We start from the raw sequence: 72,089 nt of genomic DNA, 5'->3' as shown, positions 1-72,089 counted from the left end.
TCGGAGCATATCTTCAATTTGAATAGTCCGCTCACTTTGACCATCCATTTGTGGGTGGTAAGCAATGCTCATGTCAAGTTGTGTTCCCATAGATTTCTAAAGCGTTTGCCAAAAGCTTGAAGTGAATCTACTATCTCGATCTGAGATGATAGATATTGGTACTCTATGGAGTCTTACAATTTCCTTGATGTAGATTCTCGTTAATCGTTCCATCTTGTATGTCTCCTTTATTGGCAGGAAATGGGCGGATTTCGTCAACCTGTCGACTATAACCCATATGGCATTCAATCCGTCGTTTGTCTTGGGTAATTAGGTCACAAAGTCCATGGTAATCCTTTCCCATTTCCACTCAGGTATTATTGGCTGTTGTAATAGTCCCGAGGGCTTCTGATATTCTACCTTCACTTTAGCGCAAGTGAGGCACTTGCTAACGTAAGTGGTAATTTCTGTTTTCATGTTAGGGCACCAATAAAGTTGCTTGATATCCAGGTACATTTTATCTGAACCCGGATGGATGGAGTATCGTGTCTTATGTGCCTCATTCAAGACTACCTCTCTGAATCCCCCAAGTTTAGGGACCCAAATTCGGTTCAAGAAATAATAAGCTCCATTCTTCTTGACTTCGAAGTTCTTTTCCATTCCACGTAACACTTTGCTTGTTCCGTTTTCTGTGTTCATGACGTCCAACTGGGCTTCTTTGATTTGCGAGGACATATGGGATCGAATAGTTATTGAAAGAGTTTTCACACGAGGATTTGAGTATTCTTTCCGACTCAAGACATCAGCTACCATGTTAGCCTTGCCTGGGTGGTACTTGATTTCGCACTCATAATCATTTAGCAGCTCAACCCATCTTCGCTGCCTCATGTTTAACTCCTTTTGATTTAAAATGTGTTGGAGGCTCTTGTGGTCAGTGAAAATGGTGTACTTTGTACCATAAAGGTATGTTTCCAAATCTTCAAAGCAAAGACCACAACTCCCAATTCGAGATCATGGGTGGTATAATTCACCTCATGTGTCTTTAGTTTCCGGGATGCATATGCTATCACCTTCCCACGCTGCATGAGTACACAGCCTAAACCCTGATCCGAAGCATCATATTAAACTACGAAGTCCTCAGTTCCTTCTGGAAATGATAGTACTGGTGCACTACAAAGAGCTCGTTTCAGATTTCGGAGGGCAACTTCCTATTTTTCTATCCATTCAAACAATACGCCTTTTTGTGTAAGCATGGTAAGTGGCTTTGCTGTTCTGGAGAAGTTCTGGATGAATCTTCTGTAATAGCCTGCGAGACCCAGAAATTGACGAATTTCGGTGGGTGTCGTTGGGACTACCCATCCTTCAATGGCTTTGATCTTAGAAGGGTCCACATGTATCCCTTCTTGGCTGACAACGTAACCTAAAAAGTTTACGCTACGGAGCCAGAACTCACACTTAGAGAGTTTTGTGTATAACTTTTTGGCTCGTAGGGTTTCCAAGATTTGTCGGAGATGTCGACTATCTTCCTCTTCGCTTCGAGAATAGACCAGAATATCGTCGATGAAAACGATAACAAAGTTGTCGAGGCATGGTCGGCAAACTCGATTCATCGGTTCCATAAATGCGGCAGGGGCATTCGTTAGACCGAAGGGCCTTACAACAAATTCATAATGTCCATAGCGATTTCGGAAAGAGGTCTTGGGGATATCCTCTTCCCGGACCTTGAGTTGGTGGTAGCCGAATCGCAGATCTATCTTAGAGAAGTAATTTGCTCCTTGAAGCTGGTCGAATAGATCATCGATTCGTGGAAGTGGGTAACGATTCTTGATAGTGAGCTTGTTCAGCTCTCTATAATCGATGCACATTCTAAAGGACCCGTCCTTCTTTTTAACAAAAAGGACCGGAGCTCCCCAAGGTGAGAAGATAGGTCGGGTGAATCCTTTGCTCAAGAGTTCGCTGAGTTGGCTTGAAACTTCTTGCATCTCTGTAGGAGCCAATCTATAGGGCGATTTGGCAATGGGTGTAGCTCCTGGCATAAGGTCGATTCGAAACTCAACTTGTCTTTCTGGGGGTATCCCCAAAAGGTCTTCAGGAAAGATGTCAGGGAAATCACAAGCCACTGGGATGTCTCGAATACTAACCTCTTCCTTGGATTTATCCATGATGTGAGCCAGAAACACCAAGTCCTTCTTTTGTAGACACTTATGTGCCTTAATACACGAGATAAGACGGAGGTTCGTACTGGGTTTGTCTTCGTATATAATTAGGGTTTCGTGGTTAGGGAGATGAAGGCGAACGTCCTTCTCGTGACACATAATTTTGGCATGATGGGGGCTCAACCAATCCATGCCGATCATCACATCAAAACTCCTAATAGTTACAGTCATCAAATTTATTTGAAACGCATGGTGATTTAAGATAGGGTACATCCTACGTAGATTTTTCCGGTTGATTCTGTTTTCCCATTAGCCATTTCTACCGTAAAGGTTTCATTAAGCTTCTGGGGATGTTATTTTTAGCAAATATTTGAATTTATTACTCACAAAATTCCGCTCCGCCCCGGTATCAAACAGGATGCATGCATATATGTTGTTAAGGAGAAACGTATCAGAGACAACAACGGGATCCTTACTTGCTTTTCCTTGACCCATGGTTAGCACTCTCCCTGCTCCTTAATTCCATTGGTTGTTGACATTGGGGCGGTTTCGATAGAAATGCCCAGTCCTTCCATATCCATAACAGGTGTGGCTAGCCCCAGTGTTGTTGTTGTTGTTGTTGTTGCGGTTGTTGTTGTTGTTTCACCGTTCTCGGTTCTGGGGAGGATAGGTCCTACAATATTTTTCCGTGTGACCCTTTTGGTTGCAACTGATACAATGCATCTCCCTGCATTTACCATTGTGATGAAAATTGTACTTTTTGCACTTTGGGAGATTTCCGGAATACTGCTTAGAGGCACTTGGGGTAGATGAGGCTGGAGCATGTGGTGTGGAGGGAACTTGGGTGGTTGCAGCATGAACTGTCACTGTTTGTTGTTTCTTTGACGACTCTGAGCCTTGTCGTCCCTTCTGATTTTTATTCTTTCCCTTATTGTTATCATTCTCCTTCTTGCTTTCAGTTTCCCCTGCTTTTTCCGCTTTTTTGTTGATGTGGTCGTACAACTTCTTGGCCAACCTCTTGGCGCTATCAAAGGTTTCCGGATTTGCGGCTATCATGTTTCCCTGAATTGGCGGAGTTAATCCCCAGACGAATCGTTCGATTTTCTTTCCTTCCGAGGTAATCATGCCAGGGCACAATAGAGAAAATTCACTAAACCTTGAAATGTAAGCATCGATGTCGGAGTTTTGGACTATGAGGTTCCATAACTCTTGCTCTATTTTCTAAATTTCGCCACACGAGCAGTACTCAGCCATCAACATTTCTTTCAATTCCGCCCACGACATGGCATTGGCCACAGGAAGAGTCATGGCCTCCACATGTACATTCCACCAGGTGAGAGCTTGATCAACAAATGTACATGCTGCAAACTTCACCTTGACCTCTTTAGGGCATTCACATATCTCGAACACCGATTCCACCTTTTCAATCTATCTCTCCAGGGTTATCAATCCCCCTATGCCATTAAAGGTTCGCGGTTTGGCGTTAGTGAAATCTTTGTAGGAGCATGTCTTGGTAGGACCCTGGTTCATTCCATTGTTTGAGCTTCCGGCCCCCTGTCCCTTGACTCCACCATTGTTCCCATCATGGATCTGCGTTAGTGTTGCTGTGACTGCAATAGATACAACTACTTGAAATGCAACTGAGTTGATTTCTGGTGGTATCGGTGGTTGATTGTTTCCACGGTTTGGTCTTTGCGGCATCTTGCTGTTACGGAACAAAGAGATGTTGAGTTCGTATTGTATTTAAGTTGGGAATTTCCATGAATCGATCGTGCATCTAAGTGATACCATATATTTACACCAAACAATAATAATATAAAGCACTTAGCAGATAACCATATCGCAATAAAACACTTAATATTTTCCACTAAAAATATACGTATTTTGATACATGAAAATTTGCCCGAAAGAGCATATATAAGGGTACAAAATTCGGCAGCGTAACGACTCCATGAGTAGTGTAATCACTTAAACATGGAGTCGGTAGTACATAACATTGTAAGCATAAGAGAACATAGCACTAGTAGGAGGGTCTACTGATTCTAAACACACTAGGAGGCGCCCAACGGTGGTAATGAAATCATATTCCGCAATGTTGTGCCAACATCTGGGCCATCTCGGTCATCTCCCCAACGACCTCATCGCTTTCTAGTTCAGCCTGCATCGCTCGTGCCTCCATGACGAATAGCTGTTGCCGAAGTGCGGCTGCCTCTGCCTCTAGAGAACGATCCTCTCCCATGGGATTTCCTAGTGGGGCAGGGTGATCCTGGTTTGCCTCGTCGGTAGGTGCTTCAACGGAGGCTTCGTCTGTGTCTCCTTCCTCCTCCGTGTCGTCATTGGTCCCCTCAAACTCGTAATCCGTATCAGTGTACACGTCGGGCCCAATGTCGTGTCCTGCTCCTTGTCCTTCCTTGGGGTCGTCTTCAATCATTCCGTGGGCCACCAAGGCCTGGTGAAACTCAATGCCTTGATGCTCCTCTTGACGGGTCAAGTTAGTGGTTTGGTCTAGGCTTTCATTGTAATAGTTCTTTTGAGTCTTTATTGTGGTTTAGTAGGTTGTTAGTGAGTTTATGGCCGTAAACCTGTTTAAGGCCATAAACCCAGTTTCCGACCCAAGTCCACTATAAATAGAGGTTGTTTAGGTCATTATTGGTTGTTGATGCATAGAGTTCATGGCCGAGTATATCAAGTTGTACCAGACATTTTTTAGTAATAAACGTGTGCAAGCTTGATTTCTCTTCTTCTTCTATTCATATTCTAGTTTCTTTTGTTTGTCTGATTGCTTGATCATTGGTAAAGATCCGTTTTAGGACCTTACAATTGGTATCAAAGCAAAATCGGTGTCAAAGCATCATTCAATCGAGTTTTCGGCCGTTTAAACTCATATTCTTCACTGTTCGAGATTGGTCTTGGTGTTTTCGTTGCTAAAGGGATCAAATCCGCTCTAAATTTGCTTTTACTAAATATTATGGGAGTTTACTGCCAAGAGATTACGGCCGTAAACCCTGTTTACAGCCGTAAACTCAAGAACATTCAAGGACCGTAAACTCTGTTCTTGGACCGTAAACAGATCATAGTGGTTCTTCATTAACCGTAAACACCCAACTGTATACACACGACCGTAAACACACGATCGTAAACTCAGTTTACAGTCGTAAACTACCTGATCGAAAACTCAATTTTTGACATTTTTCTGATTTTAACTTTAAGCTTTAAAATAATAATAAATGGATTCTCAAAGTCAAACACATCATCATGAATTGGATTCTGTCATGGGCACAACTACACGCATTCCGAGACTGTTGTCTACAGATGGTTTTCCTGAATGGAAATACCGGATTGAAAAGTACATTAAAATGAAAGACTTCAAGGTTCGGAGAAGCATCATCAAGGTTCTTGTACGAATTACCACGACTGTTGCAGGACAAGTAACTGACAAATCAGTTGAGAACTATACAGATGAAGACTTTGAGAAAGTTGAGGAACAGGAAAGGGCATTGGCCACTCTGACCATGGCTCTATCTCCTGATATAGCTCAAGGTTTCAGAGAATATACTTCAGCTAAAGCTTTGTGGGAAGCCTTGATTGAGGTATATGAAGGTACTGAAGACATGAAGGAAAGCCGCCAGGATATTATACGTCAAAAGTTTAACATGTTCAACTACATTCCTGGAGAAACCCTGGATGCACAGCTGCAACGATTCACCACTCTCACTATTGAGATGAACATTTCTGGGATCTTGTTGACCAAGTCAGAGATAAACAAAAAGCTACTGAATGCTCTTCCAAAGTCATGGGACATGAATGTAGTTTTTATTAAGAAAACCAAGGATTTGAATCGTCCCACTCTTGCTGAAACAATGGCAATCACCAAAGCCTATGGTATTGATGATAAACAGCGGGAGATTAATCATGTGAATTCGTATTCGACTGCAAACCTCAGGATTTCCTCTAACAATGCTCTTTCATCAATCATTCCTTCCTCAGGTCAAGCATTTGCTGTTCAACAGCCTCCGATCCAAACCATTACTGCTACATCATCCATGCCTCACTCGCAAAGCCAACTGTCTGTCACTCCTCTAGCCGCTCTCTCTTCTAATGTACCAGTTTGGCCTCTTCCTTAAGCACAAAGTAATGTGATGACAATCTTGCTTTTGCCACAGGGCTTGTGAACTGCTATAATGCTTTTGTTGCTGGAGAGCATCCACCTCAGTTGTCATTTGCTGATCTGGATCAGATTCATCCAGAAGATGTGGAAGAGATGGACATCACATGGCAGATAGCTATGGCAATATTCAGGGCTAAGCAGTTTGCCAAGAAGAATGGGAAGAACAACTGGGGTATGAATGCTGATAAAAGGTGGGGTTCAACAAGGGGAAGCTGCTTTGTTGCAACTGTCACGAGCTGGGTCATTTTGCTCGTGAGTGGCCAAAGCCGGATAGAAGATTGAACATTGACAGGACAATGGTTGCAGTGGGAAACAATCGGGGAGGTGCCAAGGTTAACGGTGAGACGACTATGATTGCTCATTCATTTGACTGGGAGGACCAGATTTAGGCTTTGAACATTTCAAGACCTCAGAATGCTCACCTGGCCCAAGTCAATGATTAAGCTCCCATGAAGAGTGTTGCAGCTGATCCAGAAGAAAAGATGATTGAGCTGCAGTTTGCGCTGATGGTATCTTCTACTTCTGAACCAAAGAAAAATGAGGTAACTTTACCTTCCTATTCTCAAGCATGTATTGACTATGTTAAAATTCTTCGGGACGAAATAGAATCTTTACGTAGAGAAGTAGAGGACCTTAGATATGAGGGCTACCAACTTAGAAAAGGACAAAAACCCCTAAAGGCCCAGTTAGAGACAAAGATAAAGGACATTAGGAGACTTCAGGAAGACTACAGTAACAAATGTGAAAACTATGATTATATCAAGAGAAAGAATCCTGAGTTAATTACTGAGCTTGACACTGCAAATTTTGATTTTAAAAAATATGATGTATCAAGCGAGGTAGTTGCCAACATGATTGACCATTGCCTGCAGTTCAAACAAAACCAGGAAAAGGGTTTAGGATACGATAAATTGCCTCCTCCTTTCAATCATAATTATCAGTATCACCCTGTCACTGATGAGGGGATTGCCAACGAATCTTTCATGGTTTATGGAAAGCCAACTGGTTTTGTTTTAGGAGGAGTTATTAATGTTGAAAGTTCTAATGTTTCTACTTCCCCTGCAGATCAATCCTTAGATGAGTCAAAGCACAAGGTTGAAGGATCTGTTTCTGATAACAAAACTAATTTTGAACCTGATGTTTTTGTTCCAAATAAAGAATTTATTATTTCTGATGTTAAAAACGACAATGTTTTTTGTGATACTTCTGCACCTGCTGACACTGAATTAAGTTTTTTTTTGAAGTGTTTGATGAGTTATTTGATAATCCTGATGTTTGTGATAATCTTAATGAAAACACACCACTTCCACAAGTCACACCATCTGATGCACCCTCACTTATCTCACAACCTGCTTCATACCCATGTTTTTGTGGGAAAAGTAAGGGTGTCAGTAAAGTAAATAAATCTGAGAAAGGAAGTACAAGTTTTAATAATAACAAACAGATTTGTTTTAATTGTGGTACTGATGGTCATATAGCTAGGAATTGACAGAATAGAATTTTTGTACATTATATGTCACCAAGAGGAGAGAACGAATCTAGAGGAAGGTCTTTAACTAGAAAGTACTCAAGAACTCGTTCTCGGGATGATGATTGGAAGGATGATCGAAGTAGAAAACGGGCAGTTTTTCAAAAGAATAGAAGGGTTTTTCATAACAAAGTCCCAAATAGTTTGCCAAAACCGAATAAGGCTCCCCCAAGATCGGTTTCGTCAAAGAGCAGTTCTGGATCTTCAACCAATTCTGGTAGAAAATCCAGATGCTCAATGAAAACTAATAACAAACATATTTCAAAACCACTTGTGACTGTTAGGAAACCTAAATATCATTGGATGCCCAAATTAACCTCCAATCATCATCATCCTCATTCTTTAAAAAGGTCAAAAATGATGACTCAAACTTGAAGATCTTGAAAAACAAATCAGAGAAAGTGAAGGGCCAACCCAGGAGAGTGATGACCTGGGTTTCCAAATCTAAATGATCCCACTCATTTTGAAGGGACAGTTGCAGAGGAAAGTTGCCAGACCTTTGTACGTCGACAACGGCTGCTCCCGGCATATGACATGAGACATCTCCAAATTGAGCAACATTCAATCCTTTAATCGGGGATATGTTTCTTTTGCAGGCGGAGAAGGTGGCAAGATCACTCAGAGAGGAACCGTGACAAATGGAGTGCTAAGCTTTGAGAATGTCAACTTTGCTCCTGAGTTAAAATACAGCTTGTTGAGTGTTTCTCAAATTTGTGACAAAGGATATTCTACACATTTCACTGACAAAAGAGTGCATGATTTTCAAGCCAGGCATTGTCATCCCAGAAGAGTGGATTCTTGTCAAATCAAAGTGGGATAGAAATGTGTATATTATTGATATGAACAACAACATTCTTGAACAAGTCACTTACCTCTTTTCGAAGGTTTCAGAACAGACCGTAATGCTGTGGCACCGAAGACTCAGTCATGCGAACGCTAAGAACCTAAATCGTCTTGCGAAGAATGAGATGATCCGAGGCTTACCTGTCTAAGACTTTATAACTTTTGAGAAGTGTGTGTCATGTGCCCAAGGAAAACATCATAGAAAACCACACCTGTCAAAACAGGTTAACTCAATCAGTCTGGTGCTTCAGTTTTTGCATATGGACTTATTTGGTCCAATCAACGTCCTAAGCATCAACAGAAGTTCATACTGTCACACCCCAAAACCACGAACGGCGGAAACGTTCAGGGGTGGAGGACGTCATGTACAGTATCACAACAGTGTAATATAATAAACAGGCAACAACATCATCCATTGCATTATAAGTAAAGTTTTAATACATGTGTGTTCTTTCATTGTAATAAGACACCAAAACTATACAATCAAAATAAAAGACGAGACTTGTCTGCTCCGTCTTCTCAAAACCTGGCCTCCGTACTTGACTACTAATGACCTGAGAATACAAGTTATTTCGAAAGTGAGTATCAGCTTTAAAGCTGGTGAATTCATAAGTATATAAGTGTTGTTGCTTTGTTCGTGAAAATCTGTTATGAAGGCCATGTAAACCTTTAAATGAAAATGTTGAGGTAAGTATGAAATCCCTAGAAAAACCCTTATTTTCTATAAGTATGAAATGTAGTCTTCTACCAAGACCCGAATGTTCGGTACGTATGAAGTGTAGTCTTCTACCAAGACCCGAATGTTTTGTTTGTAAGATGATAGTTTTCCTTTAATTGTTTAGTACTAAAGTACTTAGTCTAACTCCTCGTTTATGTGAAAGTATCACAAAATAAAGTAAACAGGAAAATGTACTACTGTAAGTGTTGTCATTGGGTACTAGGACCAACACAGCCTAGGTAACTGTTATCCCGAGGTACTAGGGTTAACACTACCTATATAACCTAATGAACATCCGAAGATTGTCCAATTGTCCTCTGTAGCAGCAGCAGGTGGGAGGAAGGGTTAGTCCCTGTAAAGGTACTCCTAGTATAAGTAATAACCGTAGGCATCCGTAGATGTTCATTACCCACTGTTGCTAGCAGATGAGTTCCGGAATGGTTAGTCCCGTACGTATATCCCGAGGTACTGGGGGGATAGAGGCCCATCTAGGTATCCCGAGGTACTGGGATAAGGTCCTGTCTAGATATCCGAGGTACTGGGGATATGCAAGAAGATTTACACAGAAGGTACTAATAAGTCATCCTTGCAATTCGTGATACAAATATTCATGTTAATGTACACAGTTAAGTGTATCTACTTAAAGGTACTCATATAATGCGTTCCTGTAAGTGTGTTCATGTATCATGTAAGTATATGTAAACGTACTCATGTATCATGTAATCAAATGTAAATGTACTCATGTATTAGGTAATGTACTGGTATAGACTCATGAATGAACTGACTCTTGTGTGATTCCTGGTAATAGGAATAATGTTTTGTTGTCTTCAAATTATCCCTATGATAATTTACTGTAATATAACTAGTTGATCATGTAAGTTTACACACTCTTACTACTCAAGGGTGTGGGAAACTAAATGAAAGGTGCAAACTATAACATCAATACATATATAAGAATATAAGTGTATATGCATAGTTTAGTTCAAGAATGAAAAATGGTTTTTGTAAGACATTTTATGGGTTTTGAAAAATAATTAACAATGACTTGATGTCATTTTTAATAAACATTTCAAAGATAAAACATTTGGTAACAATGCGCTTTTAAGATGTAAAACCATTTCATGCATCACATTTTGTAGCATTTGAAATCTGTTAAATGACAAACACAGTTATAAAATACATATCAATGATTTAATAACATGTTTGTTTCTACTTGTATTCCCCCCATTAAAGTATTTAAAATTATTTAAAACATTGATTAGGGGTATGAACTCACTTGAAAGTTTGAAGATAGCGAGATGGAAAACCGGGCAGAGTTTCGTCTCGGGAAACGGATTTTTCTTGGGATTCTCGGGAATCTCGGGAGTAAAATCGACCCTCGGAACTTGAGCAAAATGACCAGGGCTTCGGGTCTGAACGGGCACGGAAAACGATGCAAAACGCAAGAAAATAGAGAGAGAGAATGAGCAAAATTTCCGGAAAGCCTCGCATCTCTATTTATAGGGGTCTGAGAAGCCTCGGTACACGGGGCGTACTGGTCCGAAATCGTCACTGCGTTCGTCATCCGAAGCCACTTGATGCGAGTGTCGACATCCTCCGAGTACGCGGGGTGTACGCGAGTACGCGGGGCGTACTTCGGATGAGTCCGATGACTCGTCCTCGGATAATACCGAAATTAAGGATTTAATTTAAATACAAAATATTTAATAAACTTCGGAAATTAATATCTTCTTCATACGAACTCCGTTTTCGACGTTCTTTATATCCACGCGTAGGTGAGACTAAGATCTACAACTTTCGTTTAGATTTCGTTGGCAAATTATGAAATTATTTTTATTATTTATTTATTAAAACAATGCGATTCAGGAATTTCCTTAAAAATTCATAACTTCTTTATCTGACGTCGGTTTTTGCCAGACTTTTTACCGCTGAAATACCATTGACGAGACCTTCGATTCTCGTTTAGGTCATTCCGGCCAAAAGTCGCTCGATCTCTGATTCGAGTTTGTAGTTGTCTGTTGCTAGGCCGAATTTGGAAAAATCATAACTTCAATATACGAAGTCGGATTTGGGCGTTCTTTTTACGCACGATCATGGTTTGATGACATTTAAACATAGAAGAAATTTAAATAGGAACTTTTTGGGCTTTTTATTATCGAAGTTAATTTTATTAACTCAAAAGTGGTTACAATACTTGACTTTTTAGGTCATTACAAAGAGTTGAAATATCGGTTGTCACATCATCCCCCTGTTAGAGGGAATTTCGTCCCGGAATTTAAAGTAAGGAAAACACTTGTGGATTAGGGAAACAAATGTGGGTACTTGCGTTTCATCTGATCTTCGCGTTCCCAGGTGAATTCAGGTCCTCGCTTTGCATTCCAGCGGACCTTCACGATAGGGATGCGACTTTGCTTGGTTTGCTTGACCTCTCGGTCCATGATTTCTACTGGTTCCTCCACGAAGTTGAGGCTCTCGTTGATCTCGATCTCGTCGAGTGGAATAACAAGAGTCTCGTCGGATAGACACTTTTTCAAGTTTGACACGTGGAAGGTAGGATGTACGTTACTGAGTTCTTGTGGTAGATTGAGTTTGTAAGCTACAGGACCGATTCTCGCAAGAATCTCGAAAGGCCCTATGTATCTTGGATTTAGCTTCCCACGCTTTCCAAAGTGTATCAAGCCCTTCCAGGGTGAGACCTTCAGTAGGACTCGGTCGCCCACCTGGAACTCCAATGGTTTCCTACGCTTGTCAACGTAGCTTTTCTGTCGGTCTCTAGAGGCTTTCAATTGTTCATGAATTTGAACGATCTTCTCTGTCGTTTCCCGAATGATCTTCGGACATGTGAGAGTGCTTTCGGGAGCTCGTCCCTTAGCTAACTGGGTATCACCCACCTCAGCCCAACACATAGGGGATCTGGACTTTCGGCCATAGAGGGCCTCGAATGGAGCTGCCTTTATGCTCGTGTGATAACTGTTGTTGTAGGAAAACTCGACAAGAGGTAAATAGGTATCCCAAGGTTTTCCAAAGTCAATCACACATGCACGCAACATATCTTCTAAGGTCTGGGTAGTTCTCTCACATTGCCCGTCGGTCTGTGGATGGTAGGCTGTACTCATGTCCAGCCTAGTTCCTAGGGAATTTTGTAATGACTGCCAGAACCTGAGATGATAGATAGAGGAACACCGTGCAGCCTTACAATCTCCCTAATGTATGTTCTGGTAAGTTTCTCCATCTTGTCTGTTTCTTTGATCGGTAGGAAGTGTGCAGACTTGGTCAGTCTATCGACGATGACCCATATGGAATCAAGTCCACCCGTCGTCTTGGGCAACTTGGTTATGAAGTCCATAGTGATCTGCTCCTACTTCCATTCTGGTATCTCTGGTTGTTGTAGAAGACTGGAGGGTTTCTGGTATTCAACCGTGACCTTGGCGCAAGTGAGGCATTTACTCACGAAGGTAGCAATATCTGCTTTCATGTTAGGCCACCAGTATAACTTTTTAAGATCCAGATACATCTTATCTGAACCCGGGTGGACGGAATAACGAGTGTTGTGAGCTTCCATCATGACTCTGAAGCCACCGTGCTTCGGTGTCCATATCCGATCCATTAGGTATAAGGCTCCGCCACCCTTGGCTTCTAAGTTCTTATCCATCCCTCTAAGGGATTCACCAACCACGTTTTCAGGTTTCAAAGCATCGAGCTGAGCCTCCTTTATTTACGTGGACAAGTGTGAATGGATAGTTAGAGTCAAAGATTTGACCCTACGACCAGAATATTCTTTCCGACTTAGGGCGTCGGCTACCACATTGGCTTTACCCGGATGATAACGAATTTCGCATTCGTAATCGCTGAGTAGCTCGACCCACCGTCGTTGTCTCATGTTGAGCTCCTTCTGGTCGAAAATGTGTTGCAGACACTTATGGTCTGTAAAGATCGTGCTTTTCGTACCGTACAGGTAATGTCGCCAGATCTTCAGAGCGAACACAACTGCTCCTAGTTCAAGATTGTGGGTTGTGTAGTTAACCTCATGTGTCTTTAGCTGTCTCGAGGCATAGGCGATGACTTTACCTCGCTGCATCAGAACACATCCGAGTCCTTGATTGGATGCATCGCAATAGACAATGAAGTCTTCTATTCCTTCGGGAAGGGATAGTATCGGGGCGGTGCACAAGGCTCGTTTGAGCGTTTGGAATGCTCTTTCCTGTTTCTCATCCCAGTCAAAGGCTACACCTTTCTGGGTCAGGGTTGTAAGAGGTTTTGCTATGCTGGAGAAGTTCTGAATGAACCTACGATAGTAACCAGCGAGACCTAGAAATTGACGAATTTTGGTAGGTGTCTTTGGTGCTGACCAGTTCTCAATGGCTTTGATCTTGGAGGGGTCCACGTGTATACCTTCTTCACTAACCACATGGCCTAAAACTTCGACTCGCCGAATCCAAAATTCGCACTTTGAGAACTTCGCGTAGAGCTTCTCCGATCGCAATGTCTCTAAGATTTTACGGAGATGTTGACTATGCTCCTCCTTACTTCGAGAGTAGATGAGTATATCATCAATGAAGACGATGACGAACTGATCCAAGTAAGGACGACACACCCTATTCATCAGATCCATGAATACTGCGGGCGCGTTAGTTAATCCGAATGGCATCACTACAAACTCGTAGTGCCCATAACGAGTTCGAAAGGCTATCTTGGGAACATCTTCCTCTAACACTCGTAGTTGGTGGTATCCGGATCGCAGAACTATCTTCGAGAAGTAGTTGGCTCCTTGTAGCTGATCAAACAAATCGTCAATGCGGGGCAAAGGATATCGATTTTTAATGGTAAGCTTGTTGAGTTCTCTATAGTCGATGCACATGCGAAACGAGCCATCTTTCTTTTTGACGAACAAGACCGGTGCTCCCCATGGTAAGAAGCTTGGTCGAATGAATCCCTTCTTGAGAAGTTCGTTAAGTTGACTGGAAAGTTCCTGCATCTCAGCCGGTGCCAGACGATAAGGAGATTTGGCTACGGGGGTAGCCCCTGGCACTAAGTCGATTCTGAACTCGACTTGGCGTTGTGGTGGTAAACCGGGAAGTTCTTCTGGGAATATGTCGGGAAAGTCGCGTACTTCTGGGATTTTCTGGATGTCTTTCAGTTCTTGACTGGTATCAACAACGTGAGCGAGAAATGCATGGTACTCCTTCCGTAAGCACTTCTGGGCTTGAATGCAAGAAATGATGCGAAGGCTCGTACTGGGTTTGTCGCCGTAGATAATTAAAGTTTCGTTGTTAGGAAGGTTAAGACGAACCGCTTTTTCGAAGCACATAATGTCGGCACAAAGAAGACTCAACCAATCCATACCGATGATAACGTCAAAACATTTAATTGTGACTGGCATGAGATCTATCTTGAAAGTATGGCCATCTAAAGTTAAAGCACAACCTACGTATATGCAGTTTGTACTCTCTGTTTTCCCGTTAGCCATTTCCACCGTGAATGGATTATCTAATGCACATGGTTTTTGTTTAAGCAGGTGTGCAAATTTGTGACTCACAAAACTTTTGTCGGCTCCACTATCGAAAAGTATGCAAGCATATGAGTTATCGAGGAGGAACGTACCAGTAACTATCGTAGGATCAGCTACTGCTTCCTCGTGGCCTAGGGCCATAACTCTTCCTACTCCTCCAGCCATTCCTGATTTTGGGCAGTTCCTCTTGTAGTGACCCACCTCGCCACACTCGTAGCAAGTTTGGCCCATACCGGTATTTAGGACCTGGGCGGCTTGAGCTGTTGGAGCCCTGCAGTAACGAGTGGTGTGCCCCTTCCTGTTGCAGTTAGAGCAGAACATCTCCCTGCAAGGTCCGTGGTGATGGAAGTTGCATTTGTTGCACTTCGGAAGGGTTCCAGCATAAGCTTTTTCTGGTAAGGAGTTCGCAGGGACAACAGGAGTCATTGTGGCAGCATTGATTGCCACCAGTTGTTTATTGGGGGATCCTTGCGAATCCCTCTTTTCTTCTTATTCCACCCCTTCTTGTTGTAGTCGGGGTTGGACTTTTGTGGCACGGGTGTAGGGATTGTTGGGTTCTGAGGTTTGCGGTGATCGATGAGAGATTGTGCCAGTTCCTTGGCACTATCAAAAGTGATAGGCCTGGAAGCTAGTACACTTGACTGGATCTGGGGCGATAGTCCCCAGATATACCTTTCGATCTTCTTGCTCTCGAGAGCAACCATATCAGGGCATAAGTTCGCCAGATCGCAGAACCTATTAGTGTAGGTCGTGATGTCAGATCCTACCATTTGCAGACCCCAAAACTCCTGCTCGAGTTTCTATACTTCGCCTCGAGGGCAGTACTCCTTCATCAGCATGTCTTTCAACTTTTCCCAGCTGATGGAATACGCCACCACCAGAGTCAGATACTTAACATGGCTGTCCCACCATGTTAGTGCTCTGTCAGAGAAGGTACAAGCTGCGAACTTGACCTTGTTGCCTTCTTGGCATCCGCAGATCTCGAAGACAGATTCCATCTTCTCGATCCACTGCCTTAGCACCATAACACCCCCAGTTCCATTGAAGCTGCGGGGTTTGGCGTTCGTGAAATCCTTGTAAGTGCATTCCCGAGGGTGTCCATGGCTTTCGCCGTGGTTCGATAGGGGTGCACCTGTTCCCGATCCACTAGGGACAGGAGCGTTGATTGCTGACATAGCAGCTGCAACTGCTGCTGTGAAAGCTGCCTGGAACATGCTGGCATCAAAAGGATTTGGTGGAGGAACAGGTACAGGCGGTGGTGGAGGTGGTGGTATCGGTGTTTCGTTGATTGGATTACGCCTTGTACTTCTGCGTGGCGGCATCTTTAACTGCACGATTAAAAGATGACGATATGGATAAGAATAAATGATTTATGAATGTGTCTCATGGACTAACTCCCCATACTCCAACCACAAAATGAATAGAATGACTAACTGAAAATGATAGTATTTGGATAACAATTTCCATAAGATTAGATATCTGTCAATAGTACTGGAATTACAGATGTAACAAGTTCGGGAAAAATGGCCTAGAAGTAGGCCTTACATCAACCAAGATGGAAAATTTTGATAGAATTAAGACTAGATCAAGACCTAACAGGCCTAAGATTTATATAGATAGGAAAATTAGACCAAAGTTTTACAATAACTAGGTTATATCCAAAAGATGAGTCGACGAGCTTCTATCGGCGACGAGAGCTGCTTGTATGAGTCCTCGATCCTGACAGTAGACGTTCAATGTCTCTTATACGCTTGTCCGACCTTGCTTGCTGAGCTCGAAGTTCTCTAACTTCTGCTCGGGTTTCAGCAAGTTCCCTTTGCAGATTTGCATTGCGGACCAGAGTCCTTTCATGAGCAGACTCTAGTTGGCTAAGGTGGACAGTGTTAACACCAGCGTTGGCGTCAACTTCCAAAACTTGATTGATAGAAGCCTGAGCCATGCTCGTGTTTTCGAGGAATCCTACGCACCATGATTGGTAGGACTCTATCAGCAGAACCTCCTTCAGTAAGGTTGTAGAAACTTCGGTCTCCATTGTAGGGAATGGGTTGACCCTGTTCATGACTCCATGTAGTCAAGTTAGTGGCCCACAGAGGTGTGGGTCCTTGAAACACAGGGCGGGGGTTTAGGTTTGGGTTTTGAGCAGCTGGGGGGTTGACTTCTGGCTCCAAGTCAGAACTATCGGAAAAACCCTCAGCATGGTGATCATCCAAAGGGATTGGGTGATCATCTTCTGGTTCTGCCTATAGCCAACCAGCATTGCCCTGGTTCGGGAAGTACAGATCGCCGTGGTGAAATCCAGCCATCTTAATCTACGCGAGAAAAGGGATATAAGAAATAGCTAAAATAGACGAACTAACTAAGATAATTACAGCAAGACCAAATACCCCTATGGTATTTCTTTATGGTTGTGTAGGTAAGTTTTTAGACCTGTTGCCACATCACAAACATTCTTGGGCATATGCTAATCACTCCTTGGACCAGCATAGTTGATCAGGCTATGCCATTCCCAAGACTGACCATATATCCCCAGGCTTACTTGTGATATTCAACAATCGTAATACTTTTGTTCTTGTCGTTGTGACACTGTTTTTAGTATGAATGCAGGCACATATACTTACTTAAATATTTTATTATTTAAAAGTATAACTCCGAGACAGAGTGTTTTAATCCCATGTATTTATAGTTAGTATATCTTTTATGGGTTGATATACTTAATTCACTATAAACAAAGCTCTGATACCAATCTGTCACACCCCAAAACCACGAACGGCGGAAACGTTCAGGGGTGGACGACGTCATGTACAGTATCACAACAGTGTAATATAATAAACAGGCAACAACATCATCCATTGCATTATAAGTAAAGTTTTAATACATGTGTGTTCTTTCATTGTAATAAGACACCAAAACTATACAATCAAAATAAAAGACGAGACTTGTCTGCTCCGTCTTCTCAAAACCTGGCCTCCATACTTGACTACTGATGACCTGAGAATACAAGTTATTTCGAAAGCGAGTATCAGCTTTAAAGCTGGTGAATTCATAAGTATATAAGTGTTGTTGCTTTGTTCGTGAAAATCTGTTATGAAGGCCATGTAAACCTTTAAATGAAAATGTTGAGGTAAGTATGAAATCCCTAGAAAAACCCTTATTTTCTATAAGTATGAAATGTAGTCTTCTACCAAGACCCGAATGTTCGGTACGTATGAAGTGTAGTCTTCTACCAAGACCCGAATGTTTTGTTTGTAAAATGATAGTTTTCCTTTAATTGTTTAGTACTAAAGTACTTAGTCTAACTCCTCGTTTATGTGAAAGTATCACAAAATAAAGTAAACAGGAAAATGTACTACTGTAAGTGTTGTCACTGGGTACTAGGACCAACACAGCGTAGGTAACTGTTATCCCGAGGTACTAGGGTTAACACTACCTATATAACCTAATGAACATCCGAAGATTGTCCAATTGTCCTCTGTAGCAGCAGCAGGTGGGAGGAAGGGTTAGTCCCTGTAAAGGTACTCCTAGTATAAGTAATAACCGTAGGCATCCGTAGATGTTCATTACCCACTGTTGCTAGCAGATGAGTTCCGGAATGGTTAGTCCCGTACGTATATCCCGAGGTACTGGGGGGATAGAGGCCCATCTAGGTATCCCGAAGTACTGGGGATAGGGTCTTGTCTAGATATCCGAGGTACTGGGGATATGCAAGAAGATTTACACAGAAGGTACTAATAAGTCATCCTTGCAATTCGTGATACAAATATTCATGTTAATGTACACAGTTAAGTGTATCTACTTAAAGGTACTCATATAATGCGTTCCTGTAAGTGTGTTCATGTATCATGTAAGTATATGTAAACGTACTCATGTATCATGTAATCAAATGTAAATGTACTCATGTATCAGGTAATGTACTGGTATAGACTCATGAATGAACTGACTCTTGTGTGATTCCTTGTAATAGGAATAATGTTTTGTTATCTTCAAATTATCCCTATGATAATTTACTGTAATCTAACTAGTTGATCATGTAAGTTTACACACTCTTACTACTCAAGGGTGTGGGAAACTAAATGAAAGGTGCAAACTATAACATCAATACATATATAAGAATATAAGTGTATATGCATAGTTTAGTTCAAGAATGAAAAATGGTTTTTGTAAGACATTTTATGGGTTTTGAAAAATAATTAACAATGACTTGATGTCATTTTTAATAAACATTTCAAAGATAAAACATTTGGTAACAATGCGCTTTTAAGATGTAAAACCATTTCATGCATCACATTTTGTAGCATTTGAAATCTGTTAAATGACAAACACAGTTATAAAATACATATCAATGATTTAATAACATGTTTGTTTCTACTTGTATTCCCCCCCCCCCCCCATTAAAGCATTTAAAATTATTTAAAACATTGATTAGGGGTATGAACTCACTTGAAAGTTTGAAGATAGCGAGATGGAAAACCGGGCAGAGTTTCGTCTCGGGAAACGGATTTTTCTCGGGATTCTCGGGAATCTCGGGAGTAAAATCGACCCTCGGAACTTGAGCAAAATGACCAGGGCTTCGGGTCTGAACGAGCACGGAAAACGAGGCAAAACGCAAGAAAATAGAGAGAGAATGAGCAAAATTTCCGGAAAGCCTCGCATCTCTATTTATAGGGGTCTGAGAAGCCTCGGTACGCGGGGTGTACTGGTCCGAAATCGTCACTGCGTTCGTCATCCGAAGCCACTTGATGCGAGTGTCGACATCCTCCGAGTACGCGGGGTGTACGCGAGTACGCGGGGCGTACTTCGGATGAGTCCGAAATTAAGGATAATACCGAAATTAAGGATAATACTGAAATTAAGGATAATACCGAAATTAAGGATTTAATTTAAATACAAAATATTTAATAAACTTCGGAAATTCATATCTTCTTCATACGAACTCCGTTTTCGACGTTCTTTATATCCACGCGTACGTGAGACTAAGATCTACAACTTTCGTTTAGATTTCGTTGGCAAATTATGAAATTATTTTTATTATTTATTTATTAAAACAACGTGATTCAGGAATTTCTTTAAAAATTCATAACTTCTTTATCTGACGTCGGTTTTTGCCAGACTTTTTACCGCTGAAATACCATTGACGAGACCTTCGATTCTCGTTTAGGTCATTCCGGCCAAAAGTCGCTCGATCTCTGATTCAAGTTTTTAGTTGTCTGTTGCTAGGCCGAATTTGGAAAAATCATAACTTCAATATACGAAGTCGGATTTGGGTGTTCTTTTTACGCACGATCATGGTTTGATGACATTTAAACATAGAAGAAATTTAAATAGGAACTTTTTGGGCTTTTTATTATCGAAGTTAATTTTATTAACTCAAAAGTGGTTACAATACTTGACTTTTTAGGTCATTACAAAGAGTTGAAATATCGGGTTGTCACACATACTGTCTGGTTGTGATCGATGATTTCTCTCGTTTTACGTGGGTCTTCTTTCTATCCAACAAAGATGGGGTTGCTGATCTGATAAAGAAGTTCATAGTGATGATTGAGAACCAAACCAACAACTGGGTGAAGGCGCTTCGTACTGAGAATGGAATAAAATTCAAGAATGCCGTTCTTGATCATTTTTGTGCAGAAAAGGGAATTGTGTGTCAATACAGCTCTGCTCATACGCCTCAACAAAATGGTGTTGCTAAGAGGAGAAATAGAACATTAAAAGACGCTACAAGGACGATGCTATGTGACTCCAAGTTACCTGTTTTCTTTTGGGCTGAGGCGATTAATATTGCTTGCTATGTTCAGAATCACGTCGTAATCAACAAAGCTCAGATGAAGACACCGTACGAGATTCTATATAGTCATAAGCCTTCAGTTATTCATTTCCATGTATTTGGTTGCCCTTGCACCCTTCTTCACCTGGAGTCCAACCCGAAGTTCAAAGACAAAGCCAATGATTGTTATTTCGTAGAATATGCTGCACACACCATGTATAGGGTTTACAATAAGAAGACGAAACAGATTGTAGAATCCTTCGACGTGCGCTGGTTGGAGGAGAATGAAATGGATGCTCGAGTGGTCCCTGATTGGTTCTTTGATTACACATCGCTCTTCAAGTCCATTAATGTGTCTTCAGATGGTTCATCTGGGTCTAGCTCTGGTTCGAAGGTTGTTTCTGAAGATGAAGACGAAGAAGTTGTTTACAGACCTCCTTCGGTATCCTCCTCATCATCTGAGGGGGAGTCATCTGCACCACCTGAGGGGGAGTCATCTGTTTCACAAGGTAGTCCGGAGTCTCCAGTTCAAAATGATACTCCAGATGCTGATGCTACACCTCTTACCCCTATTGAAAGAGAGTTCATGTCTAGAGATGCTTCCGCTGTCACTCCAACTTTTATGGAACTACTCTTTCCTAAAGAAATTGCTAATGAGTTTGTAGCAGATTCGTCTGATGTGGAACATTCAGCAAATGCTGGAGGCTTCAATATTTACAATCTTCCCGTTTCACTCAATGATATCATCCAAGTGATACATTCAAGAATTCAACGCGATCATCCGATCGAAAACATCATTGGTCACCTGAGTGATGGAGTTAGAAGCAGAAGTCAGACTGGAGATGTCAATACATGTCTCTATTCTTGCTTTATCTCTCAAATAGAGCCCAAGAATGTTGAAATGGCTCTAAATGAGCCCAGCTGGGCAGATGCTATGCATGAGTATCTAAATCAACTCGAAAAGCTTGGGGTTTGGAAATTGGTTGAGTTACCAAAGGGCAAAAAGTCTCTTGACACACGCTGGGTCTATCGAAACAAGCAGGATGATTCTGGCGTTATAGTGTGCAATAAAGCTAGATTGGTGGTTTGCGGGTTTCGACAAGTCGAGGGTCTTGATTATACTGAGGTTTATGCTCCAGTGGCTCGCTTGGAGGCTATTCGTATCTTCCTTACATATGCTTCCTACATGAACTTCACGGTTTACCAAATGGACGTTAAGACAGCCTTCTTGTATGGCAAAGTGAAGGAAAAAATCTACGTTGATCAGTACCCTGGGTTCGTTAACTCGAAGTTTCCTAATCATGTCTACAAGTTGGACAAGGCGTTGTATGGGTTACATCAAGCTCCTCGAGCATGGTATGTGACTCTTACAAAGCACTTTCTCGAGCATGGATACTCTCGTGGCACTATCGATCAAACTTTATTCATCAAGTATGTTGGTAATGATCAAATTCTAGTCCAAATATATGTTGACGACATTATCATTGGGTCTACTAGTCCACAGCTATGCAAATATTTTGAAGGCGTTATGAAAAAGAGGTTTGAGATGAGTTCATTGGGTGAGATGACCATGTTTCTGGGGCTTCAGGTCAAACAAAATTCAACCAGAATCTTGCTCCATCAAGCTAATTATGTGGAGGATATTCTTGAGAAGTTCGGGTTTCAAGACGCAAAACCTACATCGACGCCGATGGCCGAAAGACCACTGCTGACTCCAGATATTAATGGCGAATCCGTAGATCAGACACACTACAGATCAATGATCGGATCGTTAATGTTTCTTACTGCAAGCCGTCCAGACATCATATTTGCAGTTTGTCAATGTGCACGTTATCAGGCTAATCCTAAATTTTCACATCAAAGGCAGCCCAAAATTTGGTCTTTGGTATCCGAAAAATTCTGAATTTGATTTATATGCTTTTGCTGACATCAATTATGGAGGCTATGAGCTTGAGAGGAAATCTACCTCAGGAGGGTGTCAATTCCTTGGAGATAGGTTGGTGTCACGGCAGTGCAAGAAACAACATACCGTCTCAACCTCAACAGCAGAAGCGGAATATGTTGCTACATCTGTCTGTTGCTCTCAAGTTATCTGGATCCAACATCAGCTGTTGGATTACGGTTTGAATTATCTAGAAACTCCCATTTACTGTGATAATGAAGTTGCGATTCAAATTGCTAAAAATCTTGTCCAACATTCCAAAACTAAGCACATTGATATCAAAATTCATTTTATCAGAGATTGTTATGAACGTTCACTCATCCGACTGGAACAGGTTCCCACTACTAATAATGTGGCGGATCTGTTCACCAAGCCTTTTAAGAAAGCTCAATTCGATGTCTTTGTGGGATATTTGAAAATGATTCGTTTTGAGGATTAATTTTTTGGTTAGGTTAGTTTAAATTTGCGCATTTTAGTGATTTCATTCTCACCGATGCACAAATTTAGGGGGAGAAATAAACAAAAAAACCAAACAAAAATTGAAAATTTTCAAAAATCCAAACACAAAAAAAAATTCAGAAAATTAAAAATATGTTGCTAATAGGTATGTTTGTAGGTTATGTGACAGGAAGTGATATTATCAAGTGATAACAGACAACCTGAATCTGCGTAACGTACCAAAACTGAATCATCTACGCTCTGTGATTCGATGCGCTGGTAGGCACGAAAGATTCTAAATTGACTTGACAAATCTTAAACTAGTTAGATCAGTTTAGCCTGACAATATAATGCTCGGATAGGTTGAGCAGGGAGATATACATGGGAATCTACTGGTCACATTAAAAGAACCCGTATCTAGAACTGTGGATTAACTTTTCCTTGATGTGCGGGCTTTGTCCTTAATTCCGGTATTGATGGGGTGACTGGGGAATTTCAATAAATTAGGTCTGTAGAAGATTATTTTCTCTCTTTTTGTCTGTTAGTCATATGTTGCATCCTCTGCGTTATCGAGAGATCCGACCTGGACTGCAACAAATGCAACTCTATCTCTCTGCATCCTCCTTCTATGCAATTCTTTCTATTTGTTAGCCATATACTGTCTCCTTCGCGTGACTTACAATCCGACCTGGTACATAGTATATCCATCATTCTTCTTCTTAATCCCTCTAAAACTTCAGTTAGTTATATGTTTCACCCTCTGCGTGATCGGAAGAGATCCGAGCTGGGTGTATAGAATATGCATTCTAAATCTATATTCTCTCTTAATAATTTTCTGCTCACCCGATGTAAGGAGTATTCTGGAAGTCCTTGATTACTGGAGCATATCAGGAAGTGGGAAACATGTTCTAGTACAATTAAAATTGAACATTTACAGATTTTCTGTAGATCTCGTTGCTCAATTTAGGTGGACAACAATATCCCTGGTCGTCGTCAGCTAAATGGTCCCTAGGAAATTTATCTAAGAATATAGAATCAAAATATATTGTCATTCTTAGCTTGTCCAAATTTATCACAAATTTTTCGTGTTTAAGTGGATCACAATACCGGCGATCGACCAGACATAGACATGAAGGTGAAGGTACCGACAAGTGGATTAAGGCTGTCTAACAACTTTGATCCCAGTGTTACAAAATTATATTGAGTGATTGTTGAGATAAGTTTAGTCTATTTTTATTTTATTTTATTTTTTTATTTTTAATTTTTATTTTATTTTTATAATTGTCAAAATTTAAAATTTTTAAATTTTAGAAATTATTTTATTTTATTTTTATTTTTAGTTTATGTTAATTTTATTTTTAATTTTTAATTCTCAAAAGATTTTATTTTTGAAATTTTTTGGGATTTGGACTGTGCATTATACTGTGTGGATAACAACTAAAAAAACTAACAGGGTATATAAGCAAGGGTTTACAGCCAAAAACCCTTATACTCCTCATTTTTCTCTTTTCGGCCGTAACCCTCTCCCATTCTCTCTCATCTCGTAATTTTTTTTTGACTTTTTCTGTGAAATTGCTCGGTTCATCTCAAAGGTATGTGAAAACCGACCATGAATATGTATTTTGTTTAGCAAATCGACGATTTTTAGGGCTTATATCGAAGAAAAATGAATTGTCGGCGTTTACGGTTGGAGCTTACGGCCAAGGAGTTTACGGTCGTAAACTCCGTTTGCGGCCATGAGTTTACGGCCGTAAACCCAAACTTGACCGTAAACTCCATTTTGGTCAGAATTATTTTTGGGGCAAAAAATTAAGTAAATTAAATAAAAAAAAGCATAAAACATCAATTGCTATAATATATTTGTTTTCTTACTTGGCTCGTTTTAGTGCAGATCAAATGGCTAACTTGAAATTGTGGACATGCACAATATGGCTATCGTACTAGCGGATCCTCCTGTTGCACATGGAGAGTTCAAGTCGATGATCCATGGGCTGAGAGAATGCTGCTTGGCTTCTGGTATCACTGTGAATCCCGTGGTTTATCAGAACATTATCAGGGAATTCTGGCAGACCGCCAAGATGAAAACAGATAATGATGGAGCAGTTACTGTTGATGCAGTTGTGAAAGGATGCAAGATAGAAATTAATGAACAATTCATTAGAGAAGCGTTGTTGATTGATGATCAACCTAGTTTTCCTACTGAGATTAGGATTGAAGATGCCCAGAAGGTTCTTAAGAAGATGGGTTATGAAGGCAGCTTTCCTCCCACTGTGAAGAAGCTTCTGCCACCATACTGGAGATTCTTGGTTCATGTATTTGTGAGCTGCATTTCTGGCAGAAGGTCTGGAGCTGATGAGATCTCACTAAGGAACACTGGAGCCATTGCTTCACTTGCTGCAGGGATAGACTTCAACTTCACGAAGTTTATCTTGGACGAGTTCATGGTGAACATCAACGTAATAACCTGAGATACTTTCTTGATGTATCCTAGGTTCATTTAATTGTTCATTGACATTCAATTTCCCGAGATGGTCAAGAAGGGAGAAACCCTAGACATGAAGTATCTAGGTTCTCACACTGTTGGGCTTATCAAGCATAATCGCAAGGGAAAGGTCGTTTTCCAAGGATTGTATCCTCTTGTGAAGTTTGGAAGAGTTGCTGAGCTAAATGAAGCATCCGATTCTCATGGATCTTTTGATAAAGTATCCTCCGAGCCAGTTTCCATAGCTGACGAGTGAGCGGTGTATAACACTAATATGATTCGAGGATGTGTACTCGAGATCTTCGGTGTTGAGTTCCCGATTGATCTGGTCCCGATTGCGATGGGGGATGTCTGTGTCATCGTAGGTATGGAATGGTTGAGCAAATTTGGAGCGGTTATCGACTGCGAGTGACAACGGATGACCATACGAGACCCTAGTGGGGGAGTTGTTACGGTGTACGACGAGGGTACCCGTTCTGGGTCAACGTTCTGTTCGGCTGCTAGAGCGAGGCAGAGTCTGCAGCAGTGCTCTAGTGGGTTTGTGGCCTATGTGATGGACATACGAGTGGTCGCGGGGAGGCCGAGTTCGGTTGATGATGTACCGATAGTGCGAGAGTTCCCGAACGTTTTCCCCAAGGAGTTGCCGGGTGTGCCTCCTGAGAGGCAAGTGGATTTTCGCATTGATTTAGTTCCGGGAGCGACGCCTATTGCCAAGACACCCTATCGCCTTGCGCCGCCAGAGATGGAGGAGTTATCCACACAGCTTTTGGAGCTGCTGGGGAAGGGATTCATTTGACCGAGTAGCTCTTCGTGGGGAGCACCGATCCTTTTTGTCAAGAAAAAGGATGGTTCACATAAGATGTGCATTGATTACCGAGAGTTTAACAAGTTGACGGTCAAGAACCGTTACCCCTTACCGAGGATCAATGATCTGTTTGATCAGTTTCAGGGAGCGTCTTGGTTCTCCAAGATTGATTTGAGGTAAGGATATCATCAGGTGAGAGTGTGGGATAAGGATATCCAGAAGACGGCGTTCAGGAGTCGTTACGACATTACGAGTTCGTGGTGATGCCTTTTGGGCTCACCAATGCACCAGCGGCGTTCATGGATCTCATGAATAGGGTGTGCAGGCTGATGTTGGCTCGCTCGGTGATCATGTTCATCGATGATATATTGGTGTATTCGAGATGCAGAGAGCAGCATGAGGAGCATTTGAGGGAGATCATGTAACGCCCGTAGATCAAGGCTAGTCAATTTAGAGACGATAGGCGTCAAAAATGAATTTTTGATGAAAGATTATTTATAATGAATAATCTTAACTAAGTTGTAGTATATGTTACAAGGATTCCGTACATATAAAGAACATCGAAATCCGAGTTATAACGAAGAAGTTATGACCTGTTGAAGTTTCGCGACAGAACCGGCACGACACAGCGCGACATAAAAAGTGAATTTACGTTAGAGCGATATTTAGCCTTAGAAATCTAAATGAAAGTCGTATAATACGTTAAACCGTGAGCGTGCATAAAAAGAACGCCCAAATCTGACTTCGTATGAGGAAGTTACGATTTTTCGAAGTTTCGACTAAGCGGTATGCAGCCCGAATACTCGATTTGAGACCGAGCGGTTTTTAGTCGAAACAATCTAAATGAGAATCGAAGATCTCATTAATTGTAGTAAAACAATGAAAAGATAGGCAAAAACGGATGTCGGATAAAGAAGTTATGATATTATAACGGAGTTTTCCTGTCCCGGCCTACTAAAAATAAATAATAAAAATAAAGTCAAAATTAGCCGACGGAGTCCAAACGAAAGTTGTAGAGCATAGTCTCACCTACGCGGGGATATAAAGAACGTCAAAAACGGAGTTCGTATGAGGAAGATATGAATTTCTTAAGTTTATTTAATAATTTTGCTATTTAAAATTAATTAAAAATATCCGATATTATCCAGGGGGGGAGTCAGCGTTCTTATCCCCATTACGCCCAACGTGATTTAGAATTACGCCCAACGTAATTCGTGTTTCAGCCCCCTATAAAAGGGTATCGAGGGCAACCAACTTCTTTGTTCATTTCTTCCCTTTTTCTCGTGTTTTTGCATCGTTTTTCGTGCAAGAAATATCCCGAAGCCCCAGTATCATTCCCGAGCCCCGAAGCAAGTCCCGAGGCCCCGAAGATCCTGAGAAGTGCGATTCTCGAGCCGAAGCTCTGCCCGCGAGAAGCCCGGTTTTTCTGAAGATCTTCCAGATCTACCGAAGAATACTACTTCTACAAGTCGTAGTGCTGTCCGATCATCTTCTAATCAAGTGAGTGTGTGGTTACTTTCTTCTAACGCATAATTATGAAGTATTTTATACGAAATACGTGTTATGTGTATAATTTTGTTGTTATGTGTGTGAATGTATATTCACTTCTTCTATCTCATAGATCTGATTTATTCTCTATGAAATACGTGTTATGTGGGTGTGCCTCATCTGTTATGTGGAATAGGTATTGAATGAGAATGTTATACAGGTTTTAAACTATGTATAAAAATATATATTTTTATCTACTAATATGTTGGGTAGAACATGGGTAGATAGTTGATGTGTGATAAACAGATGAGAGACCCCGATGTTATTGTTGTTGATCTAGTTATTCAGCGAGTATGGATTAGACCAAAAGGTTAATTTTAGATCCGGGAGTATGGATCAGATAAAGAGATAAAAACTTGTTATTAGTCCGGGAGTATGGATTAAGACTAAGTTAATTGTCCCTAGTCCGGGAGTATGGATTAGGCACAGTTATTGATCCGGGAGTATGGATCAGATCATGATTAAGGTATAGTTAATTGTCCCTATTCCGGGAGTATGGATTGGGTACAATTATTGATCCGGGAGTATGGATCAGATCAGGAGGTTAGTTTTAGATCCGTGAGAATGGATCAGGGGAAAAGGTTAGTTTTAAATCCGTGAGTATGGATCAGGTGAAAAGGTTAGTTTTAGATCCGTGAGTATGGATCGGGTGAATATAATAGTCTTAGATCCGTGAGTAGGGATCGGGTAAAGAGGAAAATTTTAATACGAGAGTTTAGATCGTGTCGTTGTAAGGATAGATGGGGGTGGGATAAGAGTTGCCTTTATATGGTTAAATTGTACAAGTTTGAATATTCTATATTTATAAATATATGATATAACATTATGGGATGAAAACCCTATATGCTCACCAGGCTCCCAAGCCTGACCCACTCAGTTTTCTTTGTATCACAGGTATTAATACGAAGACATATTTCACAGAGAGATTTTGAAAGACCCAAACTTTCGTTTTTATGAAAGACCCAAACTTTCATACTATTCTAACATTATTCTTAAGTTACTTCCTCAAAACATGCTACATGCATATTTATAAAACAATATTTTATATTGATAAAGTGATTACAAAGGATTGGATACAAACCGACTAAATTTTATTACATTTCATATCTATCCAGGAATCTACTATTCATATACATACATGAACATTAAAATACAGAGAAATAGTATTAACTATTCTAAATCTTTCAGCAGTATAAAACTATATTGGATACTCATCACCTGCAATTGTTAAATATTGAGAGGGATAAGCGATAACGCTTAGTGAATTCAATAAATAGATACAATATAATCTTATGCCTTATATATACCAATATGACAGAAGCAAAGGGAACAAGACATATGTGAGATCATGTGACAAGCGTTCATATCAATCAAAGACTTTATTCAAAGATATACTTTTCAATTCTTGATATGCATCAATAAAGCTTTGACCCGAATGGCACAGAAGACATATAATTTCTGATTAACATTTTGGTAGATTTGAGGCTTATAGCCCGGTCTAACCATTTGCCAATACCATAGAATAGAGTTCATTCTCTTACGGAGTCATGCTCTACATGGTCAGAGGCTACATACCATTCATATCTAACTTTTTTCCAATGCCATAGAATAGAAGTCATTCTCTTACGAGACATGTTCTACATGGCCAGAGGCTACATACCAGTACCACCATGAATCTAAGTCCTTTCACTGATCACATGGTCAAAGGTATAACTTTGCTATTAAAAATAGCGAATAAAAATAACACGGGCAAATAACTCAGAATAATAACACTGAAAAGCACATAGCACATAGAACACATAACATACAATTGTTCCTATATATTGAACTCACCTAAAAATAATCGGGGGTTAAAATAGTAATTTGAGCAGCATATCGGCTCCAAATATGGCTTTATTCGTCGAAACCCGAGAGAATTAGCTAAAAATCGGGCTCTAAAAAGGTAGAGCTTCAAAACCGAAAAGATAAATTTTTCGGGCTTCACGGCACTTCGGGGCGTGTTTCGGGTGTTAAAATTGACACCGGGGCTTCGGGGGATGTCAAAATAGTCAAAATATGGAAAAGGGGGCCAAAAATGGCAATTTTCTAAAATTTCTCGGCAAGGCTCGCAGGCCTTGTATTTATAGGGAGGAGATGCGAGGGTTCGCTGATCATAAGGAGGAATCAGCGAGACAGATGGCAGCTCACGAGAGGACTAGATGGCGCGCATGCGAGGGCTCCAGGTGGCTCGCTTCGCAGGTCAACACCGGAACGGCAGGTGGCGTCTCGGATTGGCCGAGCCTTCGGTGCGAGGGGGTTGCGACGCGCGTTGCCAGCTGCTCGGATGACTAAGCTGCTTCGGACACAAGGCGAACACGGGGCGAGATCCGGACGAGGGTGAGTCACGACGTCGGAAACGAGGCGGACACGGCATCGGACCAATCAGAAGGTGCCAGCGAGGCTGCGGTCCAATCAGAAATTGCCACGTGGATCAACACTATTCATGCGAAAATTAAATAAAAAAAATGTGACAAATCTTGTAAAATCCATAACTTCTGCATACGAGCTCCGTTTTTGATGTTCTTTAGATACACGCGTAGCTAAAATTATGCTCTACAACTTTCATTTAGACTTTGTCGGCTAATTTTGAATTTAATTTTTATATTATTATTTTTAACAGATCGGGACAGGATAATCCGTTAAAAATTCATAACTTCTTCATCCGACATCCGTTTTCGTCAGACTTTTTACCGTTGTACTACAAATGACGAGACCTTCAATTCTCGTTTAGGTTGTGTTGGCTAACAATCACTCAATCTAAAATTCGAGTTTTTAGTTGTCTACGCTAAACTGAAACTTCGAAAAATCATAACTTCCTCATACGAAGTCAGATTTTGGCGTTCTTTTTATAGAACTTCTCGGTTTTACGAATACTACAACTTTCATATAGATTACTAAGGCTAAAAAGTAGTTTATCAAAAACTCACTTTTTACGTCATTCGGCACCGTGCCGGTTTTGTCGCGAATCTTCGATTGGTCATAACTTCTTCGTTATAACTCGGATATTGACAAGGTTTTCGCCTACGTGTTTCTAACGAGATTATCTACAACTTTCAATAATAAAATTTTACTTATTTCAAATTTTATATTTTCGCTAAATTTTCATTATTTGGCTATTAATTGGAATCTCATAAGACTTCCAACATTTTATGAGTGAGTCTAAACATAGTTTTACTTCATTTCTAGTAAAAACTAGCTGTTAGAACTCAACACTAAATTTTATTCACTTTTAATAATAACAATACACAATTTCAGAACGTGTATGTTACAAATTTAAAGGAGATATAAATCAATTGTGTAATTAAATGTAAGTTCTGTTTATGATTATATGTCTGTATCGGAACATGACATCCCGAGGTTTTATTATTAAATGATAATACATTCTCTTCGAGAAATGTTTTGATAAGTTATTATCATATCTTGTTTTGGGAACAAATTCCGCAACTGTTTTCTTTAAAAGAGTACTCTGATTTTAAAAACAAGCATAAACAAATCGGTCTTTTCTGGCCGTGAAAATGGGGATGTCACAGTTGGTATCAGAGTATTAGTTTAAGCGAACTAGGAATTTGTAGGAAATTTCTAGACTTAAACTTAGATTGCTAAGTAATGATTGTGAGCAGTGTGTCTAAAATATGTTAGGTAGTACACCTAAATTGACACAAGCACTAGTTTATTTTAGGAATGATGCCTAAAATGCTTTTATGTGCTAAATGTTTTGTGTGATAGCTATATTGGTGGTATTATTTGTTCGGATCTATGGTCTGTTGCCGACCGGATCTGGAAACCTTATGTGTTTAGGATTCTAAGCGTATGTCTACGATATTAGAACTAGCATGTAAACGTTTCGGAGTGATAAGGATGATTTGAATATTTATCGTGAATAAGGATCTAATTTCACCTTATTCGGTGTATAGATCAAAAATGGTGAGAACAAGAAGTGGAGTTGGAAATGCTGATGAAAACAGGAATCAACCACCAGTGATTCAGCACCTGAGCCGATAACAACGGCCGGTGTACAATTGATGATTCAGACGATGTTGTAAATAAAAAAAAATGTGCCAAATCTTGAAAAATCCATAACTTCTGCATACAAGCTCCGTTTTTGACGTTCTTTACACGCGTAGCTAAAATTATGCTCTACAACTTTCATTTAGACTTTGTCGGCTAATTTTAAATTTAATTTTTATATTATTATTTTTAACAGATCGGGACAGGATAATCTGTTAAAAATTCATAAGTTCTTTATCCGACATCCGTTTTCGTCAGACTTTTTATCGTTGTACTACAAATGACGAGACCTTCAATTCTTGTTTAGGTTGTGTCGGCTAAAAATCACTCAATCTAAAATTCGAGTTTTTAGCTGTCTACTGCTAAACTGAAACTTCGAAAAATCGTAACTTCCTCTTACGAAGTCAGATTTTGGTGTTCTTTTTATCGAACTTCTCGGTTTAACGAATACTACAACTTTCATTTAGATTACTAAGGCTAAAAATTAGTTTATCAAAAACTCACTTTTTACGTCATTCGGCACCGTGCCGGTTTTGTCGTGAATCTTCGATTGGTAATAACTTCTTCGTTATAACTCGGATTTTGACGAGGTTTTCGCCTACGTGTTTCTAATGAGATTATCTACAACTTTCAATAATAAAATTTTACTTATTTCAAATTTTATATTTTCGCTAAATTTTCATTATTTGGCTATTAATTGGAATCTCATAAGACTTCCAACATTTTATGAGTGATTCTAAACATAGTTTTACTTCATTTCTAGTAAAATCTAGCTGTTAGAACTCAACACTCAATTTTATTCACTTTTAATAATAACAATACACAATTTCAGAACGTGTATGTTACAAATACCTCCTCCTTTTGAGGATTTCGTCCCCGAAATTATAACGATTAAAATAAATGAGGATACTTCACTCTTATCTCATTCTTATTTTCCCCAAATATAATTTGGGCCTCGTTGGTGTTTCTACTTGAAAATCACCAACTCTACTTCTTTATTATGTAGATTAGTAGTTCATTCGTTTACAGTCTTTTCAGGGTTTTCTACATATCTTAACTTATTATCCAATATCTCTTAGGATAAAGGAATCATTTCATCGTATATACTTAAGCATTTGCACAGATAACTCACATGAAACACTTCATGAATATCTGTCAAATCTTTAGGCAATTCCAAGTAGTATGCTTGCTTACCAACTGTTCTTTCTTCCAAAGTAGAATAACGCCTTTTCATGAAATACCTTCAGTATTGCTAAATCATCCACCCTGAATTCTATGGGTCGTCTCCTCTTTTCTGCATAGGACATTTGTCAATCCTGGGCCGCTTTCATTCTTTCTTAGCAAAATTTGTATCTTGTCAGTGATGTATTGAATCATTTCAGATCCTCCAAAGATCTTCTGTCCTACGTCATGCCAACATATTTGAGTATGACATTAGTACTTTATATACCTTCAGTATATTTTCTACTATTTGGATTGCTCTCTTCTTCTGATCATTTGTCTGAGGATGATAAGTTGTGTTGGGAGTAATTCGAGATCCCAATTCACTCTTCATACTCGCCCAAAAGTGAGAAGTGAAGCGAGTATCATAATTGGAACAAGTCATTAGTGACACACCATGTCTCGTCACAATTTCGCCTAAATAAATTTGTGCGTATTTCTCCATTGAAGCTATTTCACACATGACGAGAAAATAGGCATTCTTAATCAGCCAGTCGATAATTATCCAAATGTTATCATTCACAGTTTTCTTCTCCTCTTTCAAGGTATTAACTGTATAAGCCAGATAATTAGCATATCTCCTCGATATAATATATGAGTATTAAGAAAGAAATTTATTATTTTTCGCCGTAGACATAAATAGAATCCCCCTTTTCGATAGGGATGCTCATCATCTCTTCGTAGCACAAGAGTTCTGCGTGATTCTTTAACAATCGATCCATGTCGAGAATAATATCAAAGATAGGAATTAGGTTAGAAGGAAGATTATAACTTTCAATTCCTATAATACTAACTTTATAGGCTTTATCAGCAAGTAATGATATATTTCCTATGTTATCTATATGAAATGATTGGACAATTGCGTAATAATCAATTTGAAAAGAATATGCGAATTTATAAGGCACGAAAGAATCCGAGGCATTGAAATCAAATAAGATTTGAGTAAATCTAGAGTTTACGAGAAAATTACTAGTAACAACATTCGAGTTTTAACTTACTTCCTTTGTAGTAATCTAAAATGTACGATATTTAACTTTTAGTTTGCCAAACGATTGTCAAACTCTTCAAACTTATTAATTACTAGCGGTGCTCAAACCTGCACCCGCTCATCATTCTCTATTGGGCTTTCGATCCTAATCTTTGAGTTAAAACTCAATTCTCATTGCAGACTCCTGCTCCTTCTTGGTTTATAGACTAAACCCGCGATAAGGTCTTTAGTTTTGCTATAACAGCAACTCGAATGGTTTTATTCTAATGACATTTGTATTTATAACACACAAGACACACAACGAACCAAACTCTTGTATTAGAATCAGATGAAATAAATCAAGCTGATGGAATAAAGAAAATGAAAAGAGTTTGATCAACACGTAGATGCTTTGGAACAGAAAGAATAGCACCACGTATCTCCAATTCGTGCTTTCGAACCTACATATCTTTTAGCTTTTGGAACCTCCTCCTTTTTAGTTGGAGTACTCTTTGATTGTTGAACGGAAACTTGACTCCCCGCCATTTGACTAGTAAGAGTAGGGCAGAAACATTTCATGTGTCCAGTAACACCACATAGCAAGTCATATCTCTGGCAAATGATTGCTCAATTCTGTAATGAAGATCGTTATATTTCTATCGACTACCTTGTCCATTTACTTCTTCAGTATTCCTACTGAAGTTTCGTCACTATATGAGACATGGTTCTTTGAACCAATCAACTCCTTTCGCGGATTTATACTAATCGGACTCGATTCTTTATGACATTAAGATTTGAATGATAATTCTCTTCTTAGTCATTACCGAAACGAAGGTAACGACACACATGAATAAACGAAATCATTGACTAGCTTCTTGGTAACCTTGTGACTTTTTCCTGATCTAAGTGTGAGTCCTGTGCTTTCAGTAGTATAGGCCTCTACTACTATTCACACCTACTCATACTCGTTCCAAGTATTGTCTCGCAGTTCCCAAGTCACCATTCAAAATTTTTCACAAAGCAACTTATCACACATGAATGTGTTTAAACCAATACATACAACAGTTTCTCCTAGACTCAACTAGGGTTTTCACGTTTCTATCAAACATATATTGGATTATCGATACTCACCTTCTAGGATTCTTCTCATGCATATGCTCGCTTTAATATATCCTAATACTTTTCCATAGTTTGATAGAAATTTTACTTCCATTTATTCATATAAATTCTTTCTCGTGTTGTGTCTACTCTACACGACACAGTATTCCAAAATTTACTCTAGCAGCATGGAGACAAACAGTCTTCTACTACCTGCATCATCTTCTAACTCATGCAAACCATCATGCACATTTGTTCATTTCATTATTCTTCCTTAACATCGTTATTCTTGTATCTGAGTAAGTCTAAGTCTACTTCATAGGAGTCTATCCTAAAAAGTCTGCATCATAGCTGCATCTCAGCAAGCTCTACTAGCTTCAACTTGGTTCTCTCTCATTCCTGACTACAACATCTCTTCTCATATGATACTATGGGTGTATTTCTTCTTTAATTAAGCATTCTACCTTACTTAGATGAGTAAGTTGCTTAACCATTTACCACAAAATGACTCAATTCACCATCCCAATCTTGTATGTTAAAGTCGGCTTAACACACAATGGAACTTCTATAAGGATGGGATAGAAGTCAATCATCACTTAGTATTATTAAATACTAAGTCTGAACATCTTTTATAGGGTTACTACTCGAACTACATACTACATCACAAAGTCTTGGCCTATTGAGTCTGAAAAACTTCATTAGCCTTTCCTTTGATCTTCATTTAATTCTTCTAATCTTGTACCACATCAATTGAGATACTATTGAAGTATTGACCGCCATCTTTGGTTCTTCTGACTCTCTAAACAATCACTGCTTCAATCTGAACAACGGTGGAAACAACTTCGTGGGTTTGCACCAACACGTTTGTCTCGCCCAAACGTGTTTCAAACGCACATCCTTCTTCCAAAGATGTTATTATATATCAAACATACTTTAAATGTATATTACCACTCTATTGGCATTAATACACTTATTATGATAATAATTCATATTTATTATTTTACGATATCTCGCGATCGTTTATTTATAAACTTATCAATGTCAACTATCATAAGTCTCTTTATCACTTCGAAAAATTCTATTACGAAAATTCTTAGAATTCTGAACATAAAATTTTCTAAACCAAGGTCGGCAACAGACCTTAAGCTTTGTCAAATAATAGCAATTATAGGTAAGCACCTTAAGGCATGCTATATTCATTTATCATTTAGCACATATTAGAATATAAGGCATATCTTCTCTTAATATTCGAGTGCTTGATTCCATTAGGTATTCAACCTAAAATATACCAGATACATATCGTATCATCTTCACTTAACAATTCTTGTTTAAGTTTAGAAATTCTAAAAATTTCTAGTTCACTTAAACTAATTTTCTTAAAATTCTTAAGTAACTTAATATCTCAGAATACTAGGGTTTATCATTGCCCAATCCCCCACTTAAATATTTCCTATGGTTTGTATCCATATACTTATTATGAATAAGCTCATATATTGAGCTTCCAACAGTTTAAGTCTAAATACCAATCCGTGATATTTAGTTCACTTAAACCATTGCTCTGATACCATGATTGAAAGACCCCAACTTTCGTTTTTATGAAAGACCCAAACTTTCATATTATTCCAACATTATTCTTAAGTTACTTCCTCAAAACATGCTACATGCATATTTATAAAACAATATTTTATATTGATAAAGTGATTACAAAGGATTGGATACAAACCGACTAAGTTTTATTACATTTCATATCTATCCAGGAATCTACTATTCATATACATACATGAACATTAAAATACAGAGAAATAGTATTAACTATTCTAAATCTTTCAGCAGTATAAAACTATATTGGATACTCATCACCTGCAATTGTTAAATATTGAGAGGGATAAGCAATAACGCTTAGTGAATTCAATAAATAGATACAATATAATCTTACGCCTTATATATACCAATATGACAGAAGCAAAGGGAACAAGACATATGTGAGATCATGTGACAAGCGTTCATATCAATCAAAGACTTTATTCAAAGATATACTTTTCAATTCTTGATATGCATCAATAAAGCTTTGACCCGAATGGCACAGAAGACATATAATTTCTGATTAACATTTTGGTAGATTTCAGGCTTATAGCCCTGTCTAACCATTTGCCAATACCATAGAATAGAGTTCATTCTCTTACGGAGTCATGCTCTACATGGTCAGAGGCTACATACCATTCATATCTAACTTTTTTCCAATGCCATAGAATAGAAGTCATTCTCTTACGAGACATGTTCTACATGGCCAGAGGCTACATACCAGTACCACCATGAATCTAAGTCCTTTCACTGATCACATGGTCAAAGGTATAACTTTGCTATTAAAAATAGCGAATAAAAATAACACGGGAAAATAACTCAGAATAATAACACTGAAAAGCACATAGCACATAGAACACATAACATACAATTGTTCCTATATATTGAACTCACCTAAAAATAATCGGGGGGTTAAAATAGTAATTTGAGCAGCATATGGACTCCAAATATGGCTTTATTTGTCGAAACCCGAGAGAATTAGCTAAAAACCGGGCTCTAAAAAGGTAGAGCTTCAAAACCGAAAAGATAAATTTTTCGGGCTTCACGGCACTTCGGGGCGTGTTTCGGGTGTTAAAATTGACACCGGGGCTTCGGGGGATGTCAAAATAGTCAAAATATGGAAAAGGGGGCCAAAAATGGCAATTTTCTAAAATTTCTCGGCAAGGCTCGCAGGCCTTGTATTTATAGGGAGGAGATGCGAGGGTTCGCTGATCAGAAGGAGGAGTCAGCGAGACAGATGGCAGCTCACGAGAGGACCAGATGGCGCGCATGCGAGGGCTCCAGGTGGCTCGCTTCGCAGGTCAACACCGGAACGGCAGGTGGCGTCTCGGATTGGCCGAGCCTTCGGTGCGAGGGGGTTGCGACGCGCGTTGCCAGCTGCTCGGATGACTAAGCTGCTTCGGACACAAGGCGAACACGGGGCGAGATCCGGACGAGGGTGAGTCACGACGTCGGAAACGAGGCAGACACGGCATCAGACCAATCAGAAGGTGCCAGCGAGGCTGCGGTCCAATCAGAAATTGCCACGTGGATCAACACTATTCATGCGAAAATTAAATAAAAAAAATGTGCCAAATCTTGTAAAATCCATAACTTCTGCATACGAGCTCCGTTTTTGACGTTCTTTAGATACACGCGTAGCTAAAATTATGCTCTACAACTTTCATTTAGACTTTGTCGGCTAATTTTGAATTTAATTTTTATATTATTATTTCACCTTATTCGGTGTATAGATCAAAAATGGTGAGAACAAGAAGTGGAGTTGGAAATGCTGATGAAAACAGGAATCAACCACCAGTGATTCAGCACCTGAGCCGATAACAACGGCCGGTGTACAATTGATGATTCAGACGATGTTGGACCGTCAGATGGATGAAACGAGACGTCTGCTTCAACAGAATCGTGAAGAACTGTTAATTCAAGTGGAAGAGCCCGAAGTGAATGAAGGGCAATCGGAAGGTGGAAACTTTAGTGGATCTGTTGGTCAAGCCAACCCACCGATAGTTAGGCAAAACAACCAGAATGGAAGGAATGATGGAATGGGATGCAAGTATAAGGATTTTCTGACTTGCAAACCATCGACCTTCACTGGAAAGGAAGATCTGATCGGAGTTATGGATTGGATATCGGAAATGGAGCTAGCCTTCATGACTTGTGGCTGCAGAGGCAGGTTGCAGACTATCTATGCAGTGCGTCAGTTTTGAGGTGGAGCCGTTCGATGGTGGAACACTCTAGGGAAGATCCTAAGCCCTAACGAGCCACTACAACTGTCTTGGGCAGAGTTCTTGGTGCAATTCAAGCGCAAGTTCTGCTCGGCCCAAAACCTGCTAGAGTTGGAGAACAAATTTCCGATATTGAAGAAAGGCAGCATGTCAGAGGATGAATACACTAATGCCTTCACATACAAGATGGAGTTTGCTTTGCGCATCGTCCCAGATGGACTGACAAAAGTCGACCGATACGCAAAGGGACTCCCTTGGGAGTATGCGGTGCCAGTGCGTCAGGCACCTACTCTAGAGGCAGCTATTTGGGCTGCCAAGTCTGTTGAGAATATGATCAAGGGGAGGACTGACAGTAAGGTTGAAGTTGGCGAGAAGAGAAAGTTAGAAGGAACTTCAGGTTCTAATGAGAAAAGAAAATTTTTGAAGTTTGATTCGAAAAAGCTCGAAGAAGGAGCACAATGGTGTGACAAGTGCAAAAGGAAGCACATTGGGGAATGCTCTAATGAAATGACCTGCTTCAAATGCGGGAAGACTGGTCATTATGCCAGCAAATGCCCAAACAAAAGAGAAGCCTGCTTTAAGTGCGGTGAAGAAGGACACTTCAAGCAAAATTGCCCAAGAAGAGAAGAGGCTATAAAGCCAAATGCACCACCAAAGCCAAGAGCATTCCACATTATCATCGATGAAGCAGAAAACAATGCGAGGATTCAAGGATAAAGACTTCCTGTCAATATATAAAGTTTGTATCAGGAAGTGTAGCCTACTAGAGGCGTAGTAGAGGGTGAACTTGAACTTTTGTGTAATCATTTCAAGGAATTAATATAAACCCTAGTTTTGCTAACTGATGTGTTGAATGATTGTCTGATTTTCTTGTATGGTGACTCGGTCGACTGCGGGACAATACTTGGGACGAGTATGAGTAGGTGTGAAAGGTAGTAGATGCATATGCTACCGGAAGCACAGGACTCGCACTTGGATTAGGGAAAGTCACAAGGTTACCAAGAAGCTAGTGATTGACTCCATTTTATTCTGGTATGTCATTACCATTGTTTCGGTAATGACTAGTAAGATGGTTCTTGTTCCGACCCTAGTGGTCATGTTTAAATTTGAGTTCGACTACGAGGAGTATGTTACGTGGTCTAGAGGACCAAGTTAGATGTAACATCTGACTTAAGTTAGAAGGTTGAAGTTAATGCGATTGATAGTGTCACGCTCGTTGTTAAAAGAAGTTTGTAGGTAGAAATGCTACATGCTGAAATGTGATTATATCACATTAGTATATGAAGGAAGGTATATTCCATTTTGGAATTTAACTCTAAGAGACCTGAGTCTAAGCATTGCATCATTCGATGAGAGGTCAGTAGAGCACGACCCATCGGTTTGTTACAATAGATAAAGGAAAGTATTTATCTTGAGAAGAAGAAGGAGTCCATAATAATGAATTATTTGGTAACTCGAGGGTTACGATTGAAAGTACAACATAGTACGATAAGCAAATGCAAGATTGGGCATCGTCTGCGGTCAAGAAAGCCATAAAGTTAAATACTCTTTCGAGGAAACATCGAATTTATGGTTATTAACTAGGATGAAGAGATAGCGTATGGAATCATTATACAAGTTCTATTTTCGTTGATGATTCCGGGACGTAATCATCCTAAGGGGGAGATAATTGTAATGCCCGTAGATCAGGGCTAGTCAATTTAGAGACGATAGGCATCAAAAATGAATTTTGGATGAAAGATTATTTAGAATGAATAATCTTAACTAAGTTGTAGTATATGTTACAAGGATTCCGTACATATAAAGAACGTCGAAATCCGAGTTATAACGAAAAAGTTATGACCTGTTGAAGTTTCACGACAGAACCGGCACGACACAGCGCGACGTAAAAAGTGAATTTACGTTAGGGTGATATTTAGCCTTAACAATCTAATTGAAAGTCGTAGAATACGTTAAACCGTGAGCGTGCATAAAAAGAACGCCCAAATCTGACTTCGTATGAGGAAGTTATGATTTTTCGAAGTTTCAACTTATCGGTATGCAGCCTGAATACTCGATTTGAGACCGAGCGGTTTTTAGTCGAAACAATCTAAATGAGAATCGAAGATCTCATTAATTGTAGTAAAACGATGAAAAGATAGGCGAAAACGGACGTTGGATAAAGAAGTTATGATTTTGTAACGGAGTTTTCTTGTCCCGGCCTACTAAAAATAAATAATAAAAATCAATTCAAAACTAGCCGACAGAGTCCAAACGAAAGTTGTAGAGCGTAGTCTCACCTACGCAGGGATATAAAAAACGTTGAAAACGGAGTTCGTATGAGGAAGATATGAATTTTTGAAGTTTATTTAATAATTTCGGTATTTAAAATTAATTAAAAATATCCGATATTATCCAAGGGGGGGGGGAGTCAGCATTCTTATCCCCATTATGCCCAGCGTAATTTAGAATGACGCCCAACGTAATTCGTGTTTCAGCCCCCTATAAAAGGGTGTCGAGGGCAACCGACTTCTTTGCTCATTTCTTCCTTTTTTCTCGCGTTTTTGTATCGTTTTTCGTGCAAGAAATATCTCGAAGCCCCAGTATCATTCCCGAGCCCCAAAGCGAGTCCTGAGGCCCCGAAGATCCCGAGAAGTGCAATTCCAGAGCCGAAGCTCTGCCCGCGAGGAGCCCGGTTTTTGTGAAGATCTTCCAGATCTACCGAAGAATACTACTTCTACAAGTCGTAGTGCTGTCCGATCATCTTCTAATCAAGTGAGTGTGTGGTTACTTTCTTCTAACGCATAATTATGAAGTATTTTATACGAAATACGTGTTATGTGTATAATTTTGTTGTTATGTGTGTGAATGTATATTCACTTTCTTCTATCTCATAGATCTGATTTATTCTCTATGAAATACGTGTTATGTGGGTGTGCCTCATCTGTTATGTGGAATAGGTATTGAATGAGAATGTTATACAGGTTTTAAACTATGTATAAAAATATATATTTTTATCTACTAATATGTTGGGGAGAACATGGGTAGATAGTTGATGTGTGATAAACAGATGAGAGGCCCCGATGTCGTTGTTGTTGATCTAGTTATTCAGTGAGTATGGATTAGACCAAGAGGTTAATTTTAGATCCGGGAGTATGGATCAGGTAAAGAGATAAAAACTTGTTATTAGTCTGGGAGTATGGATTAAGACTAAGTTAATTGTCCCTAGTTTGGGAGTATGGATTAGGCACAGTTATTGATCCGGGAGTATGGATCAGATCAGGATTAAGGTATAGTTAATTGTCCCTATTCCGGGAGTATGGATTGGGTACAATTATTGATCCGGGAGTATGGATCAGATCAGGAGGTTAGTTTTAGATCCGTGAGTATGGATCAGGGGAAAATGTTAGTTTTAAATCTGTGAGTATGGATCTGGTGAAAAGGTTAGTTTTAGATCCATGAGTATGGATCGGGTGAAGATAATAGTTTTAGATCCGTGAGTAGGGATCGGGTAAAGAGGAAAATTTTAGATACGAGAGTTTAGATCATGTCGTTGTAAGGATCGATGGGGGTGGGATAAGAGTTGCCTTTATATGGTGAAATTGTACAAGTTTGAATGTTCTATATTTATAAATATATGATATAACATTATGGGATGAAAACCCTATATGCTCACCAGGCTCCCAAGCCCGACCCACTCAGTTTTCTTTGTATCACAGGTATTAATACGAAGACATATTTCACAGAGAGATTTAAAGGAGATATAAATCAATTGTGTAATTAAATGTAAGTTCTGTTTATGCTTATATGTCTGTATCGGAACATGACATCCCGAGGTTTTATTATTAAATGAAAATACATTCTCTTCGAGAAATGTTTTGATAAGTTATTATCATATCTTGTTTTGGGAACAAATTCCGCAACTGTTTTCTTTAAAAGAGTACTCTGATTTTAAAAACAAGCATATACAAATCGGTCTTTTCTGGCCGTGAAAATGGGGTTGTCACAGTTGGTATTAGAGCATTAGTTTAAGCGAACTACGAATTTGTAGGAAATTTCTAGACTTAAACTTAGAATGCTAAGTAATGATTTTGAGCAGTGTGTCTAAAATATGTTAGGTAGTACACCTAAATTGACACAAGCACTAGTTTATTTTAGGAATGATGCCTAAAATGCTTTTATGTGCTAAATGTTTTGTGTGATAGCTATATTGGTGCTATTATTTGTTCGGATCTATGGTCTGTTGCCGACCAGATCTGGAAACCTTATGTGTTTAGGATTCTAAGCGTATGTCTATGATATTAGAACTAGCATGTAAACGTTTCGGAGTGATAAGGATGATTTGAATATCTATCGTGAATAAGGATCTAATTTCACCTTATTCGGTGTATAGAACAAAAATGGTGAGAACAAGAAGTGGAGTTGGAAATGCTGATGAAAACAGGAATCAACCACCAGTGATTGAGCAAATACCGTTCATAGCAGCAGCACCTGAGCCGATAACAACGGCCGGTGTACAATTGATGATTCAGACGATGTTGGATCGTCAGATGGATGAAACGAGACGTCTGCTTCAATAGACTCGTGAAGAACTGTTAATTCAAGTGGAAGAGCCAAAAGTGAATGAAGGGCACTCGGAAGGTGGAAACTTTAGTGGATCTGTTGATCAAGCCAACCCACCGATAGTTAGGCAAAACAACCAGAATGGAAGGAATGATGGAATGGGATGCAAGTATAAGGATTTTCTGACTTGCAAACCATTGACCTTCACTGTAAAAGGAAGATCCGATCGGAGTTATGGATTGGATATCGAAAATGGAGCTAGCCTTCATGACTTGTGGCTGCAGAGGCGGGTTGCAGACTATCTATGTAGTGCGTGAGTTCTGAGGTGGAGCCGTTCGATGGTGGAACACTCTTGGGCAGAGTTCTTGGTGCAATTCAAGCGCAAGTTCTGCTTGGCCCAAAACCTGCTAGAGTTGGAGAACAAATTTCTGATATTGAAGAAAGGCAGCATGTCAGTGGATGAATACACTAATGCCTTCACAGACGAACTGACAAAAGTCGACCAGTACGCAAAGGGACTCCCTTGGGAGTATGCGGTGCCAGTGCGTCAGGCACCTACTCTAGAGGCATCTATTTGGGCTGCCAAGTCTGTTGAGAATATGATCAAGGGGAGGACTGACAGTAAGGTTGAAGTTGGCGAGAAGAGAAATTTAGAAGGAACTTCAGGTTCTAATGAGAAAAGAAAATTTTCGAAGTCTGATCTGAAGAAGCTCGAAGAAGGGGCACAATGGTGTGACAAGTGCAAAAGCAAGCACATTGGGGAATGCTCTAAAAAAATGACCTGCTTCAAATGCGGGAAGACTGGTCATTACGCCAGCAAATGCCCAAACAAAAGAGAAGCCTGCTTTAAGTGTGGTGAAGAAGGACACTTCAAGCAAAATTGCCCAAGAAGAGAAGAGGCTATAAAGCCAAATGCACCACCAAAACCAAGAGCATTGCACATGATCATCGATGAAGCAGAAAACAATGCGAGGATTCAAGGATGAAGACTTCACGTCGATATATAAAGTCTGTATCAGGAAGTGTAGCCTACTAGAGGCGTAGTATAGGGTGAACTTGAACTTTTGTGTAATCGTTTCAAGGAATTAATATAAACCCTAGTTTTGCTAACTGATGTGTTGAATGATTGTCTGATTTTCTTGTATGGTGACTCGGTCGACTGCAGGACAATACATGGGACGAGTATGAGTAGGTGTGAAAGGTAGTAGATGCATATACTACCGGAAGCACAGGACTCGCACTTGGATTAGGGAAAGTCACAAGGTTACCAAGAAGCTAGTGATTGACTCCATTTTATTCTGGTATGTCATTACCATTGTTTCGGTAATGACTAGTAAGATGGTTCTTGTTCTGACCCTAGTGGTCATGTTTAAATTTGATTTCGACTACAAGGAGTATGTTACGTGGTCTAGAGGACCAAGCTAGATGTAACATCTGACTTAAGTCAGAAGGTTGAAGTTAATGCGATTGATAGTGTCGTGCTCGTTGTTAAAAGAAGTTTGTAGGTAGAAATGCTACATGCTGAAATGTGATTATATCACATTAGAATATGAAGGAAGGTATATTCCATTTTGGAATTTAACTCTAAGAGACCTGAGTCTAAGCATTGCATCATTCGATGAGAGGTCAGTAGAGCACGACCCATCGGTTTGTTACAATAGATAAAGGAAAGTATTTATCCTGAGAAGAAGAAGGAGTCCATAATAATGACTTATTTGGTAACTCGAGGGTTACGATTGAAAGTACAACATAGTAGGATAAGCAGATGCAAGATTGGGCATCGTCTGCGGTCAAGAAAGCCATAGAGTTAAATACTCTTTCGAGGAAACATAGAATTTACAGTTATTACCTAGGATGAAGAGATAGCATATGGAATCATTATACATGTTCTATTTTCGTTGATGATTCCGGGACATAATCATCCTAAGGGGGAGATAATTGTAACGCCTGTAGATCAGAGCTAGTCAATTTAGAGACGATAGGCGTCAAAAATGAATTTTTGATGAAAGATTATTTAGAATGAATAATCTTAACTAAGTTGTAGTATATGTTACAAGGATTCCGTACATATAAAGAACGTCGAAATCCGAGTTATAACGAAGAAGTTATGACCTGTCGAAGTTTCGCGACAGAACCGGCACGACACATCGCGACGTAAAAAGTGAATTTACGTTAGAGCGATATTTAGCCTTAGCAATCTAAATGAAAGTCGTAGAGTACGTTAAACCGTGAGCGTGCATAAAAAGAACGCCCAAATCTGACTTTGTAAGAGGAAGTTATGATTTTTCGAAGTTTCAACTTAGCGGTATGCAGCCCGAATACTCGATTTAAGACCGAGCGGTTTTTAGTCGAAACAATCTAAATGAGAATTTTAGATCTCATTAATTGTAGTAAAACGATGAAAAGATAGGCAAAAACGGACGTCGGATAAAGAAGTTATGATTTTATAACGGAGTTTTCCTGTCCCGGCCTACTAAAAATAAATAATAAAAATAAATTCAAAATTATCCGACGGAGTCCAAACGAAAGTTGTAGAGCGTAGTCTCACCTACGCGGGGATATAAAGAACGTCGAAAACGGAGTTCGTATGAGGAAGATATGAATTTTTGAAGTTTATTTAATAATTTCGGTATTTAAAATTAATTAAAAATATCCGATATTATCCAACGGGGGGGGGGGGGGGGGAGTCAGCGTTTTTATCCCCATTACGCCAAGCGTAATTCAGAATTACGCCCAGCATAATTCGTGTTTCAGCCCCCTATAAAAGGGTGTCGAGGGCAACCGACTTTTTTGCTCATTTCTTCCCTTTTTCTCGTGTTTTTGCATCGTTTTTCGTGCAAGAAATATCCCGAAGCCCCAGTATCATTCCCGAACCCCGAAGCAAATCCCGAGGCCACGAAGATCCCGAGAAGTGCGATTCCCGAGACGAAGCTCTGCCCGTGAGGAGCCCAGTTTTTGTGAAGATCTTCCAGATCTACCGAAGAATACTACTTCTACAAATCATAGTGCTGTCCGATCATCTTCTAATCAAGTGAGTGTGTGGTTACTGTCTTCTAACGCATAATTATGAAGTATTTTATAAGAAATACGTGTTATGTGTATAATTTTGTTGTTATGTCTGTGAATGTATATTCACTTTCTTCTATCTCATAGATCTGATTTATTCTTTATGAAATACGTGTTATGTGGGTGTGCCTCATCTGTTATGTGGAATAGGTATTGAATGAGAATGTTATACATGTTTTCAACTATGTATAAAAATATATATTTTTATCTATTGATATGTTGGGTAGAACATGGGTAGATAGTTGATGTGTGATAAACAGATGAGAGGCCCCGATGTTGTTGTTGTTGATCTAGTTATTCAGCGAGTATGGATTAGACCAAGAGGTTAATTTTAGATCCGGGAGCATGGATTAGGTAAAGAGATAAAAACTTGTTATTAGTCCGGGAGTATGGATTAAGACTAAGTTAATTGTCCCTAGTCCGGGAGTATGGATTAGGCACAGTTATTGATCCGGGAGTATGGATCATATCAGGATTAAGGTATAGTTAATTGTCCCTATTCCGGGAGTATGGATTGAGTATAATTATTGATCCGGGAGTATGGATCAGATCAGGAGGTTAGTTTTAGATCCGTGAGAATGGATCAGGGGAAAAGGTTAGTTTTAAATCCGTGAGTATGGATCAGGTGAAAAGGTTAGTTTTAGATCCGTGAGTATGGATCGGGTGAAGATAATAGTTTTAGATCCGTGAGTAGGGATCAGGTAAAGAGGAAAATTTTAGATATGAGAGTTTAGATCGTGTCGTTGTAAGGATCGATGGGGGTGGGATAAGAGTTGCATTTATATGGTGAAATTGTACAAGTTTGAATGTTCTATATTTATAAATATATGATATAACATTATGGGATGAAAACCCTATATGCTCACCAGGCTCCCAAGCCTGACCCACTCAGTTTTCTTTGTATCACAGGTATTAATACGAAGACATATTTCACAGAGAGATTTAAAGGAGATATAAATCAATTGTGTAATTAAATGTAAGTTATGTTAATGCTTATATGTCTGTATCGGAACATGACATCCCGATGTTTTATTATTAAATGAAAATACATTCTCTTCGAGAAATGTTTTGATAAGTTATTATCATATCTTGTTTTGGGAACAAATTCCGCAACTGTTTTCTTTAAAAGAGTACTCTGATTTTAAAAACAAGCATAAACAAATCGGTCTTTTCTGGCCGTGAAAATGGGGATGTCACAGATCATCAGAGTTCTGAGATCGGAGAGGCTTTACACCAAATTCTCCAAGTGCGATTTCTGGTTATGAATGGTCCAATTCTTGGAGCATCTCGTCAACCAGAATGGTATATTGTTCAACCCGGCCAAGATAGAGGTTGTGATGAGATGGGAGGTGCCAAGATCCCCTATTGAGATCAGGAGTTTTCTGGGGTTGGCTGGCTATTATCGGAGATTTATCAAGGATTTCTCCTAGATTGTCGTTCCTCTCACCAAGTTGACCCAGAAGGGCGTGGCTTTTAGTTGGGGTCCTGAGCAGCAGGCCTCATTCGAGACACTTCACCAGAGATTATGCGAAGCTCCGGTGTTAGCCCTTCCGGAAGGGATGGAGGATTTTGTGGTGTATTGTGATGCATCAAATATCAGGATTGGGTACGGTGCTAATGCAGAATGGGCACGTGATAGAATACGCGTCGAGGCAGCTGAAGCATCATGAGATGAGGTATCCTACCCACGATTTGGAATTGGGGGCTGTGGTGTTCGCCCGCAAGATTTGGCGCCATTATTTGTATGGGGTTCAATGTACCATATACACGGACCACAAGAGTTTGAAATAATTGATGAACCATGTGACAATAGTCAATTTCGGGTCAAGTCAAAGTCAAACAAAGTCAACAAGTCAAACCGGTCGACTCAATTAACCCTTGTATATTGGGGTTTACGTTATGTAATTACTGTATAACACGCTATTTTAATGAGAAAACATCATTTGGAAAATTCGTGTGTTTAATTTTCCTTAGCCTTGATAGTGCTAAACAATGAACCAAAGCGATAAAACACTATTGCACACTCATCGAGAGTGTGTAGGACTCTAAAACACAGCTTAACGGGGTATACGGACCTTACGTTGGAAAGCCAGACACTCAAAAATCTCACAAACAAAACCTCTCTCAATAAATTTTACTCTATCTCTCTCTATTTAAAATCTCTCCCAAATCTCTCTCAAAAGTTCCCGTAACTTTTTATAATCATTTGTGTCATCCCGACCCTTAACCTGGTCAAAAACGGCTTGAAACGGTGTAACGATCATTTCCGAGGTATAAAATTTATTTAATTCTTCAGTTTATTTTGGGCCATAATTGAATTATTATTGTTAGTGGACCTTTATTTTGGGCCAAAGTGTAAGCAACCCATAAGCCGTACGCGGGGCGTAACCCCCCTTGTACGTTGGGCGTACTACTTAAATGAAACGCGAGGAGGCTGAGCGTACGCGCAGCATACCCTATGGTATGCCCAGCATAAGCGACCAGGTGGCAAACCCTAATTTTAGGGGTTGAGGCGTATTTAAACCCCATTATAGCCTCCCATTTGGCCACCTCACTTATCATTCACTCCAGAGAAACCCTAGTTCGTCCCCTTTGCTCCTTGTTTGTGTGTCTTTGATCTTTGAGCTTATTTTTTTATAAAGAAGGAGAAGAAGAGAAGTGGAAGAAGAAGAACTTGAGCACCTTGAGCTCATAGATCTGGGATCATCTTTTCTTTTGGCATTCAAAAGAGGTATAAAGCTTCCAACTTTCCTCTTGTAAGTCTAAATCTAGGAGTTTTTGGAAGTTTGGACCTTTTAGGTCCAAAGGAAGGACCTCTATATTGCAACTTCGTTTTTGGAGCTTGGGATTACTATCCTTGAAGCTCAAGTGTCCCCATAGCAGTAAAGTTTCGATCTTTGTGGCTTATATGGATCCATGCATGAGATCTAGTTGGTTTTATGGAAGTAGAATGTTATTTGTGGAAGTTTGAGCCTTTATGAGACTTGTAAGCCATCAAGTAAGCAACTTTGTGGCTTAAGTCATTTAATAAGCTTAGGATCTGGATTTGTAGCTTCTAGATCGGATTATTATGCACTTAATGAGATGTTGGCTTAACAGAGCTGTACGTTGGGCGTACAAGGAAGTACGCGCCGCGTACAAGCCAGCAGCCAGTACGCTCAGCGTACCTTGGTGTACGCCCCGCGTACGCTACTAGTTTGGGCTTCGAGTGTTGGGCCTCGGTGTGGGATGGGTTTCAGGCTAAGGGTCCTTGGGCCTTTATGGCCCATCAGAATTCAGTTGCTAAGGACCTAGGATTTAGTATTGGGCTTGAGTAAGGCCCAATAAAAGGGTTCTAGGCCCAATATAGCAAATTGGGCCATTAGTGGGCCTATAGTGGGGCCATAGATGGACTTAGAAGGAATTAAGGATTTGGGCCATGTTTGTGTCCCACACCATAGTAGGGGTAAAATGGTCATTTTACCCATAGAGGAATCCCTATTCTGATTTCGTATTTTATTTCCCATGGTAGCTGGGAAGCAGCCGGAGCAGCAATCAGGGATTTCTCATTCAGGAGTTCAGCAGTCAGCATCACAAGGTGAGTTTCCTTTCAGTAGGAACGGGTCTAAGGCCAGAATGCCGGCCCGTTTAATTAGTAGTAGTTTCTGAACCTCGGTCCGATGCAGTAGTTAGAATGTTTGATGCCTACGTGGCTTAGACAGTGTTTATGTGGTATGTATTCAGGGCTACGACCCGATGCAGTATGCAATTTATGTGTTCATGTTAGTTGATATGTTTATGCTATGTTATGTTATGCTCAAATAGTTCCTGGACTTCGGTCCGATGCAGTTAGTTTCGGAATTTGGTCTGATGCAGGGGACAAGGTCCCAGTTAGTTTCGGACTTCGGTCCGATGCAGTTTCCGGACTTCGGTCTGATGCAGTGTGCAAGGCCCAGTATGTGTTATATTTTATTGTATGGTATGTGATAGTTTGGGGGAGCTCACTAAGCTTTGTGCTTACAGTTTCAGTTTTGGTTTCAGGTACTTCCGCAAGTAAAGGGAAGGGCTCGGGTTGATGGCATCGCACACACCGCAACTTCAGTTTGTCCTGGGAGTTGTGTTAGTTTTTCATAGATCTGATTTGATACATTCTTGATACAGTTTTCTCATGATACTTTGCTATGGTTTTGAGATATTGACGTATGGGTTTTATTTTATGATATTGACATGATGTTTTTAGTAATTATTAAACAAAAATTTTTGGGTCGTATTTTTGGGATGTTACAAGTTGGTATCAGAGCCTTGGTTTGAGGGATTCGGATACACTTCTGGGTGTGTCTGAACTCAAACTAAGGAAACGGTAGAGATTTTCAAAAGAAAAATGTTTTTGAAAAAAAAATCGAAAAAGAGCATAGAAAGAAGAAGAGTTTTTCTAAAAAGGAAAAGGGTGTGGTGCATGCGATCAGCCAAGCTCAAGTAAGTACTCCCAAATTACCATACAAGTTATAGTATGATTATCTATTTCCGTTTCAGTAGAACAACATGCTAGAATATGACTAAGGATCTAGGAGGATGCCTTATGTGCCTGCTATATGTGTTTCAGCTTTATGAGAAATTGCATGCTGGTTTCGAGTATACAGCAGAACGATAGCCTGTTTAGGTTATGCCTGATAGTATGAGCTTAGCATTGTATGTTAGTACAGTTTCTTGTTAAGAGGATAAAATTGCTTGAGTAAGTCTCCTGTGTCTGAATGCTGCTTGCTTTGTGCTTTGTGGGTCTCTGAGTGATGAGAGTTAACCATTAGGTGAATACGTCACTTCATATGTGAACAGGGTTGAATAATCTCAGAGTGCTAGATTTGCCCCTATTGCGCAACTCTTGTTTGAGTCTCACCGTTGTAGGGACAAGTCTTTTACTCGAAGGATTATCTGAGCCTCGCCGCATGTGATGGTATTCAGATGATGGCTAACTGGCATCACAAGGAGGCTTTCAACAGCTGAGGACTGGGTCGAGTAGAGTAAGAGATTTTCAATAGGGCAAGCCTAGGATAAGAGTAGCAGAGATCAGTAGCAGTAGTAGTGACTTGGTGGAGTCGAGGTAGTTCTTGAGGAAGGTACGGATAGATGTGGAAGCTAGTAGGGGCCCATACTACCGAAAGCAGAGGATCCATACTCGAATCGAGGAAAACTGAGATGAGACCAGGAAACTTGTGGTAGTAGTGATTCCTCGAGATATATTAGTGTTCCTGACGTTTATTATGTTGTGTTTCAGAATGGTGGTATTACGCCCTAGACCAGCAGTGGGCAGTTCAGGTGCCGGAGGGGGATCAGGATCAGGCCCGGAGGCCGGGCAGTTGGATGAGTAGACTAGGGAGTTTCTCTCTTCAGAGATTACTCACACCATACTTGAGCAGACTCCTGTAATCTTCGGTACGATCAAGGAGGGTATCTTAGAGTTGATGGACGAGAGGTTGAGCACCTTCCGTGCTGAGGTGGCGGCTATGATGGGGTCGCGCACGCTTACTTTTAGGGAGTTCCGGGCATGCGGAGCTCCGGATTATCACAGGGCGCGGGACCCCATAGCGAGTACCAGATGGTTGGCAGATGTGGCCAACGCTTTCCGCACTAGCAGATGTCCCGAGGGGGACAAGCTCAGATTGGTGTCCTGTCTTCTGAAGGACATGGCACGGGATTGGTGGGAGGAGGTTGGTCATGCCATTGGAGATGACGCAGCTTTGGATGCTATGACCTGGACTGATTTTACTACCAGGTTCAGAGCTGAGTTCGCACCGGTCATTGAGGTGCAGGAGTTAGCTAGAGAGTTTCAGGATCTTACCCAGACTACAGAGACAGTGGCGGAGATTACGGCCAAGTTCAGGGAAAGGGCTCTTCTTGTTCCTCAGTACGCGGATGATAAGGAAATGAAGAAGGCTCGTTATCATGAGATGCTGCAGAGTGATATCCGCCAGTTTGTGAGCCGGTCCAACTGTAAAACGCTGGATGACATGATTGTCAGGGCGAGAGAGAGAGAGAGAGAGAGAGAGAGAGAGATTGACATTGAGATGGAGAGAAAGAGGAAGCCGGAGGCGGCTCTAGGTACAGGGAGTGCGGGAAAAAAGCCCAAGGGTTCAGATCACAGAGATAGGAGTCGGCAGAGCCACGCTCGGTGTGGCAAGTGTGGGAGATTGCACGATGGGGCGTGCAAGGTAGGGAGTGCCGGCTGCAACAAGTGCGGTCGGATTGGGCATATGAGCAGAGATTGTACAGCCACTACTACCGCCGTTGCGGCATCAGACCTGATTTGCTTCCATTGCAATCAGAGGGGACATAAAAAGTCCCAGTGTCCGAGTTTAGCTGCTGCGGGATAGGTGTCAGCACCTGCTCCTGCTACTTTGAGGATTACAGATGGCCGTCAGAGCCGAGCTGAGACTCCAGTGGAAAAGAGTAGGGCTTTCAGCTGACAGCAGAGGAGGCGCGAGCGACTCCTGACGTGGTGACCAGTATGTATTTTTCTCCTTACCACTGCATTTATTATTGATTGTTTCTTATGGTTATATGTTTTGTAATGGGTTTTTCACCGTGAATGGCATATCAGCTACAATATTGTTCGATTCGGGGGCTACCCGATCGTTTGTTTCACTTGCGCTTAGCAAGAGATTTAGTAGAGCTCCGGGGGAGCTAGATTGTCCACTTGAGGTTGAGATAGAAGCCGACAGGACCGTTAGGGTGGCAAGAGTACACAGAGGATGTTCTCTAAAGTTGTTTGATGAGCAGTTTCCGGTGGACTTGGTCCCTATTCCGTTGCGAGGGAATAAAGTCATAGTGGGCATGGATTGGCTGAGCCCGAATGGGGCGGTGATAGATTGTGAGCTGCAGTTGGTGAGGGTTCGCACTCCCAGTGGGGGAGAGTTAGTGATTTAGGGTGAGAGACCACAACGTGGACCAGTTTTGTGTTCAGCGGCGAGGGCGAGGCGCTATTTCCAGTAGGGTTGCGTCGGTTATGTTGCCTATGTTATAGATGCTCGGGAGAAGGGCAGGATGACGGTTGATGATGTTCCGGTAGTGCGAGACTACCCGGATGTATTTCCATAGGAATTTCCTGAAATACCTCCCGAGAGGCAGGTCGAGTTTAGGATTGACTTGATCCCTGGTGCGGCTCCGATAGCCAAAGCACCGTATCGGTTGGCTCCCCCATAGATGCAGGAGTTATCTACGCAGCTACAAGAGCTGCTAGACAAGGGCTTTATTAGGCCGAGCAGTTCGCCTTGGGGTGCATCGATTTTGTTTGTGAAGAAAAAGGATGGGTCGCACCGTATGTGTATAGATTATCGGGAGCTGAATAAGGTAATGGTGAAGAACCGTTACCCACTTCCGAGGATAGATGATTTGTTTGATCAGCTACAGGGAGCGTCTTGGTTTTCCAAGATCGATTTACGCTCCGGGTATCATCAGATGCGAGTCAGAGGCGAGGATGTACAGAAAACTGCTTTCAGGACCCGGTATGGTCATTATGAGTTCGTGGTGATGCCGTTTGGGCTCACTAACGCTCCAGCCGCATTCATGGATCTCATGAACCGCGTGTGCAGGCCGATGTTGGATCGGTCTGTGATAGTATTCATAGATGATATCTTGGTGAATTCCAAGACTCAGGAGCAGCACAAGGAGCACCTGAGAGAGGAGCTAGAGATTTTGAGGAGGGAGAGACTTTTCGCAAAGTTCTCTAAGTGCGAGTTCTGGTTGCGCGAGGTGCAGTTGCTTGGACATCTTGTCAACCAGAAGGGTATTTTGGTAGATCCGGCCAAGATAGAGGCCATGATGTAGTGGGAAGTCCCGGGATCTCTATCAGAGATTAGGAGCTTCTTAGGTTTAGCAGGGTACTATAGGAGATTCATCCAAGATTTCTCCAAGATAGTTGTACCGCTCACCCGACTGACTAGGAAGTCGGTGGTGTTTCGCTGGGGGCCTGAGCAACATGCAACATTCGAGACCCTCAGGCGGAAATTATGCGAGGCACCGATTCTTACCCTGCCAGAGGGAGTAGAGGATTTTCTAGTCTACTGTGATGCTTCGATCGCAGGTACGGGAGCAGTGTTGATGCAGCGAGGCTGTGTGATAGCTTACGCCTCGAGACAGTTGAAGCCTCACGAGGCTAATTATCCTACGCATGATTTAGAGTTGGGGGTAGTGGTGTTTGCCCTCAAGATTTGGAGACATTACCTCTACGGGGTCCGTTGTACCATTTACACGGATCACAAGAGCTTGAGGTACCTCATGGACCAGCCAAATCTAAACATGAGGCAGAGACGATGGTTAGATGTGCTGAAAAATTACAACTGTGAGATCCTTTATCACCCAGGGAAGGCCAACGTAGTGGCCGACGCCCTGAGCCGCAAGGCAGCAGCAGCCCCGATCAGAGACATTTGTTTGAGGATGACAGTGATTACTCCATTGCTGGAGCAAATTAAAGAGGCGCAGGCCGAGGGCCTCAAGGAGGAGAGGCAGAAGTGTGAGAGGATCGTGGGCCGAGTAGCTTCCTTTGACTATGATAGTCGAGGATTGTTGACCCTTCATGGGAGGGCCTAGGTGCCGTACTGGGGCGGAGTACGACAAGTGCTGATGGACGAGGCTCATAAGTCTCGATTCTCCATCCATCCAGGGGCAACAAAGATGTATAGAGATCTTAGACCCGATTATTGGTGGCCCTGCATGAAGCGGGATGTGGCCTGGTATGTGGAAAGATGCCTAACCTGCAGGAAGGTTAAGGCGGAGCAGCAGAGACCTCACGGTAAGATGCAGCCGTTAGACATTCCTGTGTGGAAATGGGAGGATATCACCATGGATTTCATCATTAAGCTTCCCAGGACCGCTCGAGGAGTGGACGCGATTTGGGTTATAGTGGATCGGTTGACGAAGAGTGCTCATTTTATACCGATCCAGGAGAGCATATCAGCTGAGAAGCTAGCCGATATTTATGTATGAGAGGTGGTGGCACGACATGGGGTGCCTGTTTCAGTGGTGTCAGACCGAGATGTCCGTTTTACTTCCAGATTTTGGAAGTGGTTTCATGACGAGATGGGTACTCGTCTCCATTTCAACACCGCTTTCCACCCCCAAACGGACGGACAGAGCGAGAGGACGATTCAGACCCTGGAGGACATGCTTCGGGCATGTGTCCTAGATTTCGGAGGCAGTTGGGATACGTATCTTTCGTTAGCTGAATTTTCGTATAACAACAGTTACCATGCGAGTATTGACCGACCTCCCTTTGAGATGCTATATGGGAGGAAGTGTAGGACCCTGATTTGTTAGGGAGAGGTCGGTCAGCGTGTCATTGGGAGCACCGAAGTGGTGCTCAAGACGACAGAGTTGATCCAACAGGTACGCAGTAGGCTGCAGACTGCGCAGAGTCGGCAGAAGAATTACGCCGACAGGAGGTGGTCAGACTTGGAGTTTCAGGAAGGCGACATGGTCCTCCTGAAGGTATCACCCTGGAAGGGTGTCATCAAGTTTCGAAAGAGGGGCAAGCTGGGCCCCAGGTTCATTGGTCCTTTTAGGGTTTTGGCCCGGGTATGTCGGGTTGCTTATCGGTTGGATTTTCCGGCAGAGCTTAGCCAGATCGACCACACTTTCCATGTTTCCCAGTTGAGGAAGTGTTTGGTGGATGAGACAGCAGTTGTTCCCTTAGAGGACATTCAGGTTGATAGCAGCCTGAATTATATTGAGAGGCCGGTCGCGATTTTGGACCGGAAGACAAAGACCTTGAGGAACAAGGTAATTCAGCTAGTGAAGGTGCAATGGCAGCACCGGAAGGGTTCAGAGTAGACGTGGGAATCAGAGGAGAAGATGCAGGAGCATTATCTGGAGTTATTTTCAGATTTAGTAGCCGCAGACTTCGAGGACGAAGTCTGATTCAAGTGGGGGAGATTTATAACCATCGTTTCCGAGGTATAAAATTTATTTAATTCTTCAGTTTATTTTGGGCCATAATTGAATTATTATTGTGAGTGGACCTTTATTTTGGGTCGAAGTGTAAGCAGCCCATAAGCCGTACGCGGGGCGTAACCCCCCTTGTACGCTAGGCGTACTGCTTAAATGAAACGCGGGGAGGCTGAGCGTACGCGCAACGTACCCTATGGTAGGCCCAGCGTACGCGACCAGGTGGCACACCCTAATTTTAGGGGTTGAGGCTTATTTAAACCCCATTATAGCCTCCCATTTGGCCTCCTCACTTATCATTCACTCCAGAGAAACCCTATTTCGTCCCCTTTGCTCCTTGTTTGTGTGTGTTTGATCTTTGAGCTTATTTTTTTTATAAAGAAGGAGAAGAAGAGAAGTGGAAGAAGAAGAACTTGAGCACCTTGAGCTCATAGATCTGAGATCATCTTTTCTTTTGGCATTCAAAAGAGGTATAAAGCTTCCAACTTTCCTCTTGTAAGTCTAGATCTAGGAGTTTTTCGAAGTTTGGACCTTTTAGGTCCAAAGGAAGGACCTCTATATTGCAACTTCGTTTTTGGAGCTTGGGATTACTATCCTTGAAGCTCAAGTGTCCCCATAGCAGTAAAGTTTCGATCTTTGTGGCTTATATGGATCCATGCATGAGATCTAGTTGGTTTTATGGAAGTAGAATGTTAATTGTGGAAGTTTGAGCCTTTATGAGACTTGTAAGCCATCAAGTAAGCAACTTTGTGGGTTAAGTCATTTAATAAGCTTAGGATCTGGATTTGTAGCTTCTAGATCGGATTATTAAGCACTTAATGAGATGTTGGCTTAACAGAGCTGTACGCTGGGCGTACAAGGAAGTACGCGCCGCGTACAAGCCAGCAGCCAGTACGCTCAGCGTACCTTGGTGTACGCCCCGCGTACGCTACTAGTTTGGGCTTCGAGTGTTGGGCCTCGGTGTGGGATGGGTTTCAGGCTAAGGGTCCTTGGGCCTTTATGGCACATCAGAATTCAGTTGCTAAGGACCTAGGATTTAGCAATTGAGCTCATAGATCTGGGATCATCTTTTCTTTTGGCATTCAAAAGAGGTATAAAGCTTCCAACTTTCCTCTTGTAAGTCTAGATCTAGGAGTTTTTGGAAATTTGGACCTTTTAGGTCCAAAGGAAGGACCTTTATCTTGCAACTTCGTTTTTGGAGCTTGGGATTGCTATCCTTGAAGCTCAAGTGTCCCCATAGCAGTAAAGTTTCGATCTTTGTGGCTTATATGGAACCATGCATGAGATCTAGTTGGTTTTATGGAAATAGAATGTTATTTGTGGAAGTTTGAGCCTTTATGAGACTTGTAAGCCATCACGTAAGCAACTTTATGGCTTAAGACATTTAATAAGCTTAGGATATGGATTTGTAGCTTCTAGATCGGATTAAAAAGCACTTAATGAGATGTTGGCTTAACAGAGCTATACACTGGGCGTACAAGGAAGTACGTGCCGCGTATAAGCCAGCAGCCAGTACGCTCAGCGTATCTGGGTGTACGCCCCACGTACGCTATCGGTTTGGGCTTCGAGTGTTGGGCCTCGGTGTGGGCTGGGTTTCAGGCTTAGGTCCTTGGGCCTTTATGGCCCATCAGAATTCAGTTGCTAAGGACCAAGGATTTATTATTAGGATTGAGTAAGGCCCAATAGAAGGGTTCTAGGCCCAATATAGAAAATTGGGCCATTAGTGGGCCTATAGTGGGGCCATAGTTGGACTTAGAAGGAATTAAGGATTTGGGCCATGTTTGTGTCCCACACCATAGTAGGGGTAAAATGGTCATTTTACCCTTAGAGGAATCCCTATTATGATTTAGTATTTTATTTCCCATGATAGCTGGGAAGCAGCCGGAGCAGCAGTCAGGGATTTCTCATTTAGGAGTTCAGCAGTCAGCATCACAAGGTGAGTTTCCTTCCAGTAGGAATGGGTCTAAGGCCACAATGCCGGCCCATTTAATTAGTAGTAGTTTCCGAACCTCGGTCCGATGCAGTAGTTAGAATGTTTGATGCCTACGTGGCTCAGACAGTGTTTATGTGTTATGTATTCCGGGCTACGACCCGATGCAGTATGCAATTTATGTGTTCATGCTAGTTGATATGTTTATGCTATGTTATGTTATGCTCAGATAGTTCCCGGACTTCAGTCCGATGCAGTTAGTTCTAGACTTTGGTCCGATGCAGGGGACAAGGTCCCATTCAGTTCCAGACTTCGGTCCGATGCAGTTAGTCCTGGAATTTGGTCCAATGCAGAGGGTAAGGCCCTGGTTAGTTCCGGACTTCGGTCCGATGCAGTTTCCGGACTTCGGTCTGATGCTGTGGGCAAGGCCCAGTATGTGTTATATGTTATTTTATGGTATGTGGTAGTTTGGGGGAGCTCACTAAGCTTTGTGCTTACAGTTTCAGTTTTGGTTTCAGGTAATTCTGCAATTAAAGGGAAGGGCTCGGGTTGATGGCATCGCACAAACCACAGCTTCAGTTTGTCGTGGGAGTTGTTTTAGTTTTTCATAGATGTGATTTGATACAGTCTTGATACAGTTTTGTCATGATACTTTGCTATGGTTTTGAGATATTGACGTATGGGTTTTATTTTATGATATTGACATGATGTTTTCAGTAATTATTAAACAAAATTTTTTGGGTCATATTTTTGGGATGTTACAAACGGGGTAAAAATGAGAAAAATAGGCTTAAGGACCCGAAACCCCTCTTAAGGAGCCGAACCCTTCTAAAGGAGCCGAACCCTTCTTAGGAGCCGAACTTGTCAGAAGCGAAGGTGTCAGAAGCGAAACCCTTGGACCGAAGCTCAGCAGACCGAGCCGAACCTCAAAATTTTGGTCCCTCCCCCTCGCACCTTCGGTCATCTTCTTCACTCTCGGTTCCTTCCCACCCTTCTCTTAGTTCTCACTCTTTTAGAGCCGAACCTCACAGGTTCGGTCTAGATTGCCGTTTTTTTACCCAAACTTCATTTTAAGCTCGTTTTTCGAGATTTTAACGCAAGATTTTCTCCCAAACTCGTATTTTAACATATTAAACCCTAAATATTCATATTTAGGTATATTTTTATGGAAAATTCTTACTTAGGAATAAAAATCTAATGGGTATGGCTTAGAGGTGGAGTGTTGACTTTTCTTTAGTTTATGACACAAGCAACCTCCCATACCCACTTCATGACCAACCCACACCACTCCCCATGATACCTAGTCACTTCCTTGTACTTTTTCCCTCTCTCTCCAGTCATTCCCGCGTTCTTAGAGCTGGAACATTCATCCTCTCTCCTAACACACTCTTATTTTCTCATTCTTCCACCAAAGATCAAACACATTTTCTCTCTCAATTCTCTCACAAAAATTCGAGATTCAAGGCATACTCCAAGGCTTTTCTCCTTCATTTGGTAAGTATCATCATCTTTCTTATGATTATTACACATCCTCCTATTCAAAATCATAGATTGCTTACACAAATTCCATCACATTGGTGTTAGATTCTCGAATCTTCAAGACAATCTTCTAAGCGTTCTACAGTTGAACACTCCTTTTCCTCAACATCCATCCATTGAAATGAAACAAGGTGAGTTCATAACCCTATATTTTCATTCTTTCTTAAGTTTTAAGGGGGGGGGGGGGGAATACAAGTTAAAACACCAAGAACACAACTAAATTCTTCTAACAACTTTCATCTCAAAAGTTGGACCCCATTCACGGACTGTTTTGGTCAACTTAAACATTTTAGTTTTCAAAACTGTACTAGATGCAAGTAGTTCCAATTGTTAACTATAAAATGACTACTTGCACATATCCATACAATTTTTCTACGATTTATGGTGATTTTTACAAACGGTCTATCATTTCAAGAACCAATCCGGACCAGTCTGTGATTATGGACTTTTTCACACATGTTGGAGATCACTAAAAATCATGGGAAAATTTATAAACAAACTAGACTCAATTTCCAAACTCTCAGAATTTATGGATTCTAATTTGGACCTTTGATCATTTTTCTACAAATTTTCTAAGAACAGTAATAGAAAATGTTAACAACAGAAAAATGCTACCAATTTCATTTGACCTTGTAACATGTTGAGCAAGGTGTATATCTTTATGTGAATATATGTGTAACAGCCTGGAATTTCAGGTATTGTTATATTTATGATTTTAGGTGTTTTGAGAGGGGACTCGGCGAGTTGGAGCCTAGAATCGCCGAGTAGCATCGCGGATCTGGCCGCGGGTTCGCGACTGGACTCGACGAGTACGGATATGGACTCGGCGAGTCTGCCCTGTATAGCGAAAACCCTAACCGTTCAGGTTTGGGACGTATATGAGGGACTTTATGGCCGTCATTGTTCACCCTAGCCCTCTGAGAGAAACCCTAATTCGATTGTGAGCAGCTGGAGCAAGGTAGAAGACCATTGTTGATTTTGGAAGTATTGTCTTGCAAGGAAGAGGAGGATTGGTTAAGGGAACAACAAGGGAAGCCACGTTCTGAGGATTGAGGACACAGAGTGCACGTTTCAGGTAACATTTCGAATTGCATCCTTCTATGATTGATGTGTACATGGATTTAGGGTTTATTGAATCCTTTTGTGGCTAGATTGAATGTTACCTTAGTCCCCCAAACGATTGGAACCCTGTAATGGGATCTTTGGAAGTCCAGAATGTCCCATGCCTGAGCATTTCGGGAATCAATGGAGGTTTTGGATTGGAATCCTTATGCCTTAGGTCAAAATGTAAATTATGAGTCATGGGGTGTAATATGAGCACCGAAATGAGGACCTTACGTGATGAATCAGTCTAGGAAGGCCAGACCTATGAATGGTCGGAGCAGTTCTGACCTTAGAAAGCAGTTTGAGCGGTTGCATGGCATGGACTCGCCGAGTCCGATGAACAGACTCGGCGAGTAGCTTGAAGATTAACTGGGACTCGTCGAGTTGTTCTTCAGACTCGGCGAGTTGAGTCGGGGTGGCCCCGCGATTCTTCCAGGAGGAACTCGTCGAGTTAAGGAGGATACTCGACGAGTAGAAAGGGAATCTTAGAGAATTGGTGAGGACGTCTAGACTCGCCGAGGCATCCTAGCACTCGCTGAGTCCGGTCAAGTTGACCGTTGACCGTTGACCAGAGTTGACCTATGTCTGACTTCTTAGGGATAGTCAAACTTAGAAGATAAAAGTGTTAATAAGAGATATATGATGTTATAGGGAGATTGTAGCTCGGCAGATCGAGCATGAGTGATTTCGGGATTTGCTAGCTTTCGATATTCACGAGGTGAGTCTTCTCACTATACTGTACCCGGAAGGGTTTGACTGTGTGACCGGAAGGTCGGACATGATATGTGATATATATGCTGTATGTGATAAGTTAATTGTTATGCGTGCTATGTATGTTATGTGGGCCGGAAGGCAATATGTTATGGGCCGGAAGGCGTTGTGTTGTGGACCGTAAGGTTGGCGTGGGTAGGACCGGAAGGTTTACCCAGCAGGGACGGAAGTCCCCTGAGACACATGGACCGGAAGGTCAGGGCCTGGAAAGGCGTATGTGCGTAAGTTGTATATTGGGGAACTCACTAAGCATTTATGCTTATAGTTGTCATGTATGTGTTTCAGGTACTAGCGAGGACCGTGGGAAGGCGCCGACGTGATCTATACACACTGAAAGATGTTTTGTGATCTTGGGATTTAGATGATTTGTATTTTGACATGAGACTTGAAATGTTTATGCCTTGTTTTGAATAAAAATACTATATTTTGAAATGAAAAATTTGTTTGAAAATTTACGGTGTTACAAATTGGTATCAGAGCCTTGGTTTGAGGGATTCGGGTGCACCTTCGGGCGTAACTGAACTCAAACCGAGGATTTGAGGAAAACTTTTACAATAAAGGCATAAACTTTTGTAAATAATTTTATGGTAAACAAGAAAGAAGCAATGTGTACGATCAGTCAGCGCCCGAACGGTAAAGATCCCCAAAATACCTTACAATGTTATGTTATGAGATAAGTTATGATGTGAACTGTTATGCATGCTAGCAGACTAGGTATTCATGATAGGACTAGAGTGGCCTGATTTGTGATGCCTTAGTCTAGGGAAGTTTGCCGATATGAGATGCGTGATAGCGTGTAGGTAGATAGTGCATATCAAAAGTAGAGTACTCACTATCCGGGGTTTGGGGAGGAAGATTTGGGAGGAATGCTGATGCGGTGTGGTCGGTAGTATTGGGCCCGTACTACCGAAGACACCAGGTCAGTAGGAGACCCAGGTAAGAATCCCTGGATATCGGAGACTGAGTAGGGTTGCGTTATCGAGTGCTATTATACTCGATGGAGTCTCTGATAGTTTTATGACGTATTTCAGAGACATCATGGTTAGACCACGCCACGGAGCGAGTACGAGCGGTGGAAGTGACGAGGAGATTCGTCAGATGATTCATGAGGAGGTGGCTGCAGCGATCCGGGCTGAGATTCCGGAGATGTTTGGGTCTATTAAGACCACCTTGATGGAGACTTTTGATGAGCGGTACGCCGCATTGACCGAGGTTGCAGCCGCTGCCAGGCCACAGGGGGGTGACTCGTTGCTGTTTCGGGAGTTCAGCAACACGAAGCCACCTGAGTTTGATGGGACGCAGGATCCGATTGCTGCGATGAGGTGGATCGCTGATATTGAGGGGTGCTTCTACACTTGTTCATGTCCGGAGCATCTGAGAGTACGGTTCGCTTTGAATCAGCTCCATCTGGGAGCGAAGGATTGGTGGAAGTTCGTGACGGCGAACTTCACTTTGGCAGAGATTTCAGCAGTGACATGGGAGGGGTTTACCTCCATGTTCAGAGACGAGTACGTTCCCCCGGTGGAGAGGGAACGATTGGTTCAGGAGTTCTTGACCCTCAAGCAGGGTACTGATTCGGTTGCGGTGATCACGCGGAAGTTTCATGAGAGGGCAATGTTCTGCCCCGAGTTGGTGTCCACAGAGCAGGCTCAGATGAGCCGGTACTTGGGAGTTTTGAGGAGGGATATCCGGGAGTTTGTGTCGAACTCCACCTATCATACCTTTGCTGAGCTTCAGGCGAATGCCAGGAAGCGCGAAATTGAGTTAGAGACCTAGGCCAGGGAGGAGGCCGAGTCTCAGCGGGTGGACCGGCGGCCGGCTCAGTCTCAGCCGGCAGCCAAGCGGACTAAGTCCGCCGATTCGAGGACGGGAGGTCCGAAGGGCCGCACTTGCGGAAAGTGCGGCAAGGGTCATGAGGGGGTATGTCGATCTGGTGCTTGCTACAAGTGTGGCAAGGAGGGGCACATCGCTAGGGATTGCCCCAAGGGATTTATGGTTTGCTTTCATTGCAACCAGACAGGCCATCGGAAGGCCGAGTGCCCCCAGCTTCTTCAGGGATCTGCACCTACTGCCAGAGCTACTGCGACTCGACCGGTGAAGGCCGAGGCCCCGAGGGCTCGTGGGAGAGCCTTTCAGCTGACTGCGGAGGAGGTCTGCGCTGCGCCCGATGTTGTGGCAGGTACGCTTTATTTCATGTATTTACTTTGATGTCGAGATGTTATGCTTATGTTATGATATGCGTAGGTACTTTCCTTGTGAACTCTGTGCCTGCCTTAGTGTTATTTGACTCGGGTGTGAGTAGGTCCTTTGTATCTTTGGCTTTTAGTCGACATATCAGCGTTAGTCGTGAGTCATTGAGTCGGCCTCTGAGAGTTTCTATAGCTGACGAGAGAGTGATTTGTGCCACGGAGGTTCTCCGGGGATGTGTGTTAAAGATTTTCGGGGTTAATTTTCCGATTGATCTGATTCCTATTGCGATGGGTGATGTCTGTGTCATTGTGGGCATGGACTGGTTGAGCCGATTCGGCGCCGTCATCGACTGTGAGTGTCAACTGGTGACTATACGAGACCCTAGTGGGGGAGTTCTTTCGGTATACGGCGAGGGTACCCGTTCAGGATCAGCTTTTTGTTCGGCCGCTAGGGCGAGGCAGTGTCTACAGCAGGGATGTAAGGGTTTTGTGGCGTATGTGATGGATACGCGAGCGACTTCCGAAAGACCGAGTTCAGTTGAGGAGTTACCGGTGGTGCGTGAGTTCCCAGATGTTTTTCCCGAGGAGCTACCGGGAGTACCTCCTGTGAGGCAAGTGGAGTTTGGTATTGATTTGATTCCGGGAGCCGCGCCTATCGCTAAGGTGCCTTATCGTCTTGCACCTCCAGAGATGCAAGAGTTATCCTCGTAGCTTCAGGAGTTGCTGGGAAAGGGATTCATTCGGCCGAGCAGCTCGCCGTGGGGAGCACCTATTCTATTCGTCAAGAAGAAGGATGGTTCACACCGGATGTGCATTGATTACCGGGAGTTGAACAAGTTGACGGTCAAGAACCGTTACCCATTACTGAGGATCGATGACTTATTCGATCAGTTGCAGGGAGCATCTTGGTTTTCCAAGATCGATCTGAGGTCGGGGTACCATCAGGTGAGAGTGCGGGATGAGGACGTTCAGAAGACAGCGTTTAGGACGCGATATGGGCATTATGAGTTTGTGGTGATGCCTTTCGGGGTCACCAATGCCCCAGCTGTGTTCATGGATCTCATGAACAGGGTATGCAGGCCGATGTTGGATCGGTCAGTGATTGTATTTATCGACGATATTCTAGTGTATTCGAGATCTAGAGAGCAGCATGAAGAACATTTGAGGGAGGTCCTTGGGGTTTTGAGATCGGAGAAGCTTTATGCAAAGTTCTCCAAGTGTGACTTCTGGTTGCGGGAGGTTCAATTCCTAGGACATGTTGTTAATCAGGAAGGGATATTGGTCGATCCGGCAAAGGTTGAGGCGGTGATGAGTTGGGAGGTGCCGAAGTCACCCTCTGAGATCAGGAGTTTCCTTGGACTGGCAGGGTATTATCGGAGATTCATTAAGGACTTCTCCAAAGTTGCAGTGCCACTCTCTAGGTTGACCCGAAAGGGGGTTGCATTCTCATGGGGACCCGAGCAGCAGACCTCCTTTGAGACACTTCGCCAAAGGTTGTGCGAAGCTCCGGTGTTAGCTCTCCCGGAAGGGATGGAGGATTTTGCAGTATATTGCGATGCATCGATTTCGGGGCTGGGTGCAGTGCTGATGCAGAGGGGTCATGTGATAGCTTATGCGTTAAGGCAGCTGAAGCCTCATGAGGTGAGATATCCCACGCATGATTTAGAGTTGGGGGCAGTAGTGTTCGCTCTCAAGATCTGGCGTCACTACTTGTATGGGGTTCGATGTACGATATACACGGACCATAAGAGCTTGAAGTATTTGATGGATCAACCCAACCTAAATATGCATCAGAGGAGGTGGTTGGATGTGGTCAAGGATTACGATTGTGAGATCCTGTACCACCCAGCCAAGGCTAATGTGGTAGCCGATGCATTGAGCCGCAGGGCGGAGAGCACTCCACTGCGAGATGTATGTTTGAGATTGACGGTGATAGCTCCAGTATTGGATGCTATTCGTGGGGCACAGGCCGAGGATGTGCGACCAGAGATGCAGAAGAAAGAGCGGGTCGTTGGTTTTGTTTCAGAGTTCGTTACGGATGGACGAGGGCTTATGACGTTTCAGGGTCGGACTTGGGTACCATTCGTGGGTGGTACGCGTATTACTTTGATGGAAGAGGCTCATCGATCGAAATTCTCGATCCATCCCGGGGCTACGAAGATGTATTTGGATTTGAGGAAAGAGTATTGGTGGCCCTGTATGAAGAGGGACGTCGCATGGTTCGTTGAGAGGTGCTTGACCTGCCGTAGGGTTAAGGCCGAGCACCAGAGACCGCATGGAAAGTTGCAGCCATTGGAGGTCCCCGAGTGGAAGTGGGAACAGATCACTATGGATTTCATCACCAAATTGCCGAGGACTGCCAGAGGAGTCGATGCAATTTGGGTGATTGTGGATAGGTTGACGAAGAGTGCACACTTCCTTGCCATCAGTGAGAGTTCTTCAGCGGAGAAGTTGGCGGAGATATATGTGAGAGAAGTGGTATCTCGGCATGGGGTGCCGATCTCGATTGTTTCAGACCGTGATGTGCGCTTCACTTCCAGATTTTGGAAGAAATTCCATGAGGAGCTGGGTACTAAATTGCATTTTAGTACCGCATACCATCCCCAGAAAGACGGTCAGAGCGAGCGAACGATTCAGATGCTGGAGGACATGCTTCGAGCGTGTGTGTTAGATTTCGGGGGTAGCTGGGATGCGTATTTACCCTTGGCAGAGTTCTCCTACAACAACAGCCATCATTCGAGCATTGGTATGCCACCCTTTGATCTGTTGTATGGTAGGAGGTGTCGGACCCCCATTTGCTGGGGAGAGGTGGGACAGAGAGTGATGGGTAGTACAGAGATCGTGCTTCAGACGACAGAGCAGATTCAGCAGGTTAGACAGAGGTTATTGACCGCCCAGAGCCGACAGAAGAGTTATGCAGACAGACACCGATCCGAGCTTGAGTTTCAAGTCGGCGACTTCGTTCTCCTGAAGGTCTCTCCTTGGAAAGGAGTGATTTGATTCAGGAAGAGGGGCAAGTTGGGACCCCGGTATATTGGGCCATTTCATGTGATTGCGAGGATAGGCCGGGTAGCCTATCGTTTGGAGTTGCCAGCCGAGTTGGGGCAGATCCACGACACTTTTCATGTGTCGCAATTGAGGAAGTGTATAGCCGACGAGTCGGCAGTGGTTCCATTAGAGGATATTCAGGTGGATGCGAGCCTGAATTATGCCGAGAGACCAGTGGCCATCAGGGATCAGAAGATCAAGGTTCTGAGGAACAAGGAGGTACCTCTGGTGTTGGTTCAGTGGCAACACCGGAAGGGATCGGAAATGACTTGGGAGCCGGAGCGTGAGATGCGGGAGCAGCATCCGGAGCTATTTTCACAGTGAGACTTCGAGGGCGAAGTCTAGTCCGAGTGGGGGAGAGTTGTAACAGCCCGGAATTTCAGGTATTGTTATATTTATGATTTTGGGTGTTTTGAGAGGGGACTCGGCGAGTTGGAGCCTAGACTCGCCGAGTAGGATCGCGGATCTGGCCGCGGGTTCGCGACTGGACTCGACGAGTCCGGATATGGACTCAGCGAGTCTGCTCTGTATAGCGAAAACCCTAACCGTTCAGGTTTGGGACGTATATGAGGGACTTTATGGCCGTCATTATTCACCCTAGCCCTCTGAGAGAAACCCTAATTCGATTGTGAGCAGCTGGAGCAAGGTAGAAGACCATTGTTGATTTTGGAAGTATTGTCTTGCAAGGAAGAGGAGGATTGGTTAAGGGAACAACAAGGGAAGCCACGTTATGAGGATTGAGGACACAGAGAGCACGTTTCAGGTAACATTTCGAATTGCATCCTTCTATGATTGATGTGTACATGGATTTAGGGTTTATTGAATCCTTTTGTGGCTAGATTGAATGTTACCTTAGTCCCCCAAACGATTGGAACCCTGTAATGGGATCTTTGGAAGTCCAGAATGTCCCATGCCTGAGCATTTTGGGAATCAATGGAGGTTTTGGATTGGAATCCTTATGCCTTAGGTCAAAATGTAAATTATGAGTCATGGGGTGTAATATGAGCACCGAAATGAGGACCTTACGTGATGAATCAGTCTAGGAAGGCCAGACCTATGAATGGTCGGAGCAGTTCTGACCTTAGAAAGCAGTTTGAGTGGTTGCATGGCATGGACTCGCCGAGTCCGATGAACAGACTCGGCGAGTAGCTTGAAGATTAACTGGGACTCGTCGAGTTGTTCTTCAGACTCGGCGAGTTGAGTCGGGGTGGCCCCGCGATTCTTCCAGGAGGAACTCGTCGAGTTAAGGAGGATACTCGACGAGTAGAAAGGGAATCTTAGAGAATTGGTGAGGACGTCTAGACTCGCCGAGTCATCATAGCACTCGCCGAGTCCGGTCAAGTTGACCGTTGACCGTTGACCGTTGACCAGAGTTGACCTATGTCTGACTTCTTAGGGATAGTCAAACTTAGAAGATAAAAGTGTTAATAAGAGATATATGATGTTATAGGGAGATTGTAGCTCGGCGGATCGAGCATGAGTGATTTCGGGATTTGCTAGCTTTCGATATTCATGAGGTGAGTCTTCTCACTATACTGTACCCGGAAGGGTTTGACTGTGTGACCGGAAGGTCGTACATGATATGTGATATATGTGTTGTATGTGATAAGTTAATTGTTATGCGTGCTATGTATGTTATGTGGGCCGGAAGGCAATATGTTATGGGCCGGAAGGCGTTGTGTTGTGGACCGTAAGGTTGGCTTGGGTAGGACCGGAAGGTTTACCCAGCAGGGACGAAAGTCCCCTGAGACACATGGACCGGAAAGTCAGGGTCTGGAAAGGCGTATGTGCGTAAGTTGTATATTGGGGAACTCACTAAGCATTTATGCTTACAGTTGTCATGTATGTGTTTCAGGCACTAGCGAGGACCGTGGGAAGGCGCCGGCGTGATCTGTACACACTGAAAGATGTTTTGTGATCTTGGGATTTAGATGATTTGTATTTTGACATGAGACTTGAAATGTTTATGCCTTGTTTTGAATAAAAATACTATATTTTGAAATGAAAAATTTGTTTGAAAATTTACGGTGTTACAATATGTTATTGCAATATATGATATTTTGTCTTAGCATATAGACATGCATCAGTTAACAAATGGATTTTGATATATAGAACATAGAAGATAACAAATTGTTATAATCAAAGTACATCCATTACATACAAACATTTGGATAAACTATGTTAAGTATAGTTTGTGTACATTACTACTACTACCCTTGTTTTGATAAACTATAATAGGTATAGTTTATGATACATTACATAACACACTCATTACAAAAAGGGTACATTTATACAAAAGGGGTTTTCATTACATTACACGTAAATTCATTAATGACTTTTGTGATACATTCGCTTCACATTAGCAATAAGTCATGTATTGTAACCAGCGTCTCCTGGAGGGAGAGCATGATAGTTGTATATAGATCTATATTGGGTTTGACAAACCCACACCTTAGCTGCATGCAACAGCTAGACCGACAGGTCTGAGGTGACAAATGTTATAACATTTCCGACGCCTGAAGAACGTCGTTCCAGGTCAACTAGGTCATAGCATGGTTATAATAACTCACATTAAGTATTAACAAACATAGAGTTTACGGGGATTTCATTGAAATTAAACGAGTTTATGTCAATTTAAACTTCCATTGTTTCACTATAAATATGACAAATTATTTGTACATCCCGGTCTTTGGGTTTTAAGACTACATTTACACATTAAGGAAAATATTGGATTTTCTGGAACGGACACTATTTTTACAAGAAAAGGTTTTCATAACTACATACAAAAACTTATGAACTCACCAACCTTTGTGTTGACACTTTTTCAAACAACTTGTATTCTCAGGAAATCATTAAACAGGTAACCAAGTGTTTTTGAGGATGGGACAGTAAGACGTCAAAGATTTCACATTTTGGTCAACATATTGTAATTGATATGGAAACATGTAATTCATACAATGATGTAACTCTTTCAATTATATATGTGTTGGTTGTGTTTACTTTAATCACTATTGCAATTGTTGTTATGATACTATACATGAAGTCCTCCACCCCCGGACGTTTCCGCCATCCTTGGTTTGGGGGTGTGACAGATTGGTATCAGAGCACGGTTTATAGTGAATTAACTTTATCAAACCACATAAGATATACAAACTATAAACACATTTGGGACTAAAAGTCTCTGATTTGAGACATTTTTCAATGGGTTATACTATTAGAAAATAAATAGTTTTTCTTGTTTAAAGTATACATACATGCTCGCATAGTGTCATAACTAGGGAGAACATAAAGTGGAAGAAGAAGAATTGAACACTATGAGTATGCCTTGGTATATTTAATCAATTTTAGGACGGATATAGCCTGATCAACTATGTCCGTCCGAGAAGTGACTTGCGCATACTGGGGGATAGTCGTAATGGGCAACAAATCAAATAACCTAACTTCACTCTATGTTGAGAGGCCGATTGCGATCTTGGATCATGTCACACCCCGCTAAAGCGGAAACGCAAGGTATGACAGGGATAACGGTTTCATTGCAAAAGATAATGATACATCACCATAACAGTATTTAAAAGTTTACAACCCATAGCTTCAAAAGAAACAAAATACAAGTTTTTCCAAAATAACACTGTTCAAAGAAAATTCCACAAATAACTTCAACACGATGCAACATGCTCTATGATGATGAATCTTTATATCCACTTACTAATTATTTCCTGAAAAAGCATGTAAAACGAGCGTCAACTATGAAAATAGTTGGTGAGTTCACAAGTTTATAAAATCGAGCTTGAAATAAGGCTTTTCGTAAACACAAGTACATTACTTTAATGATAAACAAAGTTGATTGCTATTAATGAATACAAGATTATTGCTATAACGAGAAACGAGTTTGTATGTGTATGAGCAAACAATGAGTCTCAACCAAACCTATGACTGAAGCCCTATCGAGATCTATGCTTATCGTTCCATAGATGAATATGGTATCATGCACTCCAGCGATTCGGGCGAGTGAGGAGTTGTCAATTCCTAATAGCGCTATCCATAATGACCATTGGCTCAAAGAGTTAATGGTTAGAGATGAGGGAAGGGCCTTAGTAAGATAAGTTCTCATGTTCCGTGTTGCATAGACATACATAAAGAAACATAGCAATACAATAGCAATCGTGTTTGATACAAATCAATTTAAATACAACATACAAATAATAGTTTTTCTGGACATGCTTTTCCACCCCAAAACATAAAACTAAAAATAAGGGAGTGCGTGAATACTCACAATATTTCGAGTAGGTACAAGCGGTACTTCGGAATGCACCAACGTCTTACTACCGGGATCCTACGACATCAAACACACACTAGTGAGTTTCCATGTCGAAATCTAATGCTAATATACTAAATTCTACATATAGTGAAATGCCAATTTGTGTTTTAGTATTTGATTTTATATTAATTGGTTACACTTTTTCTGAAATGATGAAATTCTACAATTCGTGCGATTATTTACAACATTGGAATATAAATTTTCCAAATTTTTAAGTCCTTATTACAACATAAATTCATGAAAATAGCATTCAAAGGATAAAAATTCTCAAACTTTTTATTTAACTGTTATTACACAATACTAAGCTGGGAAAATTATAAAAATAGATTTTCAAGCTGTTTAATTATATTTTATGATTTTTGAGCATTTATTCCAATAAAAATTGAAATAAATAGAAAACAGTTTCCAAATTACCCAAACTTTTTAATTAACTGTTATTGTACATAAATAGGCTGGGAAAAATATAAAAGATATTTTTCAGTGGGTATTTCTATTTTTCCTTGTTTTATTCTTTTAAACTATCATTAATTGAAGAATTAATATTAAGCAGTTAAAATAAATTACCAAAAATTTTTGTAACATCATTTACAGTATAAATAACCTGATAAAAATGCCAAAAGTGGTTTTTATATTGTATAATCCGGTTTTGGGTAT

The sequence above is a fragment of the Lactuca sativa genome, chromosome 2, assembly GCF_002870075.4.
Source record: "Lactuca sativa cultivar Salinas chromosome 2, Lsat_Salinas_v11, whole genome shotgun sequence".
NCBI classification, from domain to species: Eukaryota; Viridiplantae; Streptophyta; class Magnoliopsida; order Asterales; family Asteraceae; genus Lactuca; species Lactuca sativa.
This window is presented reverse-complemented; position numbering follows the sequence as displayed.